Raw genomic sequence first — 66,385 nt, 5'->3', positions numbered from 1 at the left:
GAGGAGAGTGGCTGCTGCAGTCAGAAAGTGTGAGGAGGGCAGTGGTAAGTTGTAGGAGATGAGGGGAAGGAGGATTGGAGTGCTTGTGGGAGAGCCGTAGGCATGTCTGGGCGAAAAAGGTGGAGGCAATGGTGCTCCCCGTGAGGGCCTGTACATGTTAGGCAGGCGTTGGAGGAGAGTGGCTGCGCCAGTCTGAAAGTGTGAGGAGGGCAGTGGTAAGTTGTAGGAGGTGAGGGAGAGGAAGACGTGAGTGCTTGTAGGAGAGCCGTAGGCATGTCAGGGCTTAAAGGGTGGAGGCAATGGTGCTCTCCGTGTGGGCCTGTGCATGCTAGGGAGGCGTTGGAGGAGAGTGGCTGCTCTAATGGGAAATTGTGAGGAGGGCAGTGGTAAGTTGTAGGAGGTGAAGGAAAGGAGGACGTGAGTGCTTGTGGGAGAGCCGTGTGGATGTCAGGGCCAAAAGGGTGGAGGAAATGGTGCTCCTCTTGTGGGCCTGTACATGTTAGGCAGGCGTTGGAGGAGAGTGGCTACTCAAGTCCGAAATTGTGAGGGGGACTGTCACAAGTTGGAGTAGGGTAGGGAAAGGAGGGCGGGAGTGCTTGTGGGAGAGCCGTGTGGATGTCAGGGCCAAAAGAGTGGACGCCATGGTGCTCCCCATGTGGACCTGCACATGTTAGGCAGGCTTAGGAATAGAGTGGCGTCTCCAGTCCGAAAGTGTGAGGAGGGCAGTGGTAAGTTGTAGGAGGTGAGGGGAAGGAGGATTGGAGTGCTTGTGGGAGAGCCGTGTGGATGTCAGGGCGAAAAAGGTGGAGGCAATGGTGCTCCCCGTGTGGGCCTGTACATGTTAAGCAGGCTTTGGAGGAGAGTGGCTGCTGCAGTCAGAAAGTGTGAGGAGGGCAGTGGTAAGTTGTAGGAGGTGAGGGGAAGGAGGATTGGAGTGCTTGTGGGAGAGCCGTAGGCATGTCTGGGCGAAAAAGGTGGAGGCAATGGTGCTCCCCGTGTGGGCCTGTACATGTTAGGCAGGCTTTGGAGGAGAGTGGCGTCTCCAGTCCGAAAGTGTGAGGAGGGCAGTGGTAAGTTGTAGGAGGTGAGGGAAAGGAGGATGTGAGTGGTTGTGGGAGAGCCGTGTGGATGTCAGGGCCAAAAGGGTGGAGGCAATGGTGTTCCCCGGGTGGGCCTGTGCATGCTAGGCAGGCGTTGGAGGAGATTGGCTGCTCTAATGGGAAAGTGTGAGGAAGGCAGTGGTAAGTTGTAGGAGGTGAGGGAAAGGAAGAGGGGAGTGCTTGTGGGAGAGCCGTAGGCATGTCAGGGCCAAAAGGGTGGAGGCAATGGTGCTCCCCGTGTGGGCCTGTACATGCTAGGCAGGCTTTGGAGGAGAGTGGCTGCTCCAGTCAGAAAGTGTGAGAAGGGCAGTCATAAGTTGGAGTAGTGTAGGGGAAGGAGGGCGGGAGTGCTTGTGGGAGAGCCGTAGGCATGTGAGGGCCAAAAGGGTGGAGGCAATGGTGCTCCCCGTGTGGGCCTGCACATGTTAGGCAGGCTTAAGAGGAGAGTGGCTGCTCCAGTCCGCAAGTGTGAGGAGGGCTGTCGTAGGTTGTAGGAGGTGAGGGGAAGGAGGATTGGAGTGCTTGTGGGAGAGCCGTGTGGATGTCAGGGCCAAAAGGGTGGAGGCAATGGTGCTCCCCGTGTGGGCCTGCACATGTTAGGCAGGCCTGGAGGAGAGTGGCTGCTCCAGTCAGAAAGTGTGAGGAGGGCAGTGGTAAGTTGTAGGAGGTGAGGGAAAGGAAGACGGGAGTGCTTGTGGGAGAGCCGCAGGCATGTCAGGGCCAAAAGGGTGGAGGCAATGGTGCTCCCCGTGCGGGTCTGTGCATGCTAGGCAGGCGTTGGAGGAGAGTGGCTGCTGCAGTCAGAAAGTGTGAGGAGGGCAGTCTTAAGTTGGAGTAGGGTAGGGAAAGGAGGGCGTGAGTGCTTGTGGGAAAGCCGTAGGCATGTGAGGGCCAAAAGGGTGGACGCCATGGTGCTCCCCGGGTGGGCCTGTACATGTTAGGCACGCTTAGGAGGAGAGTGGCTGCTCCAGTCCGAAAGTGTGAGGAGGGCAGTGGTAAGTTGTAGGAGGTGAGGGAAAGGAAGACGTGAGTGCTTGTGGGAGAGCCGTGTGGTTGTCAGGGCGAAAAAGGTGGAGGCCATGGTGCTCCCCGTGTGGGCCTGTGCATGCTAGGCAGGCTTTGGAGGAGAGTGTCTGCTCCAGTCAGAAAGTGTGGGGAGGGCTGTCGTAGGTTGTAGGAGGTGAGGGGAAGGAGGATTGGAGTGCTTGTGGGAGAGCCGTGTGGATGTCAGGGCCAAAAGGGTGGAGGCAATGGTGCTCCCCGTGTGGGCCTGTGCATGCTAGGCAGGCGTTGGAGGAGATTGGCTGCTCTAATGGGAAATTGTGAGGAGGGCAGTGGTAAGTTGTAGGAGGTGAGGGGTAGGAGCATTGGAGTGCTTGTGGGAGAGCCGTGTGGATGTCAGGGCCAAAAGGGTGGAGGCAATGGTGCTCCCCGTGTGGGTCTGTACATGTTAGGCAGGCCTTGGAGGAGAGTGGCTGCTCCAGTCAGAAAGTGTGAGGAGGGCAGTCATAAGTTGGAGTAGGGTAGGGAAAGGAGGGCGTGAGTGCTTGTGGGAGAGCCGTAGGCATGTGAAGGCCAAAAGGGTCGACGCCATGGTGCTCCCCGTGTGGGCCTGTACATGCTAGGCAGGCTTTGGAGGAGAGTGGCTGCTCCAGTCAGGAAGTGTGAGGAGGGCTGTCGTAGGTTGTAGGAGGTGAGGGGAAGGAGGATTGGAGTGCTTGTGGGAGAGCCGTAGGCATTTCAGGGCGAAAAAGGTGGAGGCAATGGTGCTCCCCGTGTGGGCCTGCACATGTTAGGCAGGCTTTGGAGGAGAGTGGCTGCTGCAGTCAGAAAGTGTGAGGAGGGCAGTGGTAAGTTGTAGGAGGTGAGGGAAAGGAAGACGTGAGTGCTTGTGGGAGAGCCGTGTGGATGTCAGGGCGAAAAAGGTGGAGGCAATGGTGCTCCCCGTGTGGGTCTGTACATGTTAGGCAGGTGTTGGAGGAGAGTGGCTGCTCCAGTCAGAAAGTGTGAGGAGGGCAGTGGTAAGTTGTAGGAGGTGAGGGAGAGGAAGACGTGAGTGCTTGTGGGAGAGCCGTGTGGATGTCAGGGCCAAAAGGGTGGACGTCATGGTGCTCCCCGTGTGGGCCTGTGCATGCTAGGCAGGCGTTGGAGGAGAGTGGCTGCTCTAATGGGAAAGTGTGAGGAGGGCAGTGGTAAGTTGTAGGAGGTGAAGGAAAGGAGGACGTCAGTGCTTGTGGGAGAGCTGTAGGCATGTCTGGGCGAAAAAGGTGGAGGCAATGGTGCTCCCCGTGTGGGCCTGCACATGTTAGGCAGGCTTTGGAGGAGAGTGGCTGCTGCAGTCAGAAAGTGTGAGGAGGGCAGTGGTAAGTTGTAGGAGGTGAGGAGAAGGAGGATTGGAGTGCTTGTGGGAGAGCCGTAGGCATGTCTGGGCGAAAAAGGTGGAGGCAATGGTGCTCCCCGTGTGGGCCTGTACATGTTAGGCAGGCGTTGGAGGAGCGTGGCTGCTCCAGTCTGAAAGTGTGAGGAGGGCAGTGGTAAGTTGTAGGAGGTGAGGGAGAGGAAGACGTGAGTGCTTGTAGGAGAGCCGTAGGCATGTCAGGGCTCAAAGGGTGGAGGCAATGGTGCTCCCCGTGTGGGCCTGTGCATGCTAGGCAGGCGTTGGAGGAGAGTGGCTGCTCTAATGGGAAATTGTGAGGAGGGCAGTGGTAAGTTGTAGGAGGTGAAGGAAAGGAGGACGTGAGTGCTTGTGGGAGAGCCGTGTGGATGTCAGGGCCAAAAGGGTGGAGGAAATGGTGCTCCTCTTGTGGGCCTGCACATGTTAGGCAGGCGTTGGAGGAGATTGGCTACTCAAGTCCGAAATTGTGAGGGGGACTGTCACAAGTTGTAGTAGGGTAGGGAAAGGAGGGCGGGAGTGCTTGTGGGAGAGCCGTGTGGATGTCAGGGCCAAAAGAGTGGACGCCATGGTGCTCCCCATGTGGACCTGCACATGTTAGGCAGGCTTAGGAATAGAGTGGCGTCTCCAGTCCGAAAGTGTGAGGAGGGCAGTGGTAAGTTGTAGGAGGTGAGGGGAAGGAGGATTGGAGTGCTTGTGGGAGAGCCGTGTGGATGTCAGGGCGAAAAAGGTGGAGGCAATGGTGCTCCCCGTGTGGGCCTGTACATGTTAAGCAGGCTTTGGAGGAGAGTGGCTGCTGCAGTCAGAAAGTGTGAGGAGGGCAGTGGTAAGTTGTAGGAGGTGAGGGAAAGGAGGATGTGAGTGGTTGTGGGAGAGCCGTGTGGATGTCAGGGCCAAAAGGGTGGAGGCAATGGTGTTCCCCGGGTGGGCCTGTGCATGCTAGGCAGGCGATGGAGGAGATTGGCTGCTCTAATGGGAAAGTGTGAGGAAGGCAGTGGTAAGTTGTAGGAGGTGAGGGAAAGGAAGAGGGGAGTGCTTGTGGGAGAGCCGCAGGCATGTCAGGGCCAAAAGGGTGGAGGCAATGGTGCTCCCCGTGTGGGCCTGCACATGTTAGGCAGGCTTAGGAGGAGAGTGGCTGCTCCAGTCCGCAAGTGTGAGGAGGGCAGTGGTAAGTTGTAGGAGGTGAGGGGAAGGAGGATTGGAGTGCTTGTGGGAGAGCCGTGTGGATGTCAGGGCCAAAAGGGTGGAGGCAATGGTGCTCCCCGTGTGGGCCTGCACATGTTAGGCAGGCGTTGGAGGAGAGTGGCTGCTGCAGTCAGAAAGTGTGAGGAGGGCAGTCTTAAGTTTGAGTAGGGTAGGGAAAGGAGGGCGTGAGTGCTTGTGGGAAAGCCGTAGGCATGTGAGGGCCAAAAGGGTGGACGCCATGGTGCTCCCCGGGTGGGCCTGCACATGTTATGCAGGCGTTGGAGGAGAGTGGCTGCTCCAGTCCGCAAGTGTGAGGAGGGCTGTCGTAGGTTGTAGGAGGTGAGGGGAAGGAGCATTGGAGTGCTTGTGGGAGAGCCGTGTGGATGTCAGGGCCAAAAGGGTGGAGGCAATGGTGCTCCCCGTGTGGGTCTGTACATGTTAGGCAGGCGTTGGAGGAGAGTGGCTGCTGCAGTCAGAAAGTGTGAGGAGGGCAGTGGTAAGTTGTAGGAGGTGAGGGAGAGGAAGACGTGAGTGCTTGTAGGAGAGCCGTAGGCATGTCAGGGCTCAAAGGGTGGAGGCAATGGTGCTCCCCGTGTGGGCCTGTGCATGCTAGGGAGGCGTTGGAGGAGAGTGGCTGCTCTAATGGGAAATTGTGAGGAGGGCAGTGGTAAGTTGTAGGAGGTGAAGGAAAGGAAGACGGGAGTGCTTGTGGGAGAGCCGTGTGGATGTCAGGGCCAAAAGGGTGGAGGAAATGGTGCTCCTCTTGTGGGCCTGCACATGTTAGGCAGGCGTTGGAGGAGATTGGCTACTCAAGTCCGAAATTGTGAGGGGGACTGTCACAAGTTGGAGTAGGGTAGGGAAAGGAGGGCGTGAGTGCTTGTGGGAGAGCCGTAGGCATGTGAGGGCCAAAAGGGTGGACGCCATGGTGCTCCCCATGTGGGCCTGCACATTTTAGGCAGGCTTAAGAGGAGAGTGGCTGCTCCAGTCCGCAAGTGTGAGGAGGGCTGTCGTAGGTTGTAGGAGGTGAGGGGAAGGAGGATTGGAGTGCTTGTGGGAGAGCCGTGTGGATGTCAGGGCCAAAAGGGTGGAGGCAATGGTGCTCCCCGTGTGGGCCTGCACATGTTAGGCAGGCTTTGGAGGAGAGTGGCTGCTCCAGTCAGAAAGTGTGAGGAGGGCAGTGGTAAGTTGTAGTAGGTGAGGGAAAGGAAGACGTGAGTGCTTGTAGAAGAGCCGTAGGCATGTCAGGGCTCAAAGGGTGGAGGCAATGGTGCTCCCCGTGTGGGCCTGTGCATGCTAGGCAGGCTTTGGAGGAGAGTGGCTGCTCTAATGAGAAATTGTGAGGAGGGCAGTGGTAAGTTGTAGGAGGTGAAGGAAAGGAGGACGTGAGTGCTTGTGGGAGAGCCGTAGGCATGTCTGGGCAAAAAAGGGTGGAGGCAATGGTGCTCCCCGTGTGGGCCTGTACATGTTAGGCAGGCTTTGGAGGAGAGTGGCGTCTCGAGTCCGAAAGTGTGAGGAGGGCAGTGGTAAGTTGTAGGAGGTGAGGGGAAGGAGCATTGGAGTGCTTGTGGGAGAGCCGTAGGCATGTCAGGGCCAAGAGGTTGGAGGCAATGGTGCTCCCCGTGTGGGCCTGTACATGCTAGGCAGGCTTTGGAGGAGAGTGGCTGCTCCAGTCAGGAAGTGTGAGGAGGGCAGTCATAAGTTGGAGTAGTGTAGGGGAAGGAGGATTGGAGTGCTTGTGGGAGAGCCGTAGGCATGTGAGGGCCAAAAGGGTGGACGCCATGGTGCTCCCCGTGTGGGTCTGCACATGTTATGCAGGCGTTGGAGGAGAGTGGCTGCTCCAGTCCGAAAGTGTGAGGAGGGCAGTGGTAAGTTGTAGGAGGTGAGGGGAAGGAGGATTGGAGTGCTTGTGGGAGAGCCGTGTGTATGTCAGGGCGAAAAAGGTGGAGGCAATGGTGCTCCCCGTGTGGGCCTGCACATGTTAGGCAGGCTTTGGAGGAGAGTGGCTGCTGCAGTCAGAAAGTGTGAGGAGGGCAGTGGTAAGTTGTAGGAGGTGAGGGAAAGGAAGACGTGAGTGCTTGTGGGAGAGCCGTGTGGATGTCAGGGCGAAAAAGGTGGAGGCAATGGTGCTCCCCGTGTGGGTCTGTACATGTTAGGCAGGTGTTGGAGGAGAGTGGCTGCTGCAGTCAGAAAGTGTGAGGAGGGCAGTGGTAAGTTGTAGGAGGTGAGGGGAAGGAGGATTGGAGTGCTTGTGGGAGAGCCGTAGGCATGTCTGGGCGAAAAAGGTGGAGGCAATGGTGCTCCCCGTGAGGGCCTGTACATGTTAGGCAGGCGTTGGAGGAGAGTGGCTGCGCCAGTCTGAAAGTGTGAGGAGGGCAGTGGTAAGTTGTAGGAGGTGAGGGAGAGGAAGACGTGAGTGCTTGTTGGAGAGCCGTAGGCATGTCAGGGCTCAAAGGGTGGAGGCAATGGTGCTCCCCGTGTGGGCCTGTGCATGCTAGGGAGGCGTTGGAGGAGAGTGGCTGCTCTAATGGGAAATTGTGAGGAGGGCAGTGGTAAGTTGTAGGAGGTGAAGGAAAGGAGGACGTGAGTGCTTGTGGGAGAGCCGTGTGGATGTCAGGGCCAAAAGGGTGGAGGAAATGGTGCTCCTCTTGTGGGCCTGTACATGTTAGGCAGGCGTTGGAGGAGAGTGGCTACTCAAGTCCGAAATTGTGAGGGGGACTGTCACAAGTTGGAGTAGGGTAGGGAAAGGAGGGCGTGAGTGCTTGTGGGAGAGCCGTGTGGATGTCAGGGCCAAAAGAGTGGACGCCATGGTGCTCCCCATGTGGACCTGCACATGTTAGGCAGGCTTAGGAATAGAGTGGCGTCTCCAGTCCGAAAGTGTGAGGAGGGCAGTGGTAAGTTGTAGGAGGTGAGGGGAAGGAGGATTGGAGTGCTTGTGGGAGAGCCGTGTGGATGTCAGGGCGAAAAAGGTGGAGGCAATGGTGCTCCCCGTGTGGGCCTGTACATGTTAGGCAGGCTTTGGAGGAGAGTGGCGTCTCCAGTCCGAAAGTGTGAGGAGGGCAGTGGTAAGTTGTAGGAGGTGAGGGAAAGGAGGATGTGAGTGGTTGTGGGAGAGCCGTGTGGATGTCAGGGCCAAAAGGGTGGAGGCAATGGTGTTCCCCGGGTGGGCCTGTGCATGCTAGGCAGGCGTTGGAGGAGATTGGCTGCTCTAATGGGAAAGTGTGAGGAAGGCAGTGGTAAGTTGTAGGAGGTGAGGGAAAGGAAGAGGGGAGTGCTTGTGGGAGAGCCACAGGCATGTCAGGGCCAAAAGGGTGGAGGCAATGGTGCTCCCCGTGTGGGCCTGTACATGCTAGGCAGGCTTTGGAGGAGAGTGGCTGCTCCAGTCAGGAAGTGTGAGAAGGGCAGTCATAAGTTGGAGTAGTGTAGGGGAAGGAGGGCGGGAGTGCTTGTGGGAGAGCCGTAGGCATGTGAGGGCCAAAAGGGTGGAGGCAATGGTGCTCCCCGTGTGGGCCTGCACATGTTAGGCAGGCTTAAGAGGAGAGTGGCTGCTCCAGTCCGCAAGTGTGAGGAGGGCTGTCGTAGGTTGTAGGAGGTGAGGGGAAGGAGGATTGGAGTGCTTGTGGGAGAGCCGTGTGGATGTCAGGGCCAAAAGGGTGGAGGCAATGGTGCTCCCCGTGTGGGCCTGCACATGTTAGGCAGGCCTGGAGGAGAGTGGCTGCTCCAGTCAGAAAGTGTGAGGAGGGCAGTGGTAAGTTGTAGGAGGTGAGGGAAAGGAAGAGGGGAGTGCTTGTGGGAGAGCCGCAGGCATGTCAGGGCCAAAAGGGTGGAGGCAATGGTGCTCCCCGTGTGGGCCTGTACATGCTAGGCAGGCGTTGGAAGAGAGTGGCTGCTGCAGTCAGAAAGTGTGAGGAGGGCAGTCGTAAGTTGTAGGGGGTGAGGGAAAGGAAGACGGGAGTGAATGTGGGAGAGCCGTAGGCATGTCAGGGCCAAAAGGGTGGAGGCAATGGTGCTCCCCGTGTGGGTCTGTGCATGCTAGGCAGGCGTTGGAGGAGAGTGGCTGCTGCAGTCAGAAAGTGTGAGGAGGGCAGTCTTAAGTTTGAGTAGGGTAGGGAAAGGAGGGCGTGAGTGCTTGTGGGAAAGCCGTAGGCATGTGAGGGCCAAAAGGGTGGACGCCATGGTGCTCCCCATGTGGGCCTGCACATGTTAGGCAGGCGTTGGAGGAGAGTGGCTGCTCCAGTCCGCAAGTGTGAGGAGGGCTGTCGTAGGTTGTAGGAGGTGAGGGGAAGGAGCATTGGAGTGCTTGTGGGAGAGCCGTGTGGATGTCAGGGCCAAAAGGGTGGAGGCAATGGTGCTCCCCGTGTGGGTCTGTACATGTTAGGCAGGCGTTGGAGGAGAGTGGCTGCGCCAGTCTGAAAGTGTGAGGAGGGCAGTGGTAAGTTGTAGGAGGTGAGGGAGAGGAAGACGTGAGTGCTTGTAGGAGAGCCGTAGGCATGTCAGGGCTCAAAGGGTGGAGGCAATGGTGCTCCCCGTGTGGGCCTGTGCATGCTAGGCAGGCGTTGGAGGAGAGTGGCTGCTCTAATGGGAAATTGTGAGGAGGGCAGTGGTAAGTTGTAGGAGGTGAAGGAAAGGAGGACGGGAGTGCTTGTGGGAGAGCCGTGTGGATGTCAGGGCCAAAAGGGTGGAGGAAATGGTGCTCCTCTTGTGGGCCTGCACATGTTAGGCAGGCGTTGGAGGAGATTGGCTACTCAAGTCCGAAATTGTGAGGGGGACTGTCACAAGTTGGAGTAGGGTAGGGAAAGGAGGGCGTGAGTGCTTGTGGGAGAGCCGTAGGCATGTGAGGGCCAAAAGGGTGGACGCCATGGTGCTCCCCATGTGGGCCTGCACATGTTAGGCAGGCTTAAGAGGAGAGTGGCTGCTCCAGTCCGCAAGTGTGAGGAGGGCTGTCGTAGGTTGTAGGAGGTGAGGGGAAGGAGGATTGGAGTGCTTGTGGGAGAGCCGTGTGGATGTCAGGGCCAAAAGGGTGGAGGCAATGGTGCTCCCCGTGTGGGCCTGCACATGTTAGGCAGGCTTTGGAGGAGAGTGGCTGCTCCAGTCAGAAAGTGTGAGGAGGGCAGTGGTAAGTTGTAGGAGGTGAGGGAAAGGAAGACGTGAGTGCTTGTAGGAGAGCCGTAGGCATGTCAGGGCTCAAAGGGTGGAGGCAATGGTGCTCCCCGTGTGGGCCTGTGCATGCTAGGCAGGCTTTGGAGGAGAGTGGCTGCTCTAATGGGAAATTGTGAGGAGGGCAGTGGTAAGTTGTAGGAGGTGAAGGAAAGGAGGACGTGAGTGCTTGTGGGAGAGCCGTAGGCATGTCTGGGCAAAAAAGGGTGGAGACAATGGTGCTCCCCGTGTGGGCCTGTACATGTTAGGCAGGCTTTGGAGGAGAGTGGCGTCTCGAGTCCGAAAGTGTGAGGAGGGCAGTGGTAAGTTGTAGGAGGTGAGGGGAAGGAGCATTGGAGTGCTTGTGGGAGAGCCGTAGGCATGTCAGGGCCAAGAGGTTGGAGGCAATGGTGCTCCCCGTGTGGGCCTGTACATGCTAGGCAGGCTTTGGAGGAGAGTGGCTGCTCCAGTCAGGAAGTGTGAGGAGGGCAGTCATAAGTTGGAGTAGTGTAGGGGAAGGAGGATTGGAGTGCTTGTGGGAGAGCCGTAGGCATGTGAGGGCCAAAAGGGTGGACGCCATGGTGCTCCCCGTGTGGGCCTGCACATGTTAGGCAGGCGTTGGAGGAGAGTGGCTGCTCCAGTCCGCAAGTGTGAGGAGGGCTGTCGTAGGTTGTAGGAGGTGAGGGGAAGGAGCATTGGAGTGCTTGTGGGAGAGCCGTAGGCATGTCAGGGCGAAAAAGGTGGAGGCAATGGTGCTCCCCGTGTGGGCCTGCACATGTTAGGCAGGCTTTGGAGGAGAGTGGCTGCTGCAGTCAGAAAGTGTGAGGAGGGCAGTGGTAAGTTGTAGGAGGTGAGGGAAAGGAAGACGTGAGTGCTTGTGGGAGAGCCGTGTGGATGTCAGGGCGAAAAAGGTGGAGGCAATGGTGCTCCCCGTGTGGGTCTGTACATGTTAGGCAGGTGTTGGAGGAGAGTGGCTGCTGCAGTCAGAAAGTGTGAGGAGGGCAGTGGTAAGTTGTAGGAGATGAGGGGAAGGAGGATTGGAGTGCTTGTGGGAGAGCCGTAGGCATGTCTGGGCGAAAAAGGTGGAGGCAATGGTGCTCCCCGTGAGGGCCTGTACATGTTAGGCAGGCGTTGGAGGAGAGTGGCTGCGCCAGTCTGAAAGTGTGAGGAGGGCAGTGGTAAGTTGTAGGAGGTGAGGGAGAGGAAGACGTGAGTGCTTGTAGGAGAGCCGTAGGCATGTCAGGGCTTAAAGGGTGGAGGCAATGGTGCTCCCCGTGTGGGCCTGTGCATGCTAGGGAGGCGTTGGAGGAGAGTGGCTGCTCTAATGGGAAATTGTGAGGAGGGCAGTGGTAAGTTGTAGGAGGTGAAGGAAAGGAGGACGTGAGTGCTTGTGGGAGAGCCGTGTGGATGTCAGGGCCAAAAGGGTGGAGGAAATGGTGCTCCTCTTGTGGGCCTGCACATGTTAGGCAGGCGTTGGAGGAGAGTGGCTACTCAAGTCCGAAATTGTGAGGGGGACTGTCACAAGTTGGAGTAGGGTAGGGAAAGGAGGGCGGGAGTGCTTGTGGGAGAGCCGTGTGGATGTCAGGGCCAAAAGAGTGGACGCCATGGTGCTCCCCATGTGGACCTGCACATGTTAGGCAGGCTTAGGAATAGAGTGGCGTCTCCAGTCCGAAAGTGTGAGGAGGGCAGTGGTAAGTTGTAGGAGGTGAGGGGAAGGAGGATTGGAGTGCTTGTGGGAGAGCCGTGTGGATGTCAGGGCGAAAAAGGTGGAGGCAATGGTGCTCCCCGTGTGGGCCTGTACATGTTAAGCAGGCTTTGGAGGAGAGTGGCTGCTGCAGTCAGAAAGTGTGAGGAGGGCAGTGGTAAGTTGTAGGAGGTGAGGGGAAGGAGGATTGGAGTGCTTGTGGGAGAGCCGTAGGCATGTCTGGGCGAAAAAGGTGGAGGCAATGGTGCTCCCCGTGTGGGCCTGTACATGTTAGGCAGGCTTTGGAGGAGAGTGGCTGCTCCAGTCAGAAAGTGTGAGGAGGGCAGTGGTAAGTTGTAGGAGGTGAGGGAAAGGAGGATGTGAGTGGTTGTGGGAGAGCCGTGTGGATGTCAGGGCCAAAATGGTGGAGGCAATGGTGTTCCCCGGGTGGGCCTGTGCATGCTAGGCAGGCGTTGGAGGAGATTGGCTGCTCTAATGGGAAAGTGTGAGGAAGGCAGTGGTAAGTTGTAGGAGGTGAGGGAAAGGAAGAGGGGAGTGCTTGTGGGAGAGCCGTAGGCATGTCAGGGCCAAAAGGGTGGAGGCAATGGTGCTCCCCGTGTGGGCCTGTACATGCTAGGCAGGCTTTGGAGGAGAGTGGCTGCTCCAGTCAGGAAGTGTGAGAAGGGCAGTCATAAGTTGGAGTAGTGTAGGGGAAGGAGGGTGTGAGTGCTTGTGGGAGAGCCGTAGGCATGTGAGGGCCAAAAGGGTGGAGGCAATGGTGCTCCCCGTGTGGGCCTGCACATGTTAGGCAGGCTTAAGAGGAGAGTGGCTGCTCCAGTCCGCAAGTGTGAGGAGGGCTGTCGTAGGTTGTAGGAGGTGAGGGGAAGGAGGATTGGAGTGCTTGTGGGAGAGCCGTGTGGATGTCAGGGCCAAAAGGGTGGAGGCAATGGTGCTCCCCGTGTGGGCCTGCACATGTTAGGCAGGCCTGGAGGAGAGTGGCTGCTCCAGTCAGAAAGTGTGAGGAGGGCAGTGGTAAGTTGTAGGAGGTGAGGGAAAGGAAGACGGGAGTGCTTGTGGGAGAGCCGCAGGCATGTCAGGGCCAAAAGGGTGGAGGCAATGGTGCTCCCCGTGTGGGCCTGTACATGCTAGGCAGGCGTTGGAAGAGAGTGGCTGCTGCAGTCAGAAAGTGTGAGGAGGGCAGTGGTAAGTTGTAGGAGGTGAGGGAAAGGAAGACGGGAGTGAATGTGGGAGAGCCGTAGGCATGTCAGGGCCAAAAGGGTGGAGGCAATGGTGCTCCCCGTGTGGGTCTGTGCATGCTAGGCAGGCGTTGGAGGAGAGTGGCTGCTGCAGTCAGAAAGTGTGAGGAGGGCAGTCTTAAGTTGGAGTAGGGTAGGGAAAGGAGGGCGTGAGTGCTTGTGGGAAAGCCGTAGGCATGTGAGGGCCAAAAGGGTGGACGCCATGGTGCTCCCCGGGTGGGCCTGTACATGTTAGGCAGGCTTAGGAGGAGAGTGGCTGCTCCAGTCCGAAAGTGTGAGGAGGGCAGTGGTAAGTTGTAGGAGGTGAGGGAAAGGAGGACGTGAGTGCTTGTGGGAGAGCCGTGTGGTTGTCAGGGCGAAAAAGGTGGAGGCAATGGTGCTCCCCGTGTGGGCCTGTGCATGCTAGGCAGGCTTTGGAGGAGAGTGTCTGCTCCAGTCAGAAAGTGTGGGGAGGGCTGTCGTAGGTTGTAGGAGGTGAGGGGAAGGAGGATTGGAGTGCTTGTGGGAGAGCCGTGTGGATGTCAGGGCCAAAAGGGTGGAGGCAATGGTGCTCCCCGTGTGGGCCTGTGCATGCTAGGCAGGCGTTGGAGGAGATTGGCTGCTCTAATGGGAAATTGTGAGGAGGGCAGTGGTAAGTTGTAGGAGGTGAGGGGTAGGAGCATTGGAGTGCTTGTGGGAGAGCCGTGTGGATGTCAGGGCCAAAAGGGTGGAGGCAATGGTGCTCCCCGTGTGGGTCTGTACATGTTAGGCAGGCCTTGGAGGAGAGTGGCTGCTCCAGTCAGAAAGTGTGAGGAGGGCAGTCATAAGTTGGAGTAGGGTAGGGAAAGGAGGGCGTGAGTGCTTGTGGGAGAGCCGTAGGCATGTGAAGGCCAAAAGGGTCGACGCCATGGTGCTCCCCGTGTGGGCCTGTACATGCTAGGCAGGCTTTGGAGGAGAGTGGCTGCTCCAGTCAGGAAGTGTGAGGAGGGCTGTCGTAGGTTGTAGGAGGTGAGGGGAAGGAGGATTGGAGTGCTTGTGGGAGAGCCGTAGGCATTTCAGGGCGAAAAAGGTGGAGGCAATGGTGCTCCCCGTGTGGGCCTGCACATGTTAGGCAGGCTTTGGAGGAGAGTGGCTGCTGCAGTCAGAAAGTGTGAGGAGGGCAGTGGTAAGTTGTAGGAGGTGAGGGAAAGGAAGACGTGAGTGCTTGTGGGAGAGCTGTAGGCATGTCTGGGCGAAAAAGGTGGAGGCAATGGTGCTCCCCGTGTGGGCCTGCACATGTTAGGCAGGCTTTGGAGGAGAGTGGCTGCTGCAGTCAGAAAGTGTGAGGAGGGCAGTGGTAAGTTGTAGGAGGTGAGGGGAAGGAGGATTGGAGTGCTTGTGGGAGAGCCGTAGGCATGTCTGGGCGAAAAAGGTGGAGGCAATGGTGCTCCCCGTGTGGGCCTGTACATGTTAGGCAGGCGTTGGAGGAGCGTGGCTGCTCCAGTCTGAAAGTGTGAGGAGGGCAGTGGTAAGTTGTAGGAGGTGAGGGAGAGGAAGACGTGAGTGCTTGTAGGAGAGCCGTAGGCATGTCAGGGCTCAAAGGGTGGAGGCAATGGTGCTCCCCGTGTGGGCCTGTGCATGCTAGGCAGGCGTTGGAGGAGAGTGGCTGCTCTAATGGGAAATTGTGAGGAGGGCAGTGGTAAGTTGTAGGAGGTGAAGGAAAGGAGGACGTGAGTGCTTGTGGGAGAGCCGTGTGGATGTCAGGGCCAAAAGGGTGGAGGAAATGGTGCTCCTCTTGTGGGCCTGCACATGTTAGGCAGGCGTTGGAGGAGATTGGCTACTCAAGTCCGAAATTGTGAGGGGGACTGTCACAAGTTGTAGTAGGGTAGGGAAAGGAGGGCGGGAGTGCTTGTGGGAGAGCCGTGTGGATGTCAGGGCCAAAAGAGTGGACGCCATGGTGCTCCCCATGTGGACCTGCACATGTTAGGCAGGCTTAGGAATAGAGTGGCGTCTCCAGTCCGAAAGTGTGAGGAGGGCAGTGGTAAGTTGTAGGAGGTGAGGGGAAGGAGGATTGGAATGCTTGTGGGAGAGCCGTGTGGATGTCAGGGCGAAAAAGGTGGAGGCAATGGTGCTCCCCGTGTGGGCCTGTACATGTTAAGCAGGCTTTGGAGGAGAGTGGCTGCTGCAGTCAGAAAGTGTGAGGAGGGCAGTGGTAAGTTGTAGGAGGTGAGGGGAAGGAGGATTGGAGTGCTTGTGGGAGAGCCGTAGGCATGTCTGGGCGAAAAAGGTGGAGGCAATGGTGCTCCCCGTGTGGGCCTGTACATGTTAGGCAGGCTTTGGAGGAGAGTGGCGTCTCCAGTCCGAAAGTGTGAGGAGGGCAGTGGTAAGTTGTAGGAGGTGAGGGAAAGGAGGATGTGAGTGGTTGTGGGAGAGCCGTGTGGATGTCAGGGCCAAAAGGGTGGAGGCAATGGTGTTCCCCGGGTGGGCCTGTGCATGCTAGGCAGGCGATGGAGGAGATTGGCTGCTCTAATGGGAAAGTGTGAGGAAGGCAGTGGTAAGTTGTAGGAGGTGAGGGAAAGGAAGAGGGGAGTGCTTGTGGGAGAGCCGCAGGCATGTCAGGGCCAAAAGGGTGGAGGCAATGGTGCTCCCCGTGTGGGCCTGCACATGTTAGGCAGGCTTAGGAGGAGAGTGGCTGCTCCAGTCCGCAAGTGTGAGGAGGGCAGTGGTAAGTTGTAGGAGGTGAGGGGAAGGAGGATTGGAGTGCTTGTGGGAGAGCCGTGTGGATGTCAGGGCCAAAAGGGTGGAGGCAATGGTGCTCCCCGTGTGGGCCTGCACATGTTAGGCAGGCGTTGGAGGAGAGTGGCTGCTGCAGTCAGAAAGTGTGAGGAGGGCAGTCTTAAGTTTGAGTAGGGTAGGGAAAGGAGGGCGTGAGTGCTTGTGGGAAAGCCGTAGGCATGTGAGGGCCAAAAGGGTGGACGCCATGGTGCTCCCCGGGTGGGCCTGCACATGTTATGCAGGCGTTGGAGGAGAGTGGCTGCTGCAGTCAGAAAGTGTGAGGAGGGCAGTCGTAAGTTGTAGGAGGTGAGGGAAAGGAAGACGGGAGTGAATGTGGGAGAGCCGTAGGCATGTCAGGGCCAAAAGGGTGGAGGCAATGGTGCTCCCCGTGTGGGTCTGTGCATGCTAGGCAGGCGTTGGAGGAGAGTGGCTGCTGCAGTCAGAAAGTGTGAGGAGGGCAGTCTTAAGTTTGAGTAGGGTAGGGAAAGGAGGGCGTGAGTGCTTGTGGGAAAGCCGTAGGCATGTGAGGGCCAAAAGGGTGGACGCCATGGTGCTCCCCATGTGGGCCTGCACATGTTAGGCAGGCGTTGGAGGAGAGTGGCTGCTCCAGTCCGCAAGTGTGAGGAGGGCTGTCGTAGGTTGTAGGAGGTGAGGGGAAGGAGCATTGGAGTGCTTGTGGGAGAGCCGTGTGGATGTCAGGGCCAAAAGGGTGGAGGCAATGGTGCTCCCCGTGTGGGTCTGTACATGTTAGGCAGGCGTTGGAGGAGAGTGGCTGCGCCAGTCTGAAAGTGTGAGGAGGGCAGTGGTAAGTTGTAGGAGGTGAGGGAGAGGAAGACGTGAGTGCTTGTAGGAGAGCCGTAGGCATGTCAGGGCTCAAAGGGTGGAGGCAATGGTGCTCCCCGTGTGGGCCTGTGCATGCTAGGCAGGCGTTGGAGGAGAGTGGCTGCTCTAATGGGAAATTGTGAGGAGGGCAGTGGTAAGTTGTAGGAGGTGAAGGAAAGGAGGACGGGAGTGCTTGTGGGAGAGCCGTGTGGATGTCAGGGCCAAAAGGGTGGAGGAAATGGTGCTCCTCTTGTGGGCCTGCACATGTTAGGCAGGCGTTGGAGGAGATTGGCTACTCAAGTCCGAAATTGTGAGGGGGACTGTCACAAGTTGGAGTAGGGTAGGGAAAGGAGGGCGTGAGTGCTTGTGGGAGAGCCGTAGGCATGTGAGGGCCAAAAGGGTGGACGCCATGGTGCTCCCCATGTGGGCCTGCACATGTTAGGCAGGCGTTGGAGGAGAGTGGCTGCTCCAGTCCGCAAGTGTGAGGAGGGCTGTCGTAGGTTGTAGGAGGTGAGGGGAAGGAGGATTGGAGTGCTTGTGGGAGAGCCGTGTGGATGTCAGGGCCAAAAGGGTGGAGGCAATGGTGCTCCCCGTGTGGGCCTGCACATGTTAGGCAGGCTTTGGAGGAGAGTGGCTGCTCCAGTCAGAAAGTGTGAGGAGGGCAGTGGTAAGTTGTAGGAGGTGAGGGAAAGGAAGACGTGAGTGCTTGTAGGAGAGCCGTAGGCATGTCAGGGCTCAAAGGGTGGAGGCAATGGTGCTCCCCGTGTGGGCCTGTGCATGCTAGGCAGGCTTTGGAGGAGAGTGGCTGCTCTAATGGGAAATTGTGAGGAGGGCAGTGGTAAGTTGTAGGAGGTGAAGGAAAGGAGGACGTGAGTGCTTGTGGGAGAGCCGTAGGCATGTCTGGGCAAAAAAGGGTGGAGACAATGGTGCTCCCCGTGAGGGCCTGTACATGTTAGGCAGGCTTTGGAGGAGAGTGGCGTCTCGAGTCCGAAAGTGTGAGGAGGGCAGTGGTAAGTTGTAGGAGGTGAGGGGAAGGAGCATTGGAGTGCTTGTGGGAGAGCCGTAGGCATGTCAGGGCCAAGAGGTTGGAGGCAATGGTGCTCCCCGTGTGGGCCTGTACATGCTAGGCAGGCTTTGGAGGAGAGTGGCTGCTCCAGTCAGGAAGTGTGAGGAGGGCAGTCATAAGTTGGAGTAGTGTAGGGGAAGGAGGATTGGAGTGCTTGTGGGAGAGCCGTAGGCATGTGAGGGCCAAAAGGGTGGACGCCATGGTGCTCCCCGTGTGGGCCTGCACATGTTAGGCAGGCGTTGGAGGAGAGTGGCTGCTCCAGTCCGCAAGTGTGAGGAGGGCTGTCGTAGGTTGTAGGAGGTGAGGGGAAGGAGCATTGGAGTGCTTGTGGGAGAGCCGTAGGCATGTCAGGGCGAAAAAGGTGGAGGCAATGGTGCTCCCCGTGTGGGCCTGCACATGTTAGGCAGGCTTTGGAGGAGAGTGGCTGCTGCAGTCAGAAAGTGTGAGGAGGGCAGTGGTAAGTTGTAGGAGGTGAGGGAAAGGAAGACGTGAGTGCTTGTGGGAGAGCCGTGTGGATGTCAGGGCGAAAAAGGTGGAGGCAATGGTGCTCCCCGTGTGGGTCTGTACATGTTAGGCAGGTGTTGGAGGAGAGTGGCTGCTGCAGTCAGAAAGTGTGAGGAGGGCAGTGGTAAGTTGTAGGAGATGAGGGGAAGGAGGATTGGAGTGCTTGTGGGAGAGCCGTAGGCATGTCTGGGCGAAAAAGGTGGAGGCAATGGTGCTCCCCGTGAGGGCCTGTACATGTTAGGCAGGCGTTGGAGGAGAGTGGCTGCGCCAGTCTGAAAGCGTGAGGAGGGCAGTGGTAAGTTGTAGGAGGTGAGGGAGAGGAAGACGTGAGTGCTTGTAGGAGAGCCGTAGGCATGTCAGGGCTTAAAGGGTGGAGGCAATGGTGCTCCCCGTGTGGGCCTGTGCATGCTAGGGAGGCGTTGGAGGAGAGTGGCTGCTCTAATGGGAAATTGTGAGGAGGGCAGTGGTAAGTTGTAGGAGGTGAAGGAAAGGAGGACGTGAGTGCTTGTGGGAGAGCCGTGTGGATGTCAGGGCCAAAAGGGTGGAGGAAATGGTGCTCCTCTTGTGGGCCTGCACATGTTAGGCAGGCGTTGGAGGAGAGTGGCTACTCAAGTCCGAAATTGTGAGGGGGACTGTCACAAGTTGGAGTAGGGTAGGGAAAGGAGGGCGGGAGTGCTTGTGGGAGAGCCGTGTGGATGTCAGGGCCAAAAGAGTGGACGCCATGGTGCTCCCCATGTGGACCTGCACATGTTAGGCAGGCTTAGGAATAGAGTGGCGTCTCCAGTCCGAAAGTGTGAGGAGGGCAGTGGTAAGTTGTAGGAGGTGAGGGGAAGGAGGATTGGAGTGCTTGTGGGAGAGCCGTGTGGATGTCAGGGCGAAAAAGGTGGAGGCAATGGTGCTCCCCGTGTGGGCCTGTACATGTTAAGCAGGCTTTGGAGGAGAGTGGCTGCTGCAGTCAGAAAGTGTGAGGAGGGCAGTGGTAAGTTGTAGGAGGTGAGGGGAAGGAGGATTGGAGTGCTTGTGGGAGAGCCGTAGGCATGTCTGGGCGAAAAAGGTGGAGGCAATGGTGCTCCCCGTGTGGGCCTGTACATGTTAGGCAGGCTTTGGAGGAGAGTGGCTGCTCCAGTCAGAAAGTGTGAGGAGGGCAGTGGTAAGTTGTAGGAGGTGAGGGAAAGGAGGATGTGAGTGGTTGTGGGAGAGCCGTGTGGATGTCAGGGCCAAAATGGTGGAGGCAATGGTGTTCCCCGGGTGGGCCTGTGCATGCTAGGCAGGCGTTGGAGGAGATTGGCTGCTCTAATGGGAAAGTGTGAGGAAGGCAGTGGTAAGTTGTAGGAGGTGAGGGAAAGGAAGAGGGGAGTGCTTGTGGGAGAGCCGTAGGCATGTCAGGGCCAAAAGGGTGGAGGCAATGGTGCTCCCCGTGTGGGCCTGTACATGCTAGGCAGGCTTTGGAGGAGAGTGGCTGCTCCAGTCAGGAAGTGTGAGAAGGGCAGTCATAAGTTGGAGTAGTGTAGGGGAAGGAGGGTGTGAGTGCTTGTGGGAGAGCCGTAGGCATGTGAGGGTCAAAAGGGTGGAGGCAATGGTGCTCCCCGTGTGGGCCTGCACATGTTAGGCAGGCTTAAGAGGAGAGTGGCTGCTCCAGTCCGCAAGTGTGAGGAGGGCTGTCGTAGGTTGTAGGAGGTGAGGGGAAGGAGGATTGGAGTGCTTGTGGGAGAGCCGTGTGGATGTCAGGGCCAAAAGGGTGGAGGCAATGGTGCTCCCCGTGTGGGCCTGCACATGTTAGGCAGGCCTGGAGGAGAGTGGCTGCTCCAGTCAGAAAGTGTGAGGAGGGCAGTGGTAAGTTGTAGGAGGTGAGGGAAAGGAAGACGGGAGTGCTTGTGGGAGAGCCGCAGGCATGTCAGGGCCAAAAGGGTGGAGGCAATGGTGCTCCCCGTGTGGGCCTGTACATGCTAGGCAGGCGTTGGAAGAGAGTGGCTGCTGCAGTCAGAAAGTGTGAGGAGGGCAGTGGTAAGTTGTAGGAGGTGAGGGAAAGGAAGACGGGAGTGAATGTGGGAGAGCCGTAGGCATGTCAGGGCCAAAAGGGTGGAGGCAATGGTGCTCCCCGTGTGGGTCTGTGCATGCTAGGCAGGCGTTGGAGGAGAGTGGCTGCTGCAGTCAGAAAGTGTGAGGAGGGCAGTCTTAAGTTGGAGTAGGGTAGGGAAAGGAGGGCGTGAGTGCTTGTGGGAAAGCCGTAGGCATGTGAGGGCCAAAAGGGTGGACGCCATGGTGCTCCCCGGGTGGGCCTGTACATGTTAGGCAGGCTTAGGAGGAGAGTGGCTGCTCCAGTCCGAAAGTGTGAGGAGGGCAGTGGTAAGTTGTAGGAGGTGAGGGAAAGGAGGACGTGAGTGCTTGTGGGAGAGCCGTGTGGTTGTCAGGGCGAAAAAGGTGGAGGCCATGGTGCTCCCCGTGTGGGCCTGTGCATGCTAGGCAGGCTTTGGAGGAGAGTGTCTGCTCCAGTCAGAAAGTGTGGGGAGGGCTGTCGTAGGTTGTAGGAGGTGAGGGGAAGGAGGATTGGAGTGCTTGTGGGAGAGCCGTGTGGATGTCAGGGCCAAAAGGGTGGAGGCAATGGTGCTCCCCGTGTGGGCCTGTGCATGCTAGGCAGGCGTTGGAGGAGATTGGCTGCTCTAATGGGAAATTGTGAGGAGGGCAGTGGTAAGTTGTAGGAGGTGAGGGGTAGGAGCATTGGAGTGCTTGTGGGAGAGCCGTGTGGATGTCAGGGCCAAAAGGGTGGAGGCAATGGTGCTCCCCGTGTGGGTCTGTACCTGTTAGGCAGGCCTTGGAGGAGAGTGGCTGCTCCAGTCAGAAAGTGTGAGGAGGGCAGTCATAAGTTGGAGTAGGGTAGGGAAAGGAGGGCGTGAGTGCTTGTGGGAGAGCCGTAGGCATGTGAAGGCCAAAAGGGTCGACGCCATGGTGCTCCCCGTGTGGGCCTGTACATGCTAGGCAGGCTTTGGAGGAGAGTGGCTGCTCCAGTCCGGAAGTGTGAGGAGGGCTGTCGTAGGTTGTAGGAGGTGAGGGGAAGGAGGATTGGAGTGCTTGTGGGAGAGCCGTAGGCATTTCAGGGCGAAAAAGGTGGAGGCAATGGTGCTCCCCGTGTGGGCCTGCACATGTTAGGCAGGCTTTGGAGGAGAGTGGCTGCTGCAGTCAGAAAGTGTGAGGAGGGCAGTGGTAAGTTGTAGGAGGTGAGGGAAAGGAAGACGTGAGTGCTTGTGGGAGAGCTGTAGGCATGTCTGGGCGAAAAAGGTGGAGGCAATGGTGCTCCCCGTGTGGGCCTGCACATGTTAGGCAGGCTTTGGAGGAGAGTGGCTGCTGCAGTCAGAAAGTGTGAGGAGGGCAGTGGTAAGTTGTAGGAGGTGAGGGGAAGGAGGATTGGAGTGCTTGTGGGAGAGCCGTAGGCATGTCTGGGCGAAAAAGGTGGAGGCAATGGTGCTCCCCGTGTGGGCCTGTACATGTTAGGCAGGCGTTGGAGGAGCGTGGCTGCTCCAGTCTGAAAGTGTGAGGAGGGCAGTGGTAAGTTGTAGGAGGTGAGGGAGAGGAAGACGTGAGTGCTTGTAGGAGAGCCGTAGGCATGTCAGGGCTCAAAGGGTGGAGGCAATGGTGCTCCCCGTGTGGGCCTGTGCATGCTAGGCAGGCGTTGGAGGAGAGTGGCTGCTCTAATGGGAAATTGTGAGGAGGGCAGTGGTAAGTTGTAGGAGGTGAAGGAAAGGAGGACGTGAGTGCTTGTGGGAGAGCCGTGTGGATGTCAGGGCCAAAAGGGTGGAGGAAATGGTGCTCCTCTTGTGGGCCTGCACATGTTAGGCAGGCGTTGGAGGAGATTGGCTACTCAAGTCCGAAATTGTGAGGGGGACTGTCACAAGTTGTAGTAGGGTAGGGAAAGGAGGGCGGGAGTGCTTGTGGGAGAGCCGTGTGGATGTCAGGGCCAAAAGAGTGGACGCCATGGTGCTCCCCATGTGGACCTGCACATGTTAGGCAGGCTTAGGAATAGAGTGGCGTCTCCAGTCCGAAAGTGTGAGGAGGGCAGTGGTAAGTTGTAGGAGGTGAGGGGAAGGAGGATTGGAGTGCTTGTGGGAGAGCCGTGTGGATGTCAGGGCGAAAAAGGTGGAGGCAATGGTGCTCCCCGTGTGGGCCTGTACATGTTAAGCAGGCTTTGGAGGAGAGTGGCTGCTCCAGTCCGAAAGTGTGAGGAGGGCAGTGGTAAGTTGTAGGAGTTGAGGGGAAGGAGGATTGGAGTGCTTGTGGGAGAGCCGTAGGCATGTCTGGGCGAAAAAGGTGGAGGCAATGGTGCTCCCCGTGTGGGCCTGTACATGTTAGGCAGGCTTTGGAGGAGAGTGGCGTCTCCAGTCCGAAAGTGTGAGGAGGGCAGTGGTAAGTTGTAGGAGGTGAGGGAAAGGAGGATGTGAGTGGTTGTGGGAGAGCCGTGTGGATGTCAGGGCCAAAAGGGTGGAGGCAATGGTGTTCCCCGGGTGGGCCTGTGCATGCTAGGCAGGCGATGGAGGAGATTGGCTGCTCTAATGGGAAAGTGTGAGGAAGGCAGTGGTAAGTTGTAGGAGGTGAGGGAAAGGAAGAGGGGAGTGCTTGTGGGAGAGCCGCAGGCATGTCAGGGCCAAAAGGGTGGAGGCAATGGTGCTCCCCGTGTGGGCCTGCACATGTTAGGCAGGCTTTGGAGGAGAGTGGCTGCTCCAGTCCGCAAGTGTGAGGAGGGCAGTGGTAAGTTGTAGGAGGTGAGGGGAAGGAGGATTGGAGTGCTTGTGGGAGAGCCGTGTGGATGTCAGGGCCAAAAGGGTGGAGGCAATGGTGCTCCCCGTGTGGGCCTGCACATGTTAGGCAGGCGTTGGAGGAGAGTGGCTGCTGCAGTCAGAAAGTGTGAGGAGGGCAGTCTTAAGTTTGAGTAGGGTAGGGAAAGGAGGGCGTGAGTGCTTGTGGGAAAGCCGTAGGCATGTGAGGGCCAAAAGGGTGGACGCCATGGTGCTCCCCGGGTGGGCCTGCACATGTTATGCAGGCGTTGGAGGAGAGTGGCTGCTCCAGTCCGCAAGTGTGAGGAGGGCTGTCGTAGGTTGTAGGAGGTGAGGGGAAGGAGCATTGGAGTGCTTGTGGGAGAGCCGTGTGGATGTCAGGGCCAAAAGGGTGGAGGCAATGGTGCTCCCCGTGTGGGTCTGTACATGTTAGGCAGGCGTTGGAGGAGAGTGGCTGCGCCAGTCTGAAAGTGTGAGGAGGGCAGTGGTAAGTTGTAGGAGGTGAGGGAGAGGAAGACGTGAGTGCTTGTAGGAGAGCCGTAGGCATGTCAGGGCTCAAAGGGTGGAGGCAATGGTGCTCCCCGTGTGGGCCTGTGCATGCTAGGGAGGCGTTGGAGGAGAGTGGCTGCTCTAATGGGAAATTGTGAGGAGGGCAGTGGTAAGTTGTAGGAGGTGAAGGAAAGGAAGACGGGAGTGCTTGTGGGAGAGCCGTGTGGATGTCAGGGCCAAAAGGGTGGAGGAAATGGTGCTCCTCTTGTGGGCCTGCACATGTTAGGCAGGCGTTGGAGGAGATTGGCTACTCAAGTCCGAAATTGTGAGGGGGACTGTCACAAGTTGGAGTAGGGTAGGGAAAGGAGGGCGTGAGTGCTTGTGGGAGAGCCGTAGGCATGTGAGGGCCAAAAGGGTGGACGCCATGGTGCTCCCCATGTGGGCCTGCACATTTTAGGCAGGCTTAAGAGGAGAGTGGCTGCTCCAGTCCGCAAGTGTGAGGAGGGCTGTCGTAGGTTGTAGGAGGTGAGGGGAAGGAGGATTGGAGTGCTTGTGGGAGAGCCGTGTGGATGTCAGGGCCAAAAGGGTGGAGGCAATGGTGCTCCCCGTGTGGGCCTGCACATGTTAGGCAGGCTTTGGAGGAGAGTGGCTGCTCCAGTCAGAAAGTGTGAGGAGGGCAGTGGTAAGTTGTAGGAGGTGAGGGAAAGGAAGACGTGAGTGCTTGTAGAAGAGCCGTAGGCATGTCAGGGCTCAAAGGGTGGAGGCAATGGTGCTCCCCGTGTGGGCCTGTGCATGCTAGGCAGGCTTTGGAGGAGAGTGGCTGCTCTAATGGGAAATTGTGAGGAGGGCAGTGGTAAGTTGTAGGAGGTGAAGGAAAGGAGGACGTGAGTGCTTGTGGGAGAGCCGTAGGCATGTCTGGGCAAAAAAGGGTGGAGGCAATGGTGCTCCCCGTGTGGGCCTGTACATGTTAGGCAGGCTTTGGAGGAGAGTGGCGTCTCGAGTCCGAAAGTGTGAGGAGGGCAGTGGTAAGTTGTAGGAGGTGAGGGGAAGGAGCATTGGAGTGCTTGTGGGAGAGCCGTAGGCATGTCAGGGCCAAGAGGTTGGAGGCAATGGTGCTCCCCGTGTGGGCCTGTACATGCTAGGCAGGCTTTGGAGGAGAGTGGCTGCTCCAGTCAGGAAGTGTGAGGAGGGCAGTCATAAGTTTGAGTAGGGTAGGGGAAGGAGGATTGGAGTGCTTGTGGGAGAGCCGTAGGCATGTGAGGGCCAAAAGGGTGGACGCCATGGTGCTCCCCGTGTCGGCCTGCACATGTTAGGCAGGCGTTGGAGGAGAGTGGCTGCTCCAGTCAGAAAGTGTGAGGAGGGCAGTGGTAAGTTGTAGGAGGTGAGGGGAAGGAAGACGGGAGTGCTTGTGGGAGAGCCGTGTGTATGTCAGGGCGAAAAAGGTGGAGGCAATGGTGCTCCCCGTGTGGGCCTGCACATGTTAGGCAGGCTTTGGAGGAGAGTGGCTGCTGCAGTCCGAAAGTGTGAGGAGGGCAGTGGTAAGTTGTAGGAGGTGAGGGAAAGGAAGACGTGAGTGCTTGTGGGAGAGCCGTGTGGATGTCAGGGCGAAAAAGGTGGAGGCAATGGTGCTCCCCGTGTGGGTCTGTACATGTTAGGCAGGTGTTGGAGGAGAGTGGCTGCTGCAGTCAGAAAGTGTGAGGAGGGCAGTGGTAAGTTGTAGGAGGTGAGGGGAAGGAGGATTGGAGTGCTTGTGGGAGAGCCGTAGGCATGTCTGGGCGAAAAAGGTGGAGGCAATGGTGCTCCCCGTGAGGGCCTGTACATGTTAGGCAGGCGTTGGAGGAGAGTGGCTGCGCCAGTCTGAAAGTGTGAGGAGGGCAGTGGTAAGTTGTAGGAGGTGAGGGAGAGGAAGACGTGAGTGCTTGTTGGAGAGCCGTAGGCATGTCAGGGCTCAAAGGGTGGAGGCAATGGTGCTCCCCGTGTGGGCCTGTGCATGCTAGGCAGGCGTTGGAGGAGAGTGGCTGCTCTAATGGGAAATTGTGAGGAGGGCAGTGGTAAGTTGTAGGAGGTGAAGGAAAGGAGGACGTGAGTGCTTGTGGGAGAGCCGTGTGGATGTCAGGGCCAAAAGGGTGGAGGAAATGGTGCTCCTCTTGTGGGCCTGTACATGTTAGGCAGGCGTTGGAGGAGAGTGGCTACTCAAGTCCGAAATTGTGAGGGGGACTGTCACAAGTTGGAGTAGGGTAGGGAAAGGAGGGCGTGAGTGCTTGTGGGAGAGCCGTAGTCATGTGAGGGCCAAAAGGGTGGACGCCATGGTGCTCCCCATGTGGGCCTGCACATGTTAGGCAGGCTTTGGAGGAGAGTGGCGTCTCCAGTCCGAAAGTGTGAGGAGGGCAGTGGTAAGTTGTAGGAGGTGAGGGGAAGGAGGATTGGAGTGCTTGTGGGAGAGCCGTGTGGATGTCAGGGCGAAAAAGGTGGAGGCAATGGTGCTCCCCGTGTGGGCCTGTACATGTTAAGCAGGCTTTGGAGGAGAGTGGCTGCTGCAGTCAGAAAGTGTGAGGAGGGCAGTGGTAAGTTGTAGGAGGTGAGGGGAAGGAGGATTGGAGTGCTTGTGGGAGAGCCGTAGGCATGTCTGGGCGAAAAAGGTGGAGGCAATGGTGCTCCCCGTGTGGGCCTGTACATGTTAGGCAGGCTTTGGAGGAGAGTGGCGTCTCCAGTCCGAAAGTGTGAGGAGGGCAGTGGTAAGTTGTAGGAGGTGAGGGAAAGGAGGATGTGAGTGGTTGTGGGAGAGCCGTGTGGATGTCAGGGCCAAAAGGGTGGAGGCAATGGTGTTCCCCGGGTGGGCCTGTGCATGCTAGGCAGGCGTTGGAGGAGATTGGCTGCTCTAATGGGAAAGTGTGAGGAAGGCAGTGGTAAGTTGTAGGAGGTGAGGGAAAGGAAGAGGGGAGTGCTTGTGGGAGAGCCACAGGCATGTCAGGGCCAAAAGGGTGGAGGCAATGGTGCTCCCCGTGTGGGCCTGTACATGCTAGGCAGGCTTTGGTGGAGAGTGGCTGCTCCAGTCAGGAAGTGTGAGAAGGGCAGTCATAAGTTGGAGTAGTGTAGGGGAAGGAGGGCGGGAGTGCTTGTGGGAGAGCCGTAGGCATGTGAGGGCCAAAAGGGTGGAGGCAATGGTGCTCCCCGTGTGGGCCTGCACATGTTAGGCAGGCTTAAGAGGAGAGTGGCTGCTCCAGTCCGCAAGTGTGAGGAGGGCTGTCGTAGGTTGTAGGAGGTGAGGGGAAGGAGGATTGGAGTGCTTGTGGGAGAGCCGTGTGGATGTCAGGGCCAAAAGGGTGGAGGCAATGGTCCTCCCCGTGTGGGCCTGCACATGTTAGGCAGGCCTGGAGGAGAGTGGCTGCTCCAGTCAGAAAGTGTGAGGAGGGCAGTGGTAAGTTGTAGGAGGTGAGGGAAAGGAAGAGGGGAGTGCTTGTGGGAGAGCCGCAGGCATGTCAGGGCCAAAAGGGTGGAGGCAATGGTGCTCCCCGTGTGGGCCTGTACATGCTAGGCAGGCGTTGGAAGAGAGTGGCTGCTGCAGTCAGAAAGTGTGAGGAGGGCAGTGGTAAGTTGTAGGAGGTGAGGGAAAGGAAGACGGGAGTGAATGTGGGAGAGCCGTAGGCATGTCAGGGCCAAAAGGGTGGAGGCAATGGTGCTCCCCGTGTGGGTCTGTGCATGCTAGGCAGGCGTTGGAGGAGAGTGGCTGCTGCAGTCAGAAAGTGTGAGGAGGGCAGTCTTAAGTTTGAGTAGGGTAGGGAAAGGAGGGCGTGAGTGCTTGTGGGAAAGCCGTAGGCATGTGAGGGCCAAAAGGGTGGACGCCATGGTGCTCCCCATGTGGGCCTGCACATGTTAGGCAGGCGTTGGAGGAGAGTGGCTGCTCCAGTCCGCAAGTGTGAGGAGGGCTGTCGTAGGTTGTAGGAGGTGAGGGGAAGGAGCATTGGAGTGCTTGTGGGAGAGCCGTGTGGATGTCAGGGCCAAAAGGGTGGAGGCAATGGTGCTCCCCGTGTGGGTCTGTACATGTTAGGCAGGCGTTGGAGGAGAGTGGCTGCGCCAGTCTGAAAGTGTGAGGAGGGCAGTGGTAAGTTGTAGGAGGTGAGGGAGAGGAAGACGTGAGTGCTTGTAGGAGAGCCGTAGGCATGTCAGGGCTCAAAGGGTGGAGGCAATGGTGCTCCCCGTGTGGGCCTGTGCATGCTAGGCAGGCGTTGGAGGAGAGTGGCTGCTCTAATGGGAAATTGTGAGGAGGGCAGTGGTAAGTTGTAGGAGGTGAAGGAAAGGAAGAGGGGAGTGCTTGTGGGAGAGCCGTGTGGATGTCAGGGCCAAAAGGGTGGAGGAAATGGTGCTCCTCTTGTGGGCCTGCACATGTTAGGCAGGCGTTGGAGGAGATTGGCTACTCAAGTCCGAAATTGTGAGGGGGACTGTCACAAGTTGGAGTAGGGTAGGGAAAGGAGGGCGTGAGTGCTTGTGGGAGAGCCGTAGGCATGTGAGGGCCAAAAGGGTGGACGCCATGGTGCTCCCCATGTGGGCCTGCACATGTTAGGCAGGCTTAAGAGGAGAGTGGCTGCTCCAGTCCGCAAGTGTGAGGAGGGCTGTCGTAGGTTGTAGGAGGTGAGGGGAAGGAGGATTGGAGTGCTTGTGGGAGAGCCGTGTGGATGTCAGGGCCAAAAGGGTGGAGGCAATGGTGCTCCCCGTGTGGGCCTGCACATGTTAGGCAGGCTTTGGAGGAGAGTGGCTGCTCCAGTCAGAAAGTGTGAGGAGGGCAGTGGTAAGTTGTAGGAGGTGAGGGAAAGGAAGACGTGAGTGCTTGTAGGAGAGCCGTAGGCATGTCAGGGCTCAAAGGGTGGAGGCAATGGTGCTCCCCGTGTGGGCCTGTGCATGCTAGGCAGGCTTTGGAGGAGAGTGGCTGCTCTAATGGGAAATTGTGAGGAGGGCAGTGGTAAGTTGTAGGAGGTGAAGGAAAGGAGGACGTGAGTGCTTGTGGGAGAGCCGTAGGCATGTCTGGGCAAAAAAGGGTGGAGACAATGGTGCTCCCCGTGTGGGCCTGTACATGTTAGGCAGGCTTTGGAGGAGAGTGGCGTCTCGAGTCCGAAAGTGTGAGGAGGGCAGTGGTAAGTTGTAGGAGGTGAGGGGAAGGAGCATTGGAGTGCTTGTGGGAGAGCCGTAGGCATGTCAGGGCCAAGAGGTTGGAGGCAATGGTGCTCCCCGTGTGGGCCTGTACATGCTAGGCAGGCTTTGGAGGAGAGTGGCTGCTCCAGTCAGGAAGTGTGAGGAGGGCAGTCATAAGTTGGAGTAGTGTAGGGGAAGGAGGATTGGAGTGCTTGTGGGAGAGCCGTAGGCATGTGAGGGCCAAAAGGGTGGACGCCATGGTGCTCCCCGTGTGGGCCTGCACATGTTAGGCAGGCGTTGGAGGAGAGTGGCTGCTCCAGTCCGCAAGTGTGAGGAGGGCTGTCGTAGGTTGTAGGAGGTGAGGGGAAGGAGCATTGGAGTGCTTGTGGGAGAGCCGTAGGCATGTCAGGGCGAAAAAGGTGGAGGCAATGGTGCTCCCCGTGTGGGCCTGCACATGTTAGGCAGGCTTTGGAGGAGAGTGGCTGCTGCAGTCAGAAAGTGTGAGGAGGGCAGTGGTAAGTTGTAGGAGGTGAGGGAAAGGAAGACGTGAGTGCTTGTGGGAGAGCCGTGTGGATGTCAGGGCGAAAAAGGTGGAGGCAATGGTGCTCCCCGTGTGGGTCTGTACATGTTAGGCAGGTGTTGGAGGAGAGTGGCTGCTGCAGTCAGAAAGTGTGAGGAGGGCAGTGGTAAGTTGTAGGAGGTGAGGGGAAGGAGGATTGGAGTGCTTGTGGGAGAGCCGTAGGCATGTCTGGGCGAAAAAGGTGGAGGCAATGGTGCTCCCCGTGAGGGCCTGTACATGTTAGGCAGGCGTTGGAGGAGAGTGGCTGCGCCAGTCTGAAAGTGTGAGGAGGGCAGTGGTAAGTTGTAGGAGGTGAGGGAGAGGAAGACGTGAGTGCTTGTAGGAGAGCCGTAGGCATGTCAGGGCTTAAAGGGTGGAGGCAATGGTGCTCCCCGTGTGGGCCTGTGCATGCTAGGGAGGCGTTGGAGGAGAGTGGCTGCTCTAATGGGAAATTGTGAGGAGGGCAGTGGTAAGTTGTAGGAGGTGAAGGAAAGGAGGACGTGAGTGCTTGTGGGAGAGCCGTGTGGATGTCAGGGCCAAAAGGGTGGAGGAAATGGTGCTCCTCTTGTGGGCCTGCACATGTTAGGCAGGCGTTGGAGGAGAGTGGCTACTCAAGTCCGAAATTGTGAGGGGGACTGTCACAAGTTGGAGTAGGGTAGGGAAAGGAGGGCGGGAGTGCTTGTGGGAGAGCCGTGTGGATGTCAGGGCCAAAAGAGTGGACGCCATGGTGCTCCCCATGTGGACCTGCACATGTTAGGCAGGCTTAGGAATAGAGTGGCGTCTCCAGTCCGAAAGTGTGAGGAGGGCAGTGGTAAGTTGTAGGAGGTGAGGGGAAGGAGGATTGGAGTGCTTGTGGGAGAGCCGTGTGGATGTCAGGGCCAAAAGGGTGGAGGCAATGGTGCTCCCCGTGTGGGCCTGTGCATGCTAGGCAGGCGTTGGAGGAGATTGGCTGCTCTAATGGGAAATTGTGAGGAGGGCAGTGGTAAGTTGTAGGAGGTGAGGGGAAGGAGCATTGGAGTGCTTGTGGGAGAGCCGTGTGGATGTCAGGGCCAAAAGGGTGGAGGCAATGGTGCTCCCCGTGTGGGTCTGTACATGTTAGGCAGGCCTTGGAGGAGAGTGGCTGCTCCAGTCAGGAAGTGTGAGGAGGGCAGTCATAAGTTGGAGTAGGGTAGGGAAAGGAGGGCGTGAGTGCTTGTGGGAGAGCCGTAGGCATGTGAAGGCCAAAAGGGTCGACGCCATGGTGCTCCCCATGTGGGCCTGCACATGTTAGGCAGGCTTAGGAGGAGAGTGGCTGCTCCAGTCCGAAAGTGTGAGGAGGGCTGTCGTAGGTTGTAGGAGGTGAGGGGAAGGAGCATTGGAGTGCTTGTGGGAGAGCCGTGTGGTTGTCAGGGCGAAAAAGGTGGAGGCAATGGTGCTCCCCGTGTGGGTCTGTACATGTTAGGCAGGCTTTGGGGGAGAGTGGCTGCTGCAGTCAGAAAGTGTGAGGACGGCAGTGGTAAGTTGTAGGAGGTGAGGGAGAGGAAGACGTGAGTGCTTGTAGGAGAGCCGTGTGGATGTCAGGGCTCAAAGGGTGGACGTCATGGTGCTCCCCGTGTGGGCCTGTGCATGCTAGGCAGGCGTTGGAGGAGAGTGGCTGCTCTAATGGGAAATTGTGAGGAGGGCAGTGGTAAGTTGTAGGAGGTGAAGGAAAGGAGGACGTGAGTGCTTGTGGGAGAGCCGTGTGGATGTCAGGGCCAAAAGGGTGGAGGAAATGGTGCTCCTCTTGTGGGCCTGCACATGTTAGGCAGGCGTTGGAGGAGAGTGGCTACTCAAGTCCGAAATTGTGAGGGGGACTGTCACAAGTTGGAGTAGGGTAGGGAAAGGAGGGCGTGAGTGCTTGTGGGAGAGCGGTAGTCATGTGAGGGCCAAAAGGGTGGACGCCATGGTGCTCCCCATGTGGGCCTGCACATGTTAGGCAGGCTTAGGAGGAGAGTGGCTGCTCCAGTCCGAAAGTGTGAGGAGGGCTGTCGTAGGTTGTAGGAGGTGAGGGGAAGGAGCATTGGAGTGCTTGTGGGAGAGCCGTGTGGATGTCAGGGCCAAAAGGGTGGAGGCAATGGTGCTCCCCGGGTGGGCCTGCACATGTTAGGCAGGCTTTGGAGGAGAGTGGCTGCTCCAGTCCGAAAGTGTGAGGAGGGCAGTTGTAAGTTGTAGGAGGTGAGGGAAAGGAAGACGTGAGTGAATGTGGGAGAGCCGTGTGGATGTCAGGGCGAAAAAGGTGGAGGCAATGGTGCTCCCCGTGTGGGTCTGTACATGTTAGGCAGGCGTTGGAGGAGAGTGCTGCAGTCAGAAAGTGTGAGGAGGGCAGTGGTAAGTTGTAGGAGGTGAGGGAGAGGAAGACGTGAGTGCTTGTAGGAGATCCGTGTGGATGTCAGGTCTCAAAGGGTGGACGTCATGGTGCTCCCCGTGTGGGCCTGTGCATGCTAGGCATGCGTTGGAGGAGAGTGACTGCTCCAGTCAGAAAGTGTGAGGAGGGCAGTGGTAAGTTGTAGGAGGTGAAGGAAAGGAGGACGTGAGTGCTTGTGGGAGAGCCGTAGGCATGTCTGGGCGAAAAAGGTGGAGGCAATGGTGCTCCCCGTGAGGGCCTGTACATGTTAGGCAGGCGTTGGAGGAGAGTGGCTGCTCCAGTCTGAAAGTGTGAGGAGTGCAGTGGTAAGTTGTAGGAGGTGAGGGAGAGGAAGACGTGAGTGCTTGTAGGAGAGCCGTAGGCATGTCAGGGCTCAAAGGGTGGAGGCAATGGTGCTCCCCGTGTGGGCCTGTGCATGCTAGGCAGGCGTTGGAGGAGAGTGGCTGCTCTAATGGGAAATTGTGAGGAGGGCAGTGGTAAGTTGTAGGAGGTGAAGGAAAGGAGGACGTGAGTGCTTGTGGGAGAGCCGTGTGGATGTCAGGGCCAAAAGGGTGGAGGAAATGGTGCTCCTCTTGTGGGCCTGCACATGTTAGGCAGGCGTTGGAGGAGATTGGCTACTCAAGTCCGAAATTGTGAGGGGGACTGTCACAAGTTGGAGTAGGGTAGGGAAAGGAGGGCGGGAGTGCTTGTGGGAGAGCCGTAGGCATGTGAGGGCCAAAAGGGTGGACGCCATGGTGCTCCCCATGTGGGCCTGCACATGTTAGGCAGGCTTAGGAGGAGAGTGGCGTCTCCAGTCCGAAAGTGTGAGGAGGGCAGTGGTAAGTTGTAGGAGGTGAGGGAAAGGAGGACGTGAGTGCTTGTGGGAGAGCCGTGTGGATGTCAGGGCGAAAAAGGTGGAGGCAATGGTGCTCCCCGTGTGGGCCTGTACATGTTAAGCAGGCTTTGGAGGAGAGTGGCTGCTCCAGTCCGAAAGTGTGAGGAGGGCAGTGGTAAGTTGTAGGAGGTGAGGGGAAGGAGGATTGGAGTGCTTGTGGGAGATCCGTAGGCATGTCAGGGCGAAAAAGGTGGAGGCAATGGTGCTCCCCGTGTGGGCCTGTACATGTTAGGCAGGCTTTGGAGGAGAGTGGCGTCTCCAGTCCGAAAGTGTGAGGAGGGCAGTGGTAAGTTGTAGGAGGTGAGGGAAAGGAGGATGTGAGTGGTTGTGGGAGAGCCGTGTGGATGTCAGGGCCAAAAGGGTGGAGGCAATGGTGTTCCCCGGGTGGGCCTGTGCATGCTAGGCAGGCGTTGGAGGAGATTGGCTGCTCTAATGGGAAAGTGTGAGGAAGGCAGTGGTAAGTTGTAGGAGGTGAGGGAAAGGAAGAGGGGAGTGCTTGTGGGAGAGCCGCAGGCATGTCAGGGCCAAAAGGGTGGAGGCAATGGTGCTCCCCGTGTGGGCCTGTACATGTTAAGCAGGCTTTGGAGGAGAGTGGCTGCTCCAGTCCGAAAGTGTGAGGAGGGCAGTGGTAAGTTGTAGGAGGTGAGGGGAAGGAGGGCCTGAGTGCTTGTGGGAGAGCCGTAGGCATGTCTGGGCGAAAAAGGTGGAGGCAATGGTGCTCCCCGTGTGGGCCTGTACATGTTAGGCAGGCTTTGGAGGAGAGTGGCTGCTCCAGTCCGAAAGTGTGAGGAGGGCAGTGGTAAGTTGTAGGAGGTGAGGGAAAGGAGGGTGTGAGTGGTTGTGGGAGAGCCGTGTGGATGTCAGGTCCAAAAGGGTGGAGGCAATGGTGTTCGCCGGGTGGGCCTGTGCATGCTAGGCAGGCGTTGGAGGAGATTGGCTGCTCTAATGGGAAAGTGTGAGGAAGGCAGTGGTAAGTTGTAGGAGGTGAGGGAAAGGAAGAGGGGAGTGCTTGTGGGAGAGCCGCAGGCATGTCAGGGCCAAAAGGGTGGAGGCAATGGTGCTTCCCGTGTGGGCCTGTACATGCTAGGCAGGCTTTGGAGGAGAGTGGCTGCTCCAGTCAGAAAGTGTGAGGAGGGCAGTCATAAGTTGGAGTAGTGTAGGGGAAGGAGGGCGTGAGTGCTTGTGGGAGAGCCGTAGGCATGTGAGGGCCAAAAGGGTCGACGCCATGGTGCTCCCCGGGTGGGCCTGCACATGTTAGGCAGGCTTAGGAGGAGAGTGGCTGCTCCAGTCCGCAAGTGTGAGGAGGGCTGTCGTAGGTTGTAGGAGGTGAGGGGAAGGAGGATTGGAGTGCTTGTGGGAGAGCCGTGTGGATGTCAGGGCCAAAAAGGTGGAGGCAATGGTGCTCCACGGGTGGGCCTGTACATGTTAGGCAGGCTTTGGGGGAGAGTGGCTGCTGCAGTCAGAAAGTGTGAGGAGGGCAGTGGTAAGTTGTAGGAGGTGAGGGAGAGGAAGACGTGAGTGCTTGTAGGAGAGCCGTGTGGATGTCAGGGCTCAAAGGGTGGACGTCATGGTGCTCCCCGTGTGGGCCTGTGCATGCTAGGCAGGCGTTGGAGGAGAGTGGCTGCTCTAATGGGAAATTGTGAGGAGGGCAGTGGTAAGTTGTAGGAGGTGAAGGAAAGGAGGACGTGAGTGCTTGTGGGAGAGCCGTAGGCATGTCTGGGCGAAAAAGGTGGAGGCAATGGTGCTCCCCGTGTGGGCCTGTACATGTTAGGCAGGCTTTGGAGGAGAGTGGCGTCTCCAGTCTGAAAGTGTGAGGAGGGCAGTGGTAAGTTGTAGGAGGTGAGGGAAAGGAGGATGTGAGTGGTTGTGGGAGAGCCGTGTGGATGTCAGGGCCAAAAGGGTGGAGGCAATGGTGTTCCCCGGGTGGGCCTTTGCATGCTAGGCAGGCGTTGGAGGAGAGTGGCTGCTCTAATGGGAAAGTGTGAGGAAGGCAGTGGTAAGTTGTAGGAGGTGAGGGGAAGGAGCATTGGAGTGCTTGTGGGAGAGCCGTAGGCATGTCAGGGCCAAGAGGTTGGAGGCAATGGTGCTCCCCGTGTGGGCCTGTACATGTTAGGCAGGCGTTGGAGGAGAGTGGCGTCTCCAGTCCGAAAGTGTGAGGAGGGCAGTGGTAAGTTGTAGGTGGTGAGGGAAAGGAGGATGTGAGTGGTTGTGGGAGAGCGGTGTGGATGTCAGGGCCAAAAGGGTGGAGGCAATGGTGTTCCCCGGGTGGGCCTGTGCATGCTAGGCAGGCGTTGGAGGAGAGTGGCTGCTCTAATGGGAAAGTGTGAGGAAGGCAGTGGTAAGTTGTAGGAGGTGAGGGGAAGGAGCATTGGAGTGCTTGTGGGAGAGCCGTAGGCATGTCAGGGCCAAGAGGTTGGAGGCAATGGTGCTCCTCTTGTGGGCCTGCACATGTTAGGCAGGCGTTGGAGGAGAGTGGCTACTCAAGTCCGAAATTGTGAGTGGGACTGTCACAAGTTGGAGTAGGGTAGGGAAAGGAGGGCGGGAGTGCTTTTGGGGAGAGCCGTAGGCATGTGAGGGCCAAAAGGGTGGACGCCATGGTGCTCCCCATGTGGGCCTGCACATGTTAGGCAGGCTTAGGAATAGAGTGGCGTCTCCAGTCCGAAAGTGTGAGGAGGGCAGTGGTAAGTTGTAGGAGGTGAGGGAAAGGAGGACGTGAGTGCTTGTGGGAGAGCCGTGTGGATGTCAGGGCGAAAAAGGTGGAGGCAATGGTGCTCCCCGTGTGGGCCTGTACATGTTAAGCAGGCTTTGGAGGAGAGTGGCTGCTCCAGTCAGAAAGTGTGAGGAGGGGAGTGGTAAGTTGTAGGAGGTGAGGGGAAGGAGGATTGGAGTGCTTGTGGGAGATCCGTAGGCATGTCTGGGCGAAAAAGGTGGAGGCAATGGTGCTCCCCGTGTGGGCCTGTACATGTTAGGCAGGCTTTGGAGGAGAGTGGCGTCTCCAGTCCGAAAGTGTGAGGAGGGCAGTGGTAAGTTGTAGGAGGTGAGGGAAAGGAGGATGTGAGTGGTTGTGGGAGAGCCGTGTGGATGTCAGGGCCAAAAGGGTGGAGGCAATGGTGTTCCCCGGGTGGGCCTGTGCATGCTAGGCAGTCGTTGGAGGAGATTGGCTGCTCTAATGGGAAAGTGTGAGGAAGGCAGTGGTAAGTTGTAGGAGGTGAGGGAAAGGAAGAGGGGAGTGCTTGTGGGAGAGCCGTAGGCATGTCAGGGCCAAAAGGGTGGAGGCAATGGTGCTCCCCGTGTGGGCCTGTACATGTTAGGCAGGCGTTGGAGGAGAGTGGCGTCTCCAGTCCGAAAGTGTGAGGAGGGCAGTGGTAAGTTGTAGGAGGTGAGGGAAAGGAGGATGTGAGTAGTTGTGGGAGAGCGGTGTGGATGTCAGGGCCAAAAGGGTGGAGGCAATGGTGCTCCCCGGGTGGGCCTGTGCATGCTAGGCTGGCGTTGGAGGAGAGTGGCTGCTCTAATGGGAAAGTGTGAGGAAGGCAGTGGTAAGTTGTAGGAGTTGAGGGGAAGGAGCATTGGAGTGCTTGTGGGAGAGCCGCAGGCATGTCAGGGCCAAAAGGGTGGAGGCAATGGTGCTCCCCGTGTGGGCCTGTACATGCTAGGCAGGCTTTGGAGGAGAGTGGCTGCTCCAGTCAGGAAGTGTGAGGAGGGCAGTCATAAGTTGGAGTAGTGTAGGGGAAGGAGGGCCTGAGTGCTTGTGGGAGAGCCGCATGCATGTCAGGGCCAAAAGGGTGGACGCCATGGTGCTCCCCATGTGGGCTTGCACATGTTAGGCAGGCTTAGGAGGAGAGTGGCTGCTGCAGTCAGAAAGTGTGAGGAGGGCTGTCGTAGGTTGTAGGAGGTGAGGGGAAGGAGTATTGGAGTGGTTGTGGGAGAGCCGTGTGGATGTCAGGGTCAAAAAGGTGGAGGCAATGGTGTTCACCGTGTGGGTCTGTACATGTTAGGCAGGCTTTGGAGGAGAGTGGCTGCTCCAGTCAGAAAGTGTGAGGAGGGCAGTGGTAAGTTGTAGGAGGTGAGGGAAAGGAGGTTTGGAGTGCTTGTGGGAGAGCCGTGTGGATGTCAGGGCGAAAAAGGTGGAGGCAATGGTCCTCCCCGTGTGGGCCTGTACATGTTAGGCAGGTGTTGGAGGAGAGTGGCTGCTGCAGTCAGAAAGTGTGAGGAGGGCAGTGGTAAGTTGTAGGAGGTGAGGGAGAGGAAGACGTGAGTGCTTGTAGGAGAGCCGTGTGGATGTCAGGGCTCAAAGGGTGGACGTCATGGTGCTCCCCGTGTGGGCCTGTGCATGCTAGGCAGGCGTTGGAGGAGAGTGGCTTCTCTAATGGGAAATTGTGAGGAGGGCAGTGGTAAGTTGTAGGAGGTGAAGGAAAGGAGGACGTCAGTGCTTGTGGGAGAGCCGTAGGCATGTCTGGGCGAAAAAGGTGGAGGCAATGGTGCTCCCCGTGAGGGCCTGTACATGTTAGGCAGGCGTTGGAAGAGAGTGGCTGCTCCAGTCCGAAAGTGTGAGGAGGGCAGTGGTAAGTTGTAGGAGGTGAGGGAGAGGAAGACGTGAGTGCTTGTAGGAGAGCCGTAGGCATGTCAGGGCTCAAAGGGTGGAGGCAATGGTGCTCCCCGTGTGGGCCTGTGCATGCTAGGCAGGCGTTGGAGGAGAGTGGCTGCTCTAATGGGAAATTGTGAGGAGGGCAGTGGTAAGTTGTAGGAGGTGAAGGAAAGGAGGACGTGAGTGCTTGTGGGAGAGCCGTGTGGATGTCAGGGCCAAAAGGGTGGAGGAAATGGTGCTCCTCTTGTGGGCCTGCACATGTTAGGCAGGCGTTGGAGGAGAGTGGCTACTCAAGTCCGAAATTGTGAGGGGGACTGTCACAAGTTGGAGTAGGGTAGGGAAAGGAGGGCGGGAGTGCTTGTGGGAGAGCCGTAGGCATGTGAGGGCCAAAAGGGTGGACGCCATGGTGCTCCCCATGTGGACCTGCACATGTTAGGCAGGCTTAGGAATAGAGTGGCGTCTCCAGTCCGAAAGTGTGAGGAGGGCAGTGGTAAGTTGTAGGAGGTGAGGGAAAGGAGGGCGTGAGTGCTTGTGGGAGAGCCGTGTGTATGTCAGGGCGAAAAAGGTGGAGGCAATGGTGCTCCCCGTGTGGGCCTGTACATGTTAAGCAGGCTTTGGAGGAGAGTGGCTGCTGCAGTCAGAAAGTGTGAGGAGGGGAGTGGTAAGTTGTAGGAGGTGAGGGGAAGGAGGATTGGAGTGCTTGTGGGAGAGCCGTAGGCATGTCAGGGCGAAAAAGGTGGAGGCAATGGTGCTTCCCGTGTGGGCCTGTACATGTTAGGCAGGCTTTGGAGGAGAGTGGCTGCTCCAGTCCGAAAGTGTGAGGAGGGCAGTGGTAAGTTGTAGGAGGTGAGGGAAAGGAAGAGGGGAGTGCTTGTGGGAGAGCCGCAGGCATGTGAGGGCCAAAAGGGTGGAGGCAATGGTGTTCCCCGGGTGGGCCTGTGCATGCTAGGCAGGCGTTCGAGGAGATTGGCTGCTCTAATGGGAAAGTGTGAGGAAGGCAGTGGTAAGTTGTAGGAGGTGAGGGAAAGGAAGAGGGGAGTGCTTGTGGGAGAGCCGCAGGCATGTCAGGGCCAAAAGGGTGGAGGCAATGGTGCTCCCCGTGTGGGCCTGTACATGCTAGGCAGGCTTTGGAGGAGAGCGGCTGCTCCAGTCAGGAAGTGTGAGAAGGGCAGTCATAAGTTGGAGTAGTGTAGGGAAAGGAGGACGTGAGTGCTTGTGGGAGAGCCGTAGGCATGTGAGGGCCAAAAGGGTGGACGCCATGGTGCTCCCCGTGTGGGCCTGCACATGTTAGGCAGGCGTTGGAGGAGAGTGGCTGCTCCAGTCAGAAAGTGTGAGGAGGGCAGTGGTAAGTTGTAGGAGGTGAGGGAAAGGAAGAGGGGAGTGCTTGTGGGAGAGCCGCAGGCATGTCAGGGCCAAAAGGGTGGAGGCAATGGTGCTCCCCGTGTGGGCCTGTACATGCTAGGCAGGCGTTGGAAGAGAGTGGCTGCTGCAGTCAGAAAGTGTGAGGAGGGCAGTGGTAAGTTGTAGGAGGTGAGGGAAAGGAAGACGGGAGTGAATGTGGGAGAGCCGTAGGCATGTCAGGGCCAAAAGGGTGGAGGCAATGGTGCTCCCCGTGTGGGTCTGCACATGTTAGGCAGGCTTAGGAGGAGAGTGGCTGCTCCAGTCCGCAAGTGTGAGGAGGGCTGTCGTAGGTTGTAGGAGGTGAGGGAAAGGAGCATTGGAGTGCTTGTGGGAGAGCCGTAGGCATGTCAGGGCCAAAAGGGTGGAGGCAATGGTGCTCCCCGTATGGGTCTGTACATGCTAGGCAGGCGTTGGAGGAGAGTGGCTGCGCCAGTCTGAAAGTGTGAGGAGGGCAGTGGTAAGTTGTAGGAGGTGAGGGAGAGGAAGACGTGAGTGCTTGTAGGAGAGCCGTAGGCATGTCAGGGCTCAAAGGGTGGAGGCAATGGTGCTCCCCGTGTGGGCCTGTGCATGCTAGGCAGGCGTTGGAGGAGAGTGGCTGCTCTAATGGGAAATTGTGAGGAGGGCAGTGGTAAGTTGTAGGAGGTGAAGGAAAGGAGGATTGGAGTGCTTGTGGGAGAGCCGTGTGGATGTCAGGGCCAAAAGGGTGGAGGAAATGGTGCTCCTCTTGTGGGCCTGCACATGTTAGGCAGGCGTTGGAGGAGAGTGGCTACTCAAGTCCGAAATTGTGAGGGGGACTGTCACAAGTTGGAGTAGGGTAGGGAAAGGAGGGCGTGAGTGCTTGTGGGAGAGCGGTAGTCATGTGAGGGCCAAAAGGGTGGACGCCATGGTGCTCCCCATGTGGGCCTGCACATGTTAGGCAGGCTTTGGAGGAGAGTGGCGTCTCCAGTCCGAAAGTGTGAGGAGGGCAGTGGTAAGTTTTAGGAGGTGAGGGAAAGGACGACGGGAGTGAATGTGGGAGAGCCGTGTGGATGTCAGGGCCAAAAGGGTGGAGGCAATGGTGCTCCCCGTGTGGGCCTGCAAATGTTAGGCAGGCGTTGGAGGAGAGTGGCTGCTCCAGTCAGAAAGTGTGAGGAGGGCAGTCATAAGTTGGAGTAGGGTAGGGAAAGGAGGGCGTGAGTGCTTGTGGGAGAGCCGTAGTCATGTGAGGGCCAAAAGGGTGGACGCCATGGTGCTCCCCATGTGGGCCTGCACATGTTAGGCAGGCTTAGGAGGAGAGTGGCTGCTCCAGTCCGAAAGTGTGAGGAGGGCAGTGGTAAGTTGTAGGAGGTGAGGGAGAGGAAGGCGTGAGTGCTTGTAGGAGAGCCGTAGGCATGTCAGGGCCAAAAGGGTGGAGGCAATGGTGCTCCCCATGTGGGCCTGTGCATGCTAGGCAGGCGTTGGAGGAGAGTGGCTGCTCTAATGGGAAAGTGTGAGGAAGGCAGTGGTAAGTTGTAGGAGGTGAAGGAAAGGAGGACGTGAGTGCTTGTGGGAGAGCCGTGTGCATGTCAGGGCCAAAAGGGTGGACTCCATGGTGCTCCCCGTGTGGGCCTGTACATGCTAGGCAGGCTTAGGAGGAGAACGGCTGCTCCAGTCAGAAAGTGTGAGGAGGGCAGTCATAAGTTGGAGTAGTGTAGGGGAAGGAGGGCGTGAGTGCTTGTGGGAGAGCCGTAGGCATGTGAGGGCCAAAAGGGTGGACGCCATGGTGCTCCCCGGGTGGGCCTGCACATGTTAGGCAGGCTTAGGAATAGAGTGGCTGCTCCAGTCCGCAAGTGTGAGGAGGGCTGTCGTAGGTTGTAGGAGGTGAGGGGAAGGAGGATTGGAGTGCTTGTGGGAGAGCCGTGTGGATGTCAGGGCCAAAAGGGTGGAGGCAATGGTGCTCCCCGGGTGGGCCTGCACATGTTAGGCAGGCTTTGGAGGAGAGTGGCGTCTCCAGTCCGAAAGTGTGAGGAAGGCAGTGGTAAGTTGTAGGAGGTGAGGGGAAGGAGGATTGGAGTGCTTGTGGGAGAGCCGTGTGGATTTCAGGGCCAAAAGGGTGGAGGCAATGGTGCTCCCCGTGTGGGCCTGTGCATGCTAGGCAGGCGTTGGAGGAGATTGGCTGCTCTAATGGGAAAGTGTGAGGAGGGCAGTGGTAAGTTGTAGGAGGTGAGGGGAAGGAGGATTGGAGTGCTTGTGGGAGAGCCGTAGGCATGTCTGGGCCAAAAGGGTGGAGGCAATGGTGCTCCCAGTGTGGGCCTGTACATGTTAGGCAGGCGTTGGAAGAGAGTGGCTGCTCCAGTCCGAAAGTGTGAGGAGGGCTGTCGTAGGTTGTAGGAGGTGAGGGGAAGGAGGATTGGAGTGCTTCTGGGAGAGCCGTAGGCATGTCAGGGCCAAAAGGGTGGAGGCAATGGTGCTCCCCGTGTGGGCCTGTGCATGCTAGGCAGGCGTTGGAGGAGATTGGCTGCTCTAATGGGAAAGTGTGAGGAGGGCAGTTGTAAGTTGTAGGAGGTGAGGGAAAGGAAAAGGGGAGTTCTTGTGGGAGAGCCGTGTGGATGTCAGGGCCAAAAGGGTGGAGGCAATGGTGCTCCCCGTGTGTGTCTGTACATGTTAGGCAGGCCTTGGAGGAGAGTGGCTGCTCCAGTCAGAAAGTGTGAGGAGGGCAGTCATAAGTTGGAGTAGGGTAGGGAAAGGAGGGCGTGAGTGCTTGTGGGAGAGCCGTAGTCATGTGAGGGCCAAAAGGGTGGACGCCATGGTGCTCCCCATGTGGGCCTGCACATGTTAGGCAGGCGTTGGAGGAGAGTGGCTGCTCCAGTCCGCAAGTGTGAGGAGGGCTGTCGTAGGTTGTAGGAGGTGAGGGGAAGGAGGATTGGAGTGCTTGTGGGAGAGCCGTAGGCATGTCAGGGCGAAAAAGGTGGAGGCAATGGTGCTCCCCGTGTGGGTCTGTACATGTTAGGTAGGCTTTGGAGGAGAGTGGCTGCTCCAGTCAGAAAGTGTGAGGAGGGCAGTGGTAAGTTGTAGGAGGTGAGGGAGAGGAAGACGTGAGTGCTTGTAGGAGAGCCGTAGGCATGTCAGGGCTCAAAGGGTGGAGGCAATGATGCTCCCCGTGTGGGCCTGTGCATGCTAGGCAGGCGTTGGAGGAGAGTGGCTGCTCTAATGGGAAATTGTGAGGAGGGCAGTGGTAAGTTGTAGGAGGTGAAGGAAAGGAGGACGTGAGTGCTTGTGGGAGAGCCGTGTGGATGTCAGGGCCAAAAGGGTGGAGGAAATGGTGATCCTCTTGTGGGCCTGCACATGTTAGGCAGGCTTAGGAATAGAGTGGCGTCTCCAGTCCGAAAGTGTGAGTAGGGCAGTGTTAAGTTGTAGGAGGTGAGGGAAAGGAGGGCGTGAGTGCTTCTGGGAGAGCCGTGTGGATGTCAGGGCGAAAAAGGTGGAGGCAATGGTGCTCCCCGTGTGGGCCTGTACATGTTAAGCAGGCTTTGGAGGAGAGTGGCTGCTCCAGTCAGAAAGTGTGAGGAGGGCAGTGGTAAGTTGTAGGAGGTGAGGGGAAGGAGGATTGGAGTGCTTGTGGGAGAGCCGTAGGCATGTCTGGGCGAAAAAGGTGGAGGCAATGGTGCTCCCCGTGTGGGCCTGTACATGTTAGGCAGGCTTTGGAGGAGAGTGGCGTCTCCAGTCCGAAAGTGTGAGGAGGGCAGTGGTAAGTTGTAGGAGGTGAGGGAAAGGAGGATGTGAGTGGTTGTGGGAGAGCCGTGTGGATGTCAGGGCCAAAAGGGTGGAGGCAATGGTGCTCCCCGTGTCGGCCTGTGCATGCTAGGCAGGCGTTGGAGGAGAGTGGCTGCTCTAATGGGAAATTGTGAGGAGGGCAGTGGTAAGTTGTAGGAGGTGAAGGAAAGGAGGACGTGAGTGCTTGTGGGAGAGCCGTGTGGATGTCAGGGCCAAAAGGGTGGAGGAAATGGTGCTCCTCTTGTGGGCCTGCACATGTTAGGCAGGCGTTGGAGGAGATTGGCTACTCAAGTCCGAAATTGTGAGGGGGACTGTCACAAGTTGGAGTAGGGTAGGGAAAGGAGGGCGTGAGTGCTTGTGGGAGAGCCGTAGTCATGTGAGGGCCAAAAGGGTGGACGCCATGGTGCTCCCCATGTGGGCCTGCACATGTTAGGCAGTCTTTGGAGGAGAGTGGCGTCTCCAGTCCGAAAGTGTGAGGAGGGCAGTGGTAAGTTGTAGGAGGTGAGGGAAAGGAGGACGTGAGTGCTGGTGGGAGAGCCGTGTGGTTGTCAGGGCGTAAAAGGTGGAGGCCATGGTGCTCCCCGTGTGGGCCTGTACATGTTAGGCAGGCTTTGGAGGAGAGTGGCTGCTGCAGTCAGAAAGTGTGAGGAGGGCAGTGGTAAGTTGTAGGAGGTGAGGGAAAGGAAGACGGGAGTGAATGTGGGAGAGCCGTAGGCATGTCAGGGCCAAAAGGGTGGAGGCAATGGTGGTCCCCGTGTGGGCCTGCACATGCTAGGCATGCCTTGGAGGAGAGTGGCGTCTCCAGTCAGAAAGTGTGAGGAGGGCAGTCATAAGTTGGAGTAGGGTAGGGAAAGGAGGGCGTGAGTGCTTGTGGGAGAGCCGTAGTCATGTGAGGGCCAAAAGGGTGGACGCCATGGTGCTCCCCATGTGGGCCTGCACATGTTAGGCAGGCTTAGGAGGAGAGTGGCTGCTCCAGTCCGAAAGTGTGAGGAGGGCTGTCGTAGGTTGTAGGAGGTGAGGGGAAGGAGCATTGGAGTGCTTGTGGGAGAGCCGTGTGGATGTCAGGGCCAAAAGGGTGGAGGCAATGGTGCTCCCCGTGTGGGTCTGTACATGTTAGGCAGGCTTTGGAGGAGAGTGGCGTCTCCAGTCCGAAAGTGTGAGGAGGGCAGTGGTAAGTTGTAGGAGGTGAGGGAGAGGAAGACGTGAGTGCTTGTAGGAGAGCCGTAGGCATGTCAGGGCTCAAAGGGTGGACGTCATGGTGTTCCCCGGGTGGGTCTGTGCATGCTAGGCAGGCGTTGGAGGAGATTGGCTGCTCTAATGGGAAAGTGTGAGGAAGGCAGTGGTAAGTTGTAGGAGGTGAGGGGAAGGAGGATTGGAGTGCTTGTGGGAGAGCCGTGTGGATGTCAGGGCCAAAAGGGTGGAGGCAATGGTGCTCCCCATGTGGGCCTGTGCATGCTAGGCAGGCGTTGGAGGAGATTGGCTGCTCTAATGGCAAAGTGTGAGGAGGGCAGTGGTAAGTTGTAGGAGGTGAGGGAAAGGAAGAGGGGAGTTCTTGTGGGAGAGCCGTGTGGATGTCAGGGCCAAAAGGGTGGAGGCAATGGTGCTCCCAGTGTGGGCCTGTACATGTTAGGCAGACTTTGCAGGAGAGTGGCTGCTGCGGTCAGAAAGTGTGAGGAGGGCTGTCGTAGGTTGTAGGAGGTGAGGGGAAGGAGGATTGGAGTGCTTGTGGGAGAGCCGTGTGGATGTCAGGGCCAAAAGGGTGGAGGCAATGGTGCTCCCCGTGTGGGCCTGTACATGTTAGGCAGGCTTTGGAGGAGAGTGGCTGCGCCAGTCAGGAAGTGTGAGGAGGGCAGTCATAAGTTGGAGTAGTGTAGGGGAAGGAGGGCGTGAGTGCTTGTGGGAGAGCCGTAGGCATGTGAGGGCCAAAAGGGTGGACGCCATGGTGCTCCCCATGTGGGCCTGCACATGTTAGGCAGGCTTAGGAGGAGAGTGGCTGCTCCAGTCCGAAAGTGTGAGGAGGGCTGTCGTAGGTTGTAGGAGGTGAGGGGAAGGAGGATTGGAGTGCTTGTGGGAGAGCCGTGTGGATGTCAGGGCCAAAAGGGTGGAGGCAATGGTGCTCCCCGTGTGGGCCTGCACATGTTAGGCAGGCTTTGGAGGAGAGTGGCGTCTCCAGTCCGAAAGTGTGAGGAGGGCAGTGGTAAGTTGTAGGAGGTGAGGGAGAGGAAGACGTGAGTGCTTGTAGGAGAGCCGTAGGCATGTCAGGGCTCAAAGGGTGGACGTCATGGTGCTCCCCGTGTGGGCCTGTGCATGCTAGGCAGGCGTTGGAGGAGAGTGGCTGCTCTAATGGGAAATTGTAAGGAGGGCAGTGGTAAGTTGTAGGAGGTGAAGGAAAGGAGGACGTCAGTGCTTGTGGGAGAGCCGTAGGCATGTCTGGGCGAGAAAGGTGGAGGCAATGGTGCTCCCCGTGTGGGCCTGTACATGTTAGGCAGGCTTTGGAGGAGAGTGGCTGCTGCAGTCAGAAAGTGTGAGGAGGGCAGTGGTGAGTTGTAGGAGGTGAGGGGAAGGAGGATTGGAGTGCTTGTAGGAGAGCCGTAGGCATGTCAGGGCTCAAAGGGTGGAGGCAATGGTGCTCCCCGTGTGGGCCTGTGCATGCTAGGCAGGCGTTGGAGGAGAGTGGCTGCTCTAATGGGAAATTGTGAGGAGGGCAGTGGTAAGTTGTAGGAGGTGAAGGAAAGGAGGACGTGAGTGCTTGTGGGAGAGCCGTGTGGATGTCAGGGCCAAAAGGGTGGAGGAAATGGTGCTCCTCTTGTGGGCCGGCACATGTTAGGCAGGCCTTGGAGGAGAGTGGCTACTCAAGTCCGAAATTGTGAGGGGGACTGTCACAAGTTGGAGTAGGGTAGGGAAAGGAGGGCGGGAGTGCTTGTGGGAGAGCCGTAGTCATGTGAGGGCCAAAAGGGTGGACGCCATGGTGCTCCCCATGTGGGCCTGCACATGTTAGGCAGGCTTAGGAATAGAGTGGCGTCTCCAGTCCGAAAGTGTGAGGAGGGCAGTGGTAAGTTTTAGGAGGTGAGGGAAAGGAGGGCGGGAGTGCTTGTGGGAGAGCCGTGTGGATGTCAGGGCGAAAAAGGTGGAGGCAATGGTGCTCCCCGTGTGGGCCTGTACATGTTAAGCAGGCTTTGGAGGAGAGTGGCTGCTGCAGTCAGAAAGTGTGAGGAGGGCAGTGGTAAGTTGTAGGAGGTGAGGGGAAGGAGGATTGGAGTGCTTGTGGGAGAGCCGTGTGGATGTCAGGGCGAAAAAGGTGGAGGCAATGGTCCTCCCCGTGTGGGCCTGTACATGTTAGGCAGGCTTTGGAGGAGAGTGGCGTCTCCAGTCCGAAAGTGTGAGGAGGGCAGTGGTAAGTTGTTGGAGGTGAGGGGAAGGAGGATTGGAGTGGTTGTGGGAGAGCGGTGTGGATGTCAGGGCCAAAAGGGTGGAGGCAATGGTGTTCCCAGTGTGGGCCTGTGCATGCTAGGCAGGCGTTGGAGGAGAGTGGCTGCTCTAATGGGAAAGTGTGAGGAAGGCAGTGGTAAGTTGTAGGAGGTGAGGGGAAAGGAAGAGGGGAGTGCTTGTGGGAGAGCCGTGTGGATGTCAGGGCCAAAAGGGTGGAGGCAATGGTGCTCCCCGTGTGGGCCTGTACATGCTAGGCAGGCGTTGGAAGAGAGTGGCTTCTGCAGTCAGAAAGTGTGAGGAGGGCAGTGGTAAGTTGTAGGAGGTGAGGGGAAGGAGCATTGGAGTGCTTGTGGGAGAGCCGTGTGGATGTCAGGGCCAAAGGGTGGAGGCAATGGTGCTCCCCGTGTGGGTCTGTGCATGCTAGGCAGGCGTTGGAGGAGAGTGGCTGCTGCAGTCAGAAAGTGTGAGGAGGGCAGTCTTAAGTTGAAGTAGGGTAGGGAAAGGAGGGCGTGAGTGCTTGTGGGAAAGCCGTAGGCATGTGAGGGCCAAAAGGGTGGACGCCATGGTGCTCCCCGTGTGGGCCTGCACATGTTAGGCAGGCTTAGGAATATAGTGGCTGCTCCAGTCCGAAAGTGTGAGGAGGGCTGTCGTAGGTTGTAGGAGGTGAGGGGAAGGAGGATTGGAGTGCTTGTGGGAGAGCCGTGTGGATGTCAGGGCCAAAAGGGTGGAGGCAATGGTGCTCCCCGTGTGGGCCTGTACATGTTAGGCAGGCGTTGGAGGAGAGTGGCTGCGCCAGTCTGAAAGTGTGAGGAGGGCAGTGGTAAGTTGTAGGAGGTGAGGGAGAGGAAGACGTGAGTGCTTGTGGGAGAGCCGTGTGGATGTCAGGGCTCAAAGGGTGGACGTCATGGTGCTCCCCGTGTGGGCCTGTGCATGCTAGGCAGGCGCTGGAGGAGAGTGGCTGCTCTAATGGGAAATTGTGAGGAGGGCAGTGGTAAGTTGTAGGAGGTGAAGGAAAGGAGGACGTGAGTGCTTGTGGGAGAGCCGTGTGGATGTCAGGGCCAAAAGGGTGGAGGAAATGGTGCTCCTCTTGTGGGCCTGCACATGTTAGGCAGGCGTTGGAGGAGAGTGGCTACTCAAGTCCGAAATTGTGAGGGGGACTGTCACAAGTTGGAGTAGGGTAGGGAAAGGAGGGCGTGAGTGCTTGTGGGAGAGCCGTAGTCATGTGAGGGCCAAAAGGGTGGACGCCATGGTGCTCCCCATGTGGGCCTGCACATGTTAGGCAGGCTTAGGAGGAGAGTGGCTGCTCCAGTCCGAAAGTGTGAGGAGGGCTGTCGTAGGTTGTAGGACGTGAGGGAAAGGAAGACGTGAGTGAATGTGGGAGAGCCGTGTGGATGTCAGGGCGAAAAAGGTGGAGGCAATGGTGCTCCCCGTGTGGGTCTGTACATGTTAGGCAGGCGTTGGAGGAGAGTGCTGCAGTCAGAAAGTGTGAGGAGGGCAGTGGTAAGTTGTAGGAGGTGAGGGAGAGGAAGACGTGAGTGCTTGTAGGAGATCCGTGTGGATGTCAGGGCTCAAAGGGTGGACGTCATGGTGCTCCCCGTGTGGGCCTGTGCATGCTAGGCATGCGTTGGAGGAGAGTGACTGCTCCAGTCAGAAAGTGTGAGGAGGGCAGTGGTAAGTTGTAGGAGGTGAAGGAAAGGAGGACGTGAGTGCTTGTGGGAGAGCCGTAGGCATGTCTGGGCGAAAAAGGTGGAGGCAATGGTGCTCCCCGTGAGGGCCTGTACATGTTAGGCAGGCGTTGGAGGAGAGTGGCTGCGCCAGTCTGAAAGTGTGAGGAGGGCAGTGGTAAGTTGTAGGAGGTGAGGGAGAGGAAGACGTGAGTGCTTGTAGGAGAGCCGTAGGCATGTCAGGGCTCAAAGGGTGGAGGCAATGGTGCTCCCCGTGTGGGCCTGTGCATGCTAGGCAGGCGTTGGAGGAGAGTGGCTGCTCTAATGGGAAATTGTGAGGAGGGCAGTGGTAAGTTGTAGGAGGTGAAGGAAAGGAGGACGTGAGTGCTTGTGGGAGAGCCGTGTGGATGTCAGGGCCAAAAGGGTGGAGGAAATGGTGCTCCTCTTGTGGGCCTGCACATGTTAGGCAGGCGTTGGAGGAGATTGGCTACTCAAGTCCGAAATTGTGAGGGGGACTGTCACAAGTTGGAGTAGGGTAGGGAAAGGAGGGCGGGAGTGCTTGTGGGAGAGCCGTAGGCATGTGAGGGCCAAAAGGGTGGACGCCATGGTGCTCCCCATGTGGGCCTGCACATGTTAGGCAGGCTTAGGAGGAGAGTGGCGTCTCCAGTCCGAAAGTGTGAGGAGGGCAGTGGTAAGTTGTAGGAGGTGAGGGAAAGGAGGACGTGAGTGCTTGTGGGAGAGCCGTGTGGATGTCAGGGCGAAAAAGGTGGAGGCAATGGTGCTCCCCGTGTGGGCCTGTACATGTTAAGCAGGCTTTGGAGGAGAGTGGCTGCTCCAGTCCGAAAGTGTGAGGAGGGCAGTGGTAAGTTGTAGGAGGTGAGGGGAAGGAGGATTGGAGTGCTTGTGGGAGAGCCGTAGGCATGTCTGGGCGAAAAAGGTGGAGGCAATGGTGCTCCCCGTGTGGGCCTGTACATGTTAGGCAGGCTTTGGAGGAGAGTGGCGTCTCCAGTCCGAAAGTGTGAGGAGGGCAGTGGTAAGTTGTAGGAGGTGAGGGAAAGGAGGATGTGAGTGGTTGTGGGAGAGCCGTGTGGATGTCAGGGCCAAAAGGGTGGAGGCAATGGTGTTCCCCGGGTGGGCCTGTGCATGCTAGGCAGGCGTTGGAGGAGATTGGCTGCTCTAATGGGAAAGTGTGAGGAAGGCAGTGGTAAGTTGTAGGAGGTGAGGGAAAGGAAGAGGGGAGTGCTTGTGGGAGAGCCGCAGGCATGTCAGGGCCAAAAGGGTGGAGGCAATGGTGCTCCCCGTGTGGGCCTGTACATGTTAAGCAGGCTTTGGAGGAGAGTGGCTGCTCCAGTCCGAAAGTGTGAGGAGGGCAGTGGTAAGTTGTAGGAGGTGAGGGGAAGGAGGATTGGAGTGCTTGTGGGAGAGCCGTAGGCATGTCTGGGCGAAAAAGGTGGAGGCAATGGTGCTCCCCGTGTGGGCCTGTACATGTTAGGCAGGCTTTGGAGGAGAGTGGCTGCTCCAGTCCGAAAGTGTGAGGAGGGCAGTGGTAAGTTGTAGGAGGTGAGGGAAAGGAGGGTGTGAGTGGTTGTGGGAGAGCCGTGTGGATGTCAGGTCCAAAAGGGTGGAGGCAATGGTGTTCCCCGGGTGGGCCTGTGCATGCTAGGCAGGCGTTGGAGGAGATTGGCTGCTCTAATGGGAAAGTGTGAGGAAGGCAGTGGTAAGTTGTAGGAGGTGAGGGAAAGGAAGAGGGGAGTGCTTGTGGGAGAGCCGCAGGCATGTCAGGGCCAAAAGGGTGGAGGCAATGGTGCTTCCCGTGTGGGCCTGTACATGCTAGGCAGGCTTTGGAGGAGAGTGGCTGCTCCAGTCAGAAAGTGTGAGGAGGGCAGTCATAAGTTGGAGTAGTGTAGGGGAAGGAGGGCGTGAGTGCTTGTGGGAGAGCCGTAGGCATGTGAGGGCCAAAAGGGTCGACGCCATGGTGCTCCCCGGGTGGGCCTGCACATGTTAGGCAGGCTTAGGAGGAGAGTGGCTGCTCCAGTCCGCAAGTGTGAGGAGGGCTGTCGTAGGTTGTAGGAGGTGAGGGGAAGGAGGATTGGAGTGCTTGTGGGAGAGCCGTGTGGATGTCAGGGCCAAAAAGGTGGAGGCAATGGTGCTCCACGGGTGGGCCTGTACATGTTAGGCAGGCTTTGGGGGAGAGTGGCTGCTGCAGTCAGAAAGTGTGAGGAGGGCAGTGGTAAGTTGTAGGAGGTGAGGGAGAGGAAGACGTGAGTGCTTGTAGGAGAGCCGTGTGGATGTCAGGGCTCAAAGGGTGGACGTCATGGTGCTCCCCGTGTGGGCCTGTGCATGCTAGGCAGGCGTTGGAGGAGAGTGGCTGCTCTAATGGGAAATTGTGAGGAGGGCAGTGGTAAGTTGTAGGAGGTGAAGGAAAGGAGGACGTGAGTGCTTGTGGGAGAGCCGTAGGCATGTCTGGGCGAAAAAGGTGGAGGCAATGGTGCTCCCCGTGTGGGCCTGTACATGTTAGGCAGGCTTTGGAGGAGAGTGGCGTCTCCAGTCCGAAAGTGTGAGGAGGGCAGTGGTAAGTTGTAGGAGGTGAGGGAAAGGAGGATGTGAGTGGTTGTGGGAGAGCGGTGTGGATGTCAGGGCCAAAAGGGTGGAGGCAATGGTGTTCCCCGGGTGGGCCTTTGCATGCTAGGCTGGCGTTGGAGGAGAGTGGCTGCTCTAATGGGAAAGTGTGAGGAAGGCAGTGGTAAGTTGTAGGAGGTGAGGGGAAGGAGCATTGGAGTGCTTGTGGGAGAGCCGTAGGCATGTCAGGGCCAAGAGGTTGGAGGCAATGGTGCTCCCCGTGTGGGCCTGTACATGCTAGGCAGGCTTTGGAGGAGAGTGGCTGCTCCAGTCAGGAAGTGTGAGGAGGGCAGTCATAAGTTGGAGTAGTGTAGGGGAAGGAGGGCGTGAGTGCTTGTGGGAGAGCCGTAGGCATGTGAGGGCCAAAAGGGTGGACGCCATGGTGCTCTCCATGTGGGCCTGCACATGTTAGGCAGGCTTAGGAGGAGAGTGGCTGCTCCAGTCCGCAAGTGTGAGGAGGGCTGTCGTAGGTTGTAGGAGGTGAGGGGAAGGAGCATTGGAGTGCTTGTGGGAGAGCCGTGTGGATGTCAGGGCCAAAAGGTGGAGGCAATGGTGCTCCCCGTGTGGGTCTGTACATGTTAGGCAGGCTTTGGGGGAGAGTGGCTGCTGCAGTCAGAAAGTGTGAGGAGGGCAGTGGTAAGTTGTAGGAGGTGAGGGAGAGGAAGACGTGAGTGCTTGTAGGAGAGCCGTGTGGATGTCAGGGCTCAAAGGGTGGACGTCATGGTGCTCCCCGTGTGGGCCTGTGCATGCTAGGCAGGCGTTGGAGGAGAGTGGCTGCTCTAATGGGAAATTGTGAGGAGGGCAGTGGTAAGTTGTAGGAGGTGAAGGAAAGGAGGACGTGAGTGCTTGTGGGAGAGCCGTAGGCATGTCTGGGCGAGAAAGGTGGAGGCAATGGTGCTCCCCGTGTGGGCCTGTACATGTTAGGCAGGCGTTGGAGGAGAGTGGCGTCTCCAGTCCGAAAGTGAGAGGAGGGCAGTGGTAAGTTGTAGGTGGTGAGGGAAAGGAGGATGTGAGTGGTTGTGGGAGAGCGGTGTGGATGTCAGGGCCAAAAGGGTGGAGGCAATGGTGTTCCCCGGGTGGGCCTGTGCATGCTAGGCAGGCGTTGGAGGAGAGTGGCTGCTCTAATGGGAAAGTGTGAGGAAGGCAGTGGTAAGTTGTAGGAGGTGAGGGGAAGGAGCATTGGAGTGCTTGTGGGAGAGCCGTAGGCATGTCAGGGCCAAGAGGTTGGAGGCAATGGTGCTCCTCTTGTGGGCCTGCACATGTTAGGCAGGCGTTGGAGGAGAGTGGCTACTCAAGTCCGAAATTGTGAGGGGGACTGTCACAAGTTGGAGTAGGGTAGGGAAAGGAGGGCGGGAGTGCTTGTGGGAGAGCCGTAGGCATGTGAGGGCCAAAAGGGTGGACGCCATGGTGCTCCCCATGTGGGCCTGCACATGTTAGGCAGGCTTAGGAATAGAGTGGCGTCTCCAGTCCGAAAGTGTGAGGAGGGCAGTGGTAAGTTGTAGGAGGTGAGGGGAAGGAGGACGTGAGTGCTTGTGGGAGAGCCGTGTGGATGTCAGGGCGAAAAAGGTGGAGGCAATGGTGCTCCCCGTGTGGGCCTGTACATGTTAAGCAGGCTTTGGAGGAGAGTGGCTGCTCCAGTCAGAAAGTGTGAGGAGGGGAGTGGTAAGTTGTAGGAGGTGAGGGGAAGGAGGATTGGAGTGCTTGTGGGAGATCCGTAGGCATGTCTGGGCGAAAAAGGTGGAGGCAATGGTGCTCCCCGTGTGGGCCTGTACATGTTAGGCAGGCTTTGGAGGAGAGTGGCGTCTCCAGTCCGAAAGTGTGAGGAGGGCAGTGGTAAGTTGTAGGAGGTGAGGGAAAGGAGGATGTGAGTGGTTGTGGGAGAGCCGTGTGGATGTCAGGGCCAAAAGGGTGGAGGCAATGGTGTTCCCCGGGTGGGCCTGTGCATGCTAGGCAGGCGTTGGAGGAGATTGGCTGCTCTAATGGGAAAGTGTGAGGAAGGCAGTGGTAAGTTGTAGGAGGTGAGGGAAAGGAAGAGGGGAGTGCTTGTGGGAGAGCCGTAGGCATGTCAGGGCCAAAAGGGTGGAGGCAATGGTGCTCCCCGTGTGGGCCTGTACATGTTAGGCAGGCGTTGGAGGAGAGTGGCGTCTCCAGTCCGAAAGTGTGAGGAGGGCAGTGGTAAGTTGTAGGAGGTGAGGGAAAGGAGGATGTGAGTAGTTGTGGGAGAGCGGTGTGGATGTCAGGGCCAAAAGGGTGGAGGCAATGGTGCTCCCCGGGTGGGCCTGTGCATGCTAGGCTGGCGTTGGAGGAGAGTGGCTCCTCTAATGGGAAAGTGTGAGGAAGGCAGTGGTAAGTTGTAGGAGTTGAGGGGAAGGAGCATTGGAGTGCTTGTGGGAGAGCCGCAGGCATGTCAGGGCCAAAAGGGTGGAGGCAATGGTGCTCCCCGTGTGGGCCTGTACATGCTAGGCAGGCTTTGGAGGAGAGTGGCTGCTCCAGTCAGGAAGTGTGAGGAGGGCAGTCATAAGTTGGAGTAGTGTAGGGGAAGGAGGGCCTGAGTGCTTGTGGGAGAGCCGCATGCATGTCAGGGCCAAAAGGGTGGAGGCCATGGTGCTCCCCATGTGGGCTTGCACATGTTAGGCAGGCTTAGGAGGAGAGTGGCTGCTGCAGTCAGAAAGTGTGAGGAGGGCTGTCGTAGGTTGTAGGAGGTGAGGGGAAGGAGTATTGGAGTGGTTGTGGGAGAGCCGTGTGGATGTCAGGGTCAAAAAGGTGGAGGCAATGGTGTTCACCGTGTGGGTCTGTACATGTTAGGCAGGCTTTGGAGGAGAGTGGCTGCTCCAGTCAGAAAGTGTGAGGAGGGCAGTGGTAAGTTGTAGGAGGTGAGGGAAAGGAGGATGTGAGTGCTTGTGGGAGAGCCGTGTGGATGTCAGGGCGAAAAAGGTGGAGGCAATGGTCCTCCCCGTGTGGGCCTGTACATGTTAGGCAGGTGTTGGAGGAGAGTGGCTGCTGCAGTCAGAAAGTGTGAGGAGGGCAGTGGTAAGTTGTAGGAGGTGAGGGAGAGGAAGACGTGAGTGCTTGTAGGAGAGCCGTGTGGATGTCAGGGCTCAAAGGGTGGACGTCATGGTGCTCCCCGTGTGGGCCTGTGCATGCTAGGCAGGCGTTGGAGGAGAGTGGCTTCCCTAATGGGAAATTGTGAGGAGGGCAGTGGTAAGTTGTAGGAGGTGAAGGAAAGGAGGACGTCAGTGCTTGTGGGAGAGCCGTAGGCATGTCTGGGCGAAAAAGGTGGAGGCAATGGTGCTCCCCGTGAGGGCCTGTACATGTTAGGCAGGCGTTGGAAGAGAGTGGCTGCTCCAGTCCGAAAGTGTGAGGAGGGCAGTGGTAAGTTGTAGGAGGTGAGGGAGAGGAAGACGTGAGTGCTTGTAGGAGAGCCGTAGGCATGTCAGGGCTCAAAGGGTGGAGGCAATGGTGCTCCCCGTGTGGGCCTGTGCATGCTAGGCAGGCGTTGGAGGAGAGTGGCTGCTCTAATGGGAAATTGTGAGGAGGGCAGTGGTAAGTTGTAGGAGGTGAAGGAAAGGAGGACGTGAGTGCTTGTGGGAGAGCCGTGTGGATGTCAGGGCCAAAAGGGTGGAGGAAATGGTGCTCCTCTTGTGGGCCGGCACATGTTAGGCAGGCCTTGGAGGAGAGTGGCTACTCAAGTCCGAAATTGTGAGGGGGACTGTCACAAGTTGGAGTAGGGTAGGGAAAGGAGGGCGGGAGTGCTTGTGGGAGAGCCGTAGTCATGTGAGGGCCAAAAGGGTGGACGCCATGGTGCTCCCCATGTGGGCCTGCACATGTTAGGCAGGCTTAGGAATAGAGTGGTGTCTCCAGTCCGAAAGTGTGAGGAGGGCAGTGGTAAGTTTTAGGAGGTGAGGGAAAGGAGGGCGGGAGTGCTTGTGGGAGAGCCGTGTGGATGTCAGGGCGAAAAAGGTGGAGGCAATGGTGCTCCCCGTGTGGGCCTGTACATGTTAAGCAGGCTTTGGAGGAGAGTGGCTGCTGCAGTCAGAAAGTGTGAGGAGGGCAGTGGTAAGTTGTAGGAGGTGAGGGGAAGGAGGATTGGAGTGGTTGTGGGAGAGCGGTGTGGATGTCAGGGCCAAAAGGGTGGAGGCAATGGTGTTCCCAGTGTGGGCCTGTGCATGCTAGGCAGGCGTTGGAGGAGAGTGGCTGCTCTAATGGGAAAGTGTGAGGAAGGCAGTGGTAAGTTGTAGGAGGTGAGGGAAAGGAAGAGGGGAGTGCTTGTGGGAGAGCCGCAGGCATGTCAGGGCCAAAAGGGTGGAGGCAATGGTGCTCCCCGTGTGGGCCTGCACATGTTAGGCAGGCGTTGGAGGAGAGTGGCTGCTCCAGTCAGGAAGTGTGAGAAGGGCAGTCATAAGTTGGAGTAGTGTAGGGGAAGGAGGGCGTGAGTGCTTGTGGGAGAGCCGTAGGCATGTGAGGGCCAAAAGGGTGGACGCCATGGTGCTCCCCGTGTGGGCCTGCACATGTTAGGCAGGCTTAAGAGGAGAGTGGCTGCTCCAGTCCGCAAGTGTGAGGAGGGCAGTGGTAAGTTGTAGGAGGTGAAGGGAAGGAGGGCGGGAGTGCTTGTGGGAGAGCCGTGTGGATGTCAGGGCCAAAAGGGTGGAGGCAATGGTGCTCCCCGTGTGGGCCTGCACATGTTAGGCAGGCTTTGGAGGAGAGTGGCTGCTGCAGTCAGAAAGTGTGAGGAGGGCAGTGGTAAGTTGTAGGAGGTGAGGGAAAGGAAGACGGGAGTGCTTGTGGGAGAGCCGTGTGGATGTCAGGGCCAAAAGGGTGGAGGCAATGGTGCTCCCCGTGTGGGCCTGTACATGCTAGGCAGGCGTTGGAAGAGAGTGGCTTCTGCAGTAAGAAAGTGTGAGGAGGGCAGTGGTAAGTTGTAGGAGGTGAGGGGAAGGAGCATTGGAGTGCTTGTGGGAGAGCCGTGTGGATGTCAGGGCCAAAGGGTGGAGGCAATGGTGCTCCCCGTGTGGGTCTGTGCATGCTAGGCAGGCGTTGGAGGAGAGTGGCTGCTGCAGTCAGAAAGTGTGAGGAGGGCAGTCTTAAGTTGAAGTAGGGTAGGGAAAGGAGGGCGTGAGTGCTTGTGGGAAAGCCGTAGGCATGTGAGGGCCAAAAGGGTGGACGCCATGGTGCTCCCCGTGTGGGCCTGCACATGTTAGGCAGGCGTTGGAAGAGAGTGGCTGCTCCAGTCCGAAAGTGTGAGGAGGGCTGTCGTAGGTTGTAGGAGGTGAGGGGAAGGAGGATTGGAGTGCTTGTGGGAGAGCCGTGTGGATGTCAGGGCCAAAAGGGTGGAGGCAATGGTGCTCCCCGTGTGGGCCTGTACATGTTAGGCAGGCGTTGGAGGAGAGTGGCTGCTGCAGTCAGAAAGTGTGAGGAGGGCAGTGGTAAGTTGTAGGAGGTGAGGGAGAGGAAGACGTGAGTGCTTGTGGGAGAGCCGTGTGGATGTCAGGGCTCAAAGGGTGGACGTCATGGTGCTCCCCGTGTGGGCCTGTGCATGCTAGGCAGGCGCTGGAGGAGAGTGGCTGCTCTAATGGGAAATTGTGAGGAGGGCAGTGGTAAGTTGTAGGAGGTGAAGGAAAGGAGGACGTGAGTGCTTGTGGGAGAGCCGTGTGGATGTCAGGGCCAAAAGGGTGGAGGAAATGGTGCTCCTCTTGTGGGCCTGCACATGTTAGGCAGGCGTTGGAGGAGAGTGGCTACTCAAGTCCGAAATTGTGAGGGGGACTGTCACAAGTTGGAGTAGGGTAGGGAAAGGAGGGCGTGAGTGCTTGTGGGAGAGCCGTAGGCATGTCAGGGCCAAAAGGGTGGACGCCATGGTGCTCCCCATGTGGGCCTGCACATGTTAGGCAGTCTTTGGAGGAGAGTGGCGTCTCCAGTCCGAAAGTGTGAGGAGGGCTGTCGTAGGTTGTAGGAGGTGAGGGAAAGGAGCATTGGAGTGCTTGTGGGAGAGCCGTGTGGTTGTCAGGGCGTAAAAGGTGGAGGCCATGGTGCTCCCCGTGTGGGCCTGTACATGTTAGGCAGGCTTTGGAGGAGAGTGGCTGCTGCAGTCAGAAAGTGTGAGGAGGGCAGTGGTAAGTTGTAGGAGGTGAGGGAAAGGAAGACGGGAGTGAATGTGGGAGAGCCGTAGGCATGTCAGGGCCAAAAGGGTGGAGGCAATGGTGGTCCCCGTGTGGGCCTGCACATGCTAGGCATGCCTTGGAGGAGAGTGGCGTCTCCAGTCAGAAAGTGTGAGGAGGGCAGTCATAAGTTGGAGTAGGGTAGGGAAAGGAGGGCGTGAGTGCTTGTGGGAGAGCCGTAGTCATGTGAGGGCCAAAAGGGTGGACGCCATGGTGCTCCCCATGTGGGCCTGCACATGTTAGGCAGGCTTAGGAGGAGAGTGGCTGCTCCAGTCCGAAAGTGTGAGGAGGGCTGTCGTAGGTTGTAGGAGGTGAGGGGAAGGAGGATTGGAGTGCTTGTGGGAGAGCCGTGTGGATGTCAGGGCCAAAAGGGTGGAGGCAATGGTGCTCCCCGTGTGGGCCTGCACATGTTAGGCACGCTTTGGAGGAGAGTGGCTGCTCCAGTCAGAAAGTGTGAGGAGGGCAGTGGTAAGTTGTAGGAGGTGAGGGAGAGGAAGACGTGAGTGCTTGTAGGAGAGCCGTAGGCATGTCAGGGCTCAAAGGGTGGACGTCATGGTGTTCCCCGGGTGGGTCTGTGCATGCTAGGCAGGCGTTGGAGGAGATTGGCTGCTCTAATGGGAAAGTGTGAGGAAGGCAGTGGTAAGTTGTAGGAGGTGAGGGGAAGGAGCATTGGAGTGCTTGTGGGAGAGCCGTGTGGATGTCAGGGCCAAAAGGGTGGAGGCAATGGTGCTCCCCATGTGGGCCTGTGCATGCTAGGCAGGCGTTGGAGGAGATTGGCTGCTCTAATGGCAAAGTGTGAGGAGGGCAGTGGTAAGTTGTAGGAGGTGAGGGAAAGGAGGACGTGAGTGCTTGTGGGAGAGCCGTAGGCATGTCTGGGCAAAAAAGGGTGGAGGCAATGGTGCTCCCAGTGTGGGCGTGTACATGTTAGGCAGGCTTTGCAGGAGAGTGGCTGCTGCGGTCAGAAAGTGTGAGGAGGGCTGTCGTAGGTTGTAGGAGGTGAGGGGAAGGAGGATTGGAGTGCTTGTGGGAGAGCCGTAGGCATGTCAGGGCCAAAAGGGTGGAGGCAATGGTGCTCCCCGTGTGGGCCTGTACATGCTAGGCAGGCTTTGGAGGAGAGTGGCTGCGCCAGTCAGGAAGTGTGAGGAGGGCAGTCATAAGTTGGAGTAGGGTAGGGAAAGGAGGGCGTGAGTGCTTGTGGGAGAGCCGTAGTCATGTGAGGGCCAAAAGGGTGGACGCCATGGTGCTCCCCATGTGGGCCTGCACATGTTAGGCAGGCTTAGGAGGAGAGTGGCTGCTCCAGTCCGAAAGTGTGAGGAGGGCTGTCGTAGGTTGTAGGAGGTGAGGGGAAGGAGGATTGGAGTGCTTGTGGGAGAGCCGTGTGGATGTCAGGGCCAAAAGGGTGGAGGCAATGGTGCTCCCCGTGTGGGCCTGCACATGTTAGGCAGGCTTTGGAGGAGAGTGGCGTCTCCAGTCCGAAAGTGTGAGGAGGGCAGTGGTAAGTTGTAGGAGGTGAGGGAGAGGAAGACGTGAGTGCTTGTAGGAGAGCCGTAGGCATGTCAGGGCTCAAAGGGTGGACGTCATGGTGCTCCCCGTGTGGGCCTGTGCATGCTAGGCAGGCGTTGGAGGAGAGTGGCTGCTCTAATGGGAAATTGTAAGGAGGGCAGTGGTAAGTTGTAGGAGGTGAAGGAAAGGAGGACGTCAGTGCTTGTGGGAGAGCCGTAGGCATGTCTGGGCGAGAAAGGTGGAGGCAATGGTGCTCCCCGTGTGGGCCTGTACATGTTAGGCAGGCTTTGGAGGAGAGTGGCTGCTGCAGTCAGAAAGTGTGAGGAGGGCAGTGGTGAGTTGTAGGAGGTGAGGGGAAGGAGGATTGGAGTGCTTGTAGGAGAGCCGTAGGCATGTCAGGGCTCAAAGGGTGGAGGCAATGGTGCTCCCCGTGTGGGCCTGTGCATGCTAGGCAGATGTTGGAGGAGAGTGGCTGCTCTAATGGGAAATTGTGAGGAGGGCAGTGGTAAGTTGTAGGAGGTGAAGGAAAGGAGGACGTGAGTGCTTGTGGGAGAGCCGTGTGGATGTCAGGGCCAAAAGGGTGGAGGAAATGGTGCTCCTCTTGTGGGCCGGCACATGTTAGGCAGGCCTTGGAGGAGAGTGGCTACTCAAGTCCGAAATTGTGAGGGGGACTGTCACAAGTTGGAGTAGGGTAGGGAAAGGAGGGCGGGAGTGCTTGTGGGAGAGCCGTAGGCATGTGAGGGCCAAAAGGGTGGACGCCATGGTGCTCCCCATGTGGGCCTGCACATGTTAGGCAGGCTTAGGAATAGAGTGGCGTCTCCAGTCCGAAAGTGTGAGGAGGGCAGTGGTAAGTTGTAGGAGGTGAGGGAAAGGAGGGCGTGAGTGCTTGTGGGAGAGCCGTGTGGATGTCAGGGCGAAAAAGGTGGAGGCAATGGTGCTCCCCGTGTGGGCCTGTACATGTTAAGCAGGCTTTGGAGGAGAGTGGCTGCTGCAGTCAGAAAGTGTGAGGAGGGCAGTGGTAAGTTGTAGGAGGTGAGGGGAAGGAGGATTGGAGTGCTTGTGGGAGAGCCGTGTGGATGTCAGGGCGAAAAAGGTGGAGGCAATGGTGCTCCCCGTGTGGGCCTGCACATGTTAGGCAGGCTTTGGAGGAGAGTGGCGTCTCCAGTCCGAAAGTGTGAGGAGGGCAGTGGTAAGTTGTAGGAGGTGAGGGGAAGGAGGATTGGAGTGGTTGTGGGAGAGCGGTGTGGATGTCAGGGCCAAAAGGGTGGAGGCAATGGTGTTCCCAGTGTGGGCCTGTGCATGCTAGGCAGGCGTTGGAGGAGAGTGGCTGCTCTAATGGGAAAGTGTGAGGAAGGCAGTGGTAAGTTGTAGGAGGTGAGGGAAAGGAAGAGGGGAGTGCTTGTGGGAGAGCCGCAGGCATGTCAGGGCCAAAAGGGTGGAGGCAATGGTGCTCCCCGTGTGGGCCTGCACATGTTAGGCAGGCTTTGGAGGAGAGTGGCTGCTCCAGTCAGAAAGTGTGAGGAGGGCAGTGGTAAGTTGTAGGAGGTGAGGGAAAGGAAGACGGGAGTGCTTGTGGGAGAGCCGCAGGCATGTCAGGGCCAAAAGGGTGGAGGCAATGGTGCTCCCCGTGTGGGCCTGTGCATGCTAGGGAGGCGTTGGAGGAGAGTGGCTGCTCTAATGGGAAATTGTGAGGAGGGCAGTGGTAAGTTGTAGGAGGTGAGGGAGAGGAAGACGTGAGTGCTTGTGGGAGAGCCGTGTGGATGTCAGGGCTCAAAGGGTGGACGTCATGGTGCTCCCCGTGTGGGCCTGTGCATGCTAGGCAGGCGTTGGAAGAGAGTGGCTGCTCTAATGGGAAAGTGTGAGGAGGGCAGTGGTAAGTTGTAGGAGGTGAAGGAAAGGAGGACGTCAGTGCTTGTGGGAGAGCCGTAGGCATGTCTGGGCGAAAAAGGTGGAGGCAATGGTGCTCCCCGTGTGGGCCTGTACATGTTAGGCAGGCTTTGGAGGAGAGTGGCTGCTCCAGTCAGAAAGTGTGAGGAGGGCAGTGGTAAGTTGTAGGAGGTGAGGGAAAGGAGGACGTGAGTGCTTGTGGGAGAGCCGTGTGGATGTCAGGGCGAAAAAGGTGGAGGCAATGGTGCTCCCCGTGTGGGCCTGTACATGCTAGGCAGGCTTTGGAGGAGAGTGGCTGCTCCAGTCAGGAAGTGTGAGGAGGGCAGTCATAAGTTGGAGTAGTGTAGGGGAAGGAGGGCGTGAGTGCTTGTGGGAGAGCCGCATGCATGTCAGGGCCAAAAGGGTGGACGCCATGGTGCTCCCCATGTGGGCTTGCACATGTTAGGCAGGCTTAGGAGGAGAGTGGCTGCTGCAGTCAGAAAGTGTGAGGAGGGCTGTCGTAGGTTGTAGGAGGTGAGGGGAAGGAGTATTGGAGTGGTTGTGGGAGAGCCGTGTGGATGTCAGGGCCAAAAAGGTGGAGGCAATGGTGTTCACCGTGTGGGCCTGTACATGTTAGGCAGGCGTTGGAAGAGAGTGGCTGCTGCAGTCAGAAAGTGTGAGGAGGGCAGTGGTAAGTTGTAGGAGGTGAGGGAGAGGAAGACGTGAGTGCTTGTAGGAGAGCCGTAGGCATGTCAGGGCTCAAAGGGTGGACGTCATGGTGCTCCCCGTGTGGGCCTGTGCATGCTAGGCAGGCGTTGGAGGAGAGTGGCTGCTCTAATGGGAAATTGTGAGGAGGGCAGTGGTAAGTTGTAGGAGGTGAAGGAAAGGAGGACGTGAGTGCTTGTGGGAGAGCCGTGTGGATGTCAGGGCCAAAAGGGTGGAGGAAATGGTGCTCCTCTTGTGGGCCTGCACATGTTAGGCAGGCGTTGGAGGAGAGTGGCTACTCAAGTCCGAAATTGTGATGGGGACTGTCACAAGTTGGAGTAGGGTAGGGAAAGGAGGGCGGAAGTGCTTGTGGGAGAGCCGTAGGCATGTCAGGGCCAAAAGAGTGGACGCCATGGTGCTCCCCATGTGGACCTGCACATGTTAGGCAGGCTTAGGAATAGAGTGGCGTCTCCAGTCCGAAAGTGTGAGGAGGGCAGTGGTAAGTTGTAGGAGGTGAGGGAAAGGAGGGCGTGAGTGCTTGTGGGAGAGCCGTGTGTATGTCAGGGCGAAAAAGGTGGAGGCAATGGTGCTCCCCGTGTGGGCCTGTACATGTTAAGCAGGCTTTGGAGGAGAGTGGCTGCTGCAGTCAGAAAGTGTGAGGAGGGGAGTGGTAAGTTGTAGGAGGTGAGGGGAAGGAGGATTGGAGTGCTTGTGGGAGAGCCGTAGGCATGTCAGGGCGAAAAAGGTGGAGGCAATGGTGCTTCCCGTGTGGGCCTGTACATGTTAGGCAGGCTTTGGAGGAGAGTGGCGTCTCCAGTCCGAAAGTGTGAGGAGGGCAGTGGTAAGTTGTAGGAGGTGAGGGAAAGGAAGACGGGAGTGCTTGTGGGAGAGCCGCAGGCATGTGAGGGCCAAAAGGGTGGAGGCAATGGTGTTCCCCGGGTGGGCCTGTGCATGCTAGGCAGGCGTTGGAGGAGATTGGCTGCTCTAATGGGAAAGTGTGAGGAAGGCAGTGGTAAGTTGTAGGAGGTGAGGGAAAGGAAGAGGGGAGTGCTTGTGGGAGAGCCGCAGGCATGTCAGGGCCAAAAGGGTGGAGGCAATGGTGCTCCCCGTGTGGGCCTGTACATGCTAGGCAGGCTTTGGAGGAGAGCGGCTGCTCCAGTCAGGAAGTGTGAGAAGGGCAGTCATAAGTTGGAGTAGTGTAGGGAAAGGAGGACGTGAGTGCTTGTGGGAGAGCCGTAGGCATGTCAGGGCCAAAAGGGTGGACGCCATGGTGCTCCCCGGGTGGGCCTGCACATGTTAGGCAGGCGTTGGAGGAGAGTGGCTGCTCCAGTCCGCAAGTGTGAGGAGGGCAGTGGTAAGTTGTAGGAGGTGAGGGAAAGGAAGAGGGGAGTGCTTGTGGGAGAGCCGCAGGCATGTCAGGGCCAAAAGGGTGGAGGCAATGGTGCTCCCCGTGTGGGCCTGTACATGTTAGGCAGGCTTAGGAATAGAGTGGCTGCTGCAGTCAGAAAGTGTGAGGAGGGCAGTGGTAAGTTGTAGGAGGTGAGGGAAAGGAAGACGGGAGTGAATGTGGGAGAGCCGTAGGCATGTCAGGGCCAAAAGGGTGGAGGCAATGGTGCTCCCCGTGTGGGTCTGCACATGTTAGGCAGGCGTTGGAGGAGAGTGGCGTCTCCAGTCCGAAAGTGTGAGGAGGGCAGTGGTAAGTTGTAGGAGGTGAGGGGAAGGAGGATTGGAGTGGTTGTGGGAGAGCGGTGTGAATGTCAGGGCCAAAAGGGTGGAGGAAATGGTGTTCCCAGTGTGGGCCTGTGCATGCTAGGCAGGCGTTGGAGGAGAGTGGCTGCTCTAATGGGAAAGTGTGAGGAAGGCAGTGGTAAGTTGTAGGAGGTGAGGGAAAGGAAGAGGGGAGTGCTTGTGGGAGAGCCGCAGGCATGTCAGGGCCAAAAGGGTGGAGGCAATGGTGCTCCCCGTGTGGGCCTGCACATGTTAGGCAGGCGTTGGAGGAGAGTGGCTGCTCCAGTCAGGAAGTGTGAGAAGGGCAGTCATAAGTTGGAGTAGTGTAGGGGAAGGAGGGCGTGAGTGCTTGTGGGAGAGCCGTAGGCATGTGAGGGCCAAAAGGGTGGACGCCATGGTGCTCCCCGTGTGGGCCTGCACATGTTAGGCAGGCTTAAGAGGAGAGTGGCTGCTCCAGTCCGCAAGTGTGAGGAGGGCAGTGGTAAGTTGTAGGAGGTGAGGGGAAGGAGGGCGGGAGTGCTTGTGGGAGAGCCGTGTGGATGTCAGGGCCAAAAGGGTGGAGGCAATGGTGCTCCCCGTGTGGGCCTGCACATGTTAGGCAGGCTTTGGAGGAGAGTGGCTGCTCCAGTCAGAAAGTGTGAGGAGGGCAGTGGTAAGTTGTAGGAGGTGAGGGAAAGGAAGACGGGAGTGCTTGTGGGAGAGCCGTGTGGATGTCAGGGCCAAAAGGGTGGAGGCAATGGTGCTCCCCGTGTGGGCCTGTACATGCTAGGCAGGCGTTGGAAGAGAGTGGCTTCTGCAGTCAGAAAGTGTGAGGAGGGCAGTGGTAAGTTGTAGGAGGTGAGGGGAAGGAGCATTGGAGTGCTTGTGGGAGAGCCGTGTGGATGTCAGGGCCAAAAGGGTGGAGGCAATGGTGCTCCCCGTGTGGGTCTGTGCATGCTAGGCAGGCGTTGGAGGAGAGTGGCTGCTGCAGTCAGAAAGTGTGAGGAGGGCAGTCTTAAGTTGAAGTAGGGTAGGGAAAGGAGGGCGTGAGTGCTTGTGGGAAAGCCGTAGGCATGTGAGGGCCAAAAGGGTGGACGCCATGGTGCTCCCCGTGTGGGCCTGCACATGTTAGGCAGGCTTAGGAATATAGTGGCTGCTGCAGTCCGAAAGTGTGAGGAGGGCTGTCGTAGGTTGTAGGAGGTGAGGGGAAGGAGGATTGGAGTGCTTGTGGGAGAGCCGTGTGGATGTCAGGGCCAAAAGGGTGGAGGCAATGGTGCTCCCCGTGTGGGCCTGTACATGTTAGGCAGGCGTTGGAGGAGAGTGGCTGCTGCAGTCAGAAAGTGTGAGGAGGGCAGTGGTAAGTTGTAGGAGGTGAGGGAGAGGAAGACGTGAGTGCTTGTGGGAGAGCCGTGTGGATTTCAGGGCTCAAAGGGTGGACGTCATGGTGCTCCCCGTGTGGGCCTGTGCATGCTAGGCAGGCGTTGGAGGAGAGTGGCTGCTCTAAAGGGAAATTGTGAGGAGGGCAGTGGTAAGTTGTAGGAGGTGAAGGAAAGGAGGACGTGAGTGCTTGTGGGAGAGCCGTGTGGATGTCAGGGCCAAAAGGGTGGAGGAAATGGTGCTCCTCTTGTGGGCCTGCACATGTTAGGCAGGCGTTGGAGGAGAGTGGCTACTCAAGTCCGAAATTGTGAGGGGGACTGTCACAAGTTGGAGTAGGGTAGGGAAAGGAGGGCGTGAGTGCTTGTGGGAGAGCCGTAGGCATGTGAGGGCCAAAAGGGTGGACGCCATGGTGCTCCCCATGTGGGCCTGCACATGTTAGGCAGTCTTTGGAGGAGAGTGGCGTCTCCAGTCCGAAAGTGTGAGGAGGGCAGTGGTAAGTTGTAGGAGGTGAGGGAAAGGAGGACGTGAGTGCTGGTGGGAGAGCCGTGTGGTTGTCAGGGCGTAAAAGGTGGAGGCCATGGTGCTCCCCGTGTGGGCCTGTACATGTTAGGCAGGCTTTGGAGGAGAGTGGCTGCTGCAGTCGGAAAGTGTGAGGAGGGCAGTGGTAAGTTGTAGGAGGTGAGGGAAAGGAAGACGGGAGTGAATGTGGGAGAGCCGTAGGCATGTCAGGGCCAAAAGGGTGGAGGCAATGGTGGTCCCCGTGTGGGCCTGCACATGCTAGGCATGCCTTGGAGGAGAGTGGCGTCTCCAGTCAGAAAGTGTGAGGAGGGCAGTCATAAGTTGGAGTAGGGTAGGGAAAGGAGGGCGTGAGTGCTTGTGGGAGAGCCGTAGTCATGTGAGGGCCAAAAGGGTGGACGCCATGGTGCTCCCCATGTGGGCCTGCACATGTTAGGCAGGCTTAGGAGGAGAGTGGCTGCTCCAGTCCGAAAGTGTGAGGAGGGCTGTCGTAGGTTGTAGGAGGTGAGGGGAAGGAGGATTGGAGTGCTTGTGGGAGAGCCGTGTGGATGTCAGGGCCAAAAGGGTGGAGGCAATGGTGCTCCCCGTGTGGGTCTGTACATGTTAGGCAGGCTTTGGAGGAGAGTGGCGTCTCCAGTCCGAAAGTGTGAGGAGGGCAGTGGTAAGTTGTAGGAGGTGAGGGAGAGGAAGACGTGAGTGCTTGTAGGAGAGCCGTAGGCATGTCAGGGCTCAAAGGGTGGACGTCATGGTGTTCCCCGGGTGGGTCTGTGCATGCTAGGCAGGCGTTGGAGGAGATTGGCTGCTCTAATGGGAAAGTGTGAGGAAGGCAGTGGTAAGTTGTAGGAGGTGAGGGGAAGGAGCATTGGAGTGCTTGTGGGAGAGCCGTGTGGATGTCAGGGCCAAAAGGGTGGAGGCAATGGTGCTCCCCATGTGGGCCTGTGCATGCTAGGCAGGCGTTGGAGGAGATTGGCTGCTCTAATGGCAAAGTGTGAGGAGGGCAGTGGTAAGTTGTAGGAGGTGAGGGAAAGGAAGAGGGGAGTTCTTGTGGGAGAGCCGTGTGGATGTCAGGGCCAAAAGGGTGGAGGCAATGGTGCTCCCAGTGTGGGCCTGTACATGTTAAGCAGGCTTTGGAGGAGAGTGGCTGCTGCAGTCAGAAAGTGTGAGGAGGGCAGTGGTAAGTTGTAGGAGGTGAGGGGAAGGAGGATTGGAGTGCTTGTGGGAGAGCCGTGTGGATGTCAGGGCGAAAAAGGTGGAGGCAATGGTCCTCCCCGTGTGGGCCTGTACATGTTAGGCAGGCTTTGGAGGAGAGTGGCGTCTCCAGTCCGAAAGTGTGAGGAGGGCAGTGGTAAGTTGTAGGAGGTGAGGGGAAGGAGGATTGGAGTGGTTGTGGGAGAGCGGTGTGGATGTCAGGGCCAAAAGGGTGGAGGCAATGGTGTTCCCAGTGTGGGCCTGTGCATGCTAGGCAGGCGTTGGAGGAGAGTGGCTGCTCTAATGGGAAAGTGTGAGGAAGGCAGTGGTAAGTTGTAGGAGGTGAGGGAAAGGAAGAGGGGAGTGCTTGTGGGAGAGCCGCAGGCATGTCAGGGCCAAAAGGGTGGAGGCAATGGTGCTCCCCGTGTGGGCCTGCACATGTTAGGCAGGCGTTGGAGGAGAGTGGCTGCTCCAGTCAGGAAGTGTGAGAAGGGCAGTCATAAGTTGGAGTAGTGTAGGGGAAGGAGGGCGTGAGTGCTTGTGGGAGAGCCGTAGGCATGTGAGGGCCAAAAGGGTGGACGCCATGGTGCTCCCCGTGTGGGCCTGCACATGTTAGGCAGGCTTTGGAGGAGAGTGGCTGCTCCAGTCCGCAAGTGTGAGGAGGGCAGTGGTAAGTTGTAGGAGGTGAGGGGAAGGAGGGCGGGAGTGCTTGTGGGAGAGCCGTGTGGATGTCAGGGCCAAAAGGGTGGAGGCAATGGTGCTCCCCGTGTGGGCCTGCACATGTTAGGCAGGCTTTGGAGGAGAGTGGCTGCTGCAGTCAGAAAGTGTGAGGAGGGCAGTGGTAAGTTGTAGGAGGTGAGGGAGAGGAAGACGTGAGTGCTTGTAGGAGAGCCGTAGGCATGTCAGGGCTCAAAGGGTGGACGTCATGGTGCTCCCCGTGTGGGCCTGTGCATGCTAGGCAGGCGTTGGAGGAGAGTGGCTGCTCTAATGGGAAAGTGTGAGGAGGGCAGTGGTAAGTTGTAGGAGGTGAAGGAAAGGAGGACGTCAGTGCTTGTGGGAGAGCCGTAGGCATGTCTGGGCGAAAAAGGTGGAGGCAATGGTGCTCCCCGTGTGGGCCTGTACATGTTAGGCAGGCTTTGGAGGAGAGTGGCTGCTCCAGTCAGAAAGTGTGAGGAGGGCAGTGGTAAGTTGTAGGAGGTGAGGGAAAGGAGGACGTGAGTGCTTGTGGGAGAGCCGTGTGGATGTCAGGGCGAAAAAGGTGGAGGCAATGGTGCTCCCCGTGTGGGCCTGTACATGTTAAGCAGGCTTTGGAGGAGAGTGGCTGCTCCAGTCAGAAAGTGTGAGGAGGGGAGTGGTAAGTTGTAGGAGGTGAGGGGAAGGAGGATTGGAGTGCTTGTGGGAGATCCGTAGGCATGTCTGGGCGAAAAAGGTGGAGGCAATGGTGCTCCCCGTGTGGGCCTGTACATGTTAGGCAGGCTTTGGAGGAGAGTGGCGTCTCCAGTCCGAAAGTGTGAGGAGGGCAGTGGTAAGTTGTAGGAGGTGAGGGAAAGGAGGATGTGAGTGGTTGTGGGAGAGCCGTGTGGATGTCAGGGCCAAAAGGGTGGAGGCAATGGTGTTCCCCGGGTGGGCCTGTGCATGCTAGGCAGGCGTTGGGGAGATTGGCTGCTCTAATGGGAAAGTGTGAGGAAGGCAGTGGTAAGTTGTAGGAGGTGAGGGAAAGGAAGAGGGGAGTGCTTGTGGGAGAGCCGTAGGCATGTCAGGGCCAAAAGGGTGGAGGCAATGGTGCTCCCCGTGTGGGCCTGTACATGTTAGGCAGGCTTTGGAGGAGAGTGGCGTCTCCAGTCCGAAAGTGTGAGGAGGGCAGTGGT

This window comes from Struthio camelus, chromosome 15, assembly GCF_040807025.1.
Source record: "Struthio camelus isolate bStrCam1 chromosome 15, bStrCam1.hap1, whole genome shotgun sequence".
In the NCBI taxonomy this organism is placed as follows: domain Eukaryota; kingdom Metazoa; phylum Chordata; class Aves; order Struthioniformes; family Struthionidae; genus Struthio; species Struthio camelus.
This window is presented reverse-complemented; position numbering follows the sequence as displayed.